The 71087-nt window shown below is 46.8% G+C and overlaps 1 protein-coding gene across 1 annotated transcript; it reads left to right on the top strand.

Annotated features, from left to right (window-relative positions):
- The first annotated feature begins 14871 nt into the window (after nucleotides 1-14871).
- Nucleotides 14872-58880, top strand: PLPP3 (phospholipid phosphatase 3). Its single transcript, XM_062623115.1, has 6 exons — nucleotides 14872-15540; nucleotides 39610-39767; nucleotides 44829-45112; nucleotides 45871-45928; nucleotides 53598-53774; nucleotides 58698-58880. Exons 1-6 carry the CDS (start codon nucleotides 15402-15404, stop codon nucleotides 58821-58823), a joined length of 942 nt encoding a protein of 313 aa, XP_062479099.1. The 5' UTR covers nucleotides 14872-15401; the 3' UTR covers nucleotides 58824-58880.
- Nucleotides 58881-71087: the final 12207 nt, after the last annotated feature.

Raw genomic sequence — 71087 nt, 5'->3', positions numbered from 1 at the left:
GTCTTGGTTCAGGCAGCATTTTATCAACCTTTTGGAATTCAGCAAAAATGAGGAAAAACTTCAGGATCCATCTCAGAGAAACTGGAGATAAACATCTGCTAGGCTGCCTTTTACATACTGTAGAGAGTTTGTGTGCTTTTTATAGCAGCTCTTGTCTTTGAATAGCACCTAATGCCAAGGGGATTTGAGCCATCACTTGGAATCCCTCGACATTATTGCAGAGCAGTTTCTTTAATAACAACACATTGTTCCCTGTGGTGTAATGCTGTTGTTATGTCAAATATTTTGTGAGAGGTCCTTAATCTCATCTTGTGATCATCCTCTTCTGCATTTTTAATTATCAATGCTTTCAATGAAGGAATGCTGAGGTATAGAAGAGTAGAGAGCATTCAACATCAAGAAGCCCTTTGCCTCGAGGGGTTTTTGAACAGGGTGGTTGTATTGATTTGTTAAACCACAGCCCGTGTTTTACCAGCAATGCATACATCAAGTGGCACTGTGCACAACAAACACACAGTTTCTAATAGGAAAAGAGACCCTGTTTGGTGTGGTGCTTCTGCCTGCTGGTTGATGCGAGAGCACAAAAAGAGTGAGTCTTTTTGTGTAAATGGGGAATGATGGAGTAGGTCGGTAAGGAAAAGATTTGGCTCATTGCAAATTCAAGAGGAGCTGGTTTTCTCCTGATTCACAGTGATTCATGAGCTGTCACACATCAGAGACGGATCCAGCCTGGCTCTGACAAAACGCATGACCCAAGTGGTCTTCTAAAACATTAGTGCCACCAGGCAGGGTGATGTAGAAAGGAGCAGCAGCTCCAGGAACGGATAGACAGTTGCACTGCTGTGTAGCAGCAGCAGTAAAGTGTTGTCTTGGGGAAAAAATCAAATTAACAAATAACTGAGGCTGTTGGCATGGGTTGGGTTGTTCGTGCTTGCTCTGGCATGGCCCCAGCCAGCACCCAGCAGAGAGAAAGCACCACTTAGGAGATTGCAGGCTGCTTTAGGACCATGTTCAAAGTGGGAGCTAAATCTCATAGGTCCAGCTAGAACAAGCTTCAGCTTTTCCATGCCCCAGGCTGGGTATTTCATCCATGCCCTACAGAGACTGCGTTTACATTCAGATATAACTGGTGAGGCTGGCTCTGTCCTTGCCCTGTTGTTTTCTGCCTAGCATGGCTGTGCAGACCCACTGCTCAAAGTGCAATAAACAGCAAGCTATGATGGTTCGTTCTAGCAGGTCTTGCTTCTATTTTATCATAAACCAACAGCTAATGACATTAAGACAAGCTTTACCCTGCCAGGTCTGAACAAAATGAAGTCCTGCTACCCTTATGTTAAACTTTGGCAGTTGCTGCAAGTGCAGTAGCTTCTGTTCCCGATGTGTTGAATAATATCGGGCAGCATTTTACCAGCTTCTAGCTGGGTAGAAGCTATGTTCTCCCTTAGATTGGGGACTACAAGAAAGACGAGGAAAGACTTTTTAGTAGGGCCTGTAGCAATAGGGCAAAGGGTAATGGTTTTAAACTAAAAGAGGGGAGATTCAGCCTAGGTAAAAGGGAAAAAAAATTATGATTAGGGTGGTGAAACACTGGCACCGGATGCCCAGAGGTGTAGTAGATGCCCCATGCCTCAAACATTCAAGGCAAGGTTGGACAAGGCTACGAGTAACCTGGTCTACTTGAAGGCTTCCCTACTTGTTGCAGGGGGTTGGACTAGACAGCCTTACAACCCAAGCTATTCTATGATAGCTATGCGTTTTGGACCCCATTTAACTTCTTTCTGTTCTGCAGAATAGCAGTGTTGAAATGGGGAAGGAAAAGGTACACATGGAACTATTTGTAATATGTTGAAGAAACCAGGTAGAGTGTAAATAGCATCTTTGATCAAACATTGAGCCGAGTACTCCTCAGGAAACCCAACACAAACACTTCTTCTCCGGTTGGAAGGATGCAGCAGCCCTTGCCTTGTGTCCTGCTGGCTGTTTGTCCATGCAGCACACTCTCCAGCTACTCTTTCTCGCCTCAGGCCAAAGCTAATTACAGTTATTTCACAGGCACCACCATCCAATGAGTTTTCTTAAATACACAACAGGGATGGGCCTCATCTGACTAAGAGCAGTTGAGTAGGTACGTTCTTCCCACATTAAAGCCAATTAGCTTTGGATGGGTATGAGTGAGAGCAAAATTTAGCCCAGTTTGCCTTCTCTCATGTTGGCTGAGATTGAGTCTCATGTCTTTCCTCGAGGCAGAGGCTCCGATATGTGTGAAGGCCAGGCTTACACGGAGCCATTAGAGCTTTGATCTCAAAATTACACCACTTGAAATTGCAGATGAAAAAAGGGAATTAATAAAACAGGCAAGCAAGCCTGCAAGTGAATCATTTTAGCTTCTCCAAAACAGGCTCAGTTCCAGGGCCTCTGGAATGGGAGCACAACTCCAACAGGAGCCATGCGTTCAAAGAATCATAGAATAGTTTGGGTTGAAGGAACCTTCAAAGCTCATCTAGTCCAACCCCCCTGCAATGGGTAGGGACATCTTCAACTAGATCAGAGTGCCCAGAACCATGTTCAGCCTGGCCTCGAATGTCTCCAGATATGGCGCATCCACCACCTCTTTGGGCAACCTGTGCCAATGTTTTACGACCCTCATTGTTATGAATGTTTTCCTCACATCCAGCTTGAATCTCCCCTCTTTTAATTTAAAACCATCACCCCTCCTCCTAGCACAACAGGCCCTGCTAAAAAGTCTCCTCTCGTTACCCCCAGGGGTACTGAGATGCAATGCTCCTGATGTCCTTCTTGCAGCAAGATAAAGAACATGCCACATCTGGGAGGGGAAATGCTAGTGAAGGTAGAGGAGAGCAGGATTAGGTGTGGATGGAGCGCAGCACAGCTCTTGGGCAGCAGCAGTGATGTGGAGCTGGAGCCAGGGCAGGAGGCATTGGAGAAGCAGGTCTGCACAGCCTCCACCTCTCGCCCTGAGCTGGATGCATGCTGTAGAGCTGCTCCAGCGTGGCGCGGTGCCCAGGCAAACTCAGCTCGCTTTGCTCCGTAACACCACTGTGCAGTTCCCAAACCAGACCTGACTTGCACCCTGCCAACTCCAAGCAGGAGCAGAGCAGCCCTAGCCTGGTGAATAGACGTGCCCTGAGGATACGTCTACATTGCAGTGCAGAGGTAAGACCTGGACTTGGTGAGACAGACCTGAGCTGGCTCTTGGGAGCCATGCGGCTGAGATGCACTGGGGCTCATGGGGTGTGTGTCCCTGAACTCCGGGAAGGGGGTTTGGAGGAGGAGGGAGGTTTCTCAGTGAGTCTTATAACACTTATGGGGACTGAGTGCTTCGTGGTGGGAGGACCTTATAGAATCAGAATTGTTTAGGTTGGAAAAGACCTTTATGGACATCAAGCTCAACCGCTGCACTGCCAAGTCCACCACTAAACCATGTCATGGACTAGCATGTTCTGTGCTCACCAATGGGATAGTCATGTTATAAAGATCATGCAGGAACATCCATCCCTGGCACTGTTCAAGGCCAGGATGGACAGAGCCTTGGGTGACATGGTCTGGTAGAAGGTGTCTCTGCCCATCACAGGGGGGTTGGAACTAAATGGTCTTATGGTCCTTTCCAAACCTAACTATTCCATGATTCTATGACCAACAGCACTGGGAAGTGGGCACAATGGTAGTGCTGGAGTTTGGGTAGAGTACACTGCCATCTTCCTTGGGCTGCAGGAATCTCAGGATTTGACTGAGGATTCTCAGTCCTATACCCTGGCATTGGGACAAGCATCAATCCTTCACTCAGTTTGTTCATCTCCTGGAGACCGCAACCACCTCTGCAGGGTGCAAGAGGAGACAAGGGGTGCAGCACTTGCTGAGTGCCCAGCTGTGGGGCAGGGGTGCATGGGCGTGTGTGAGGGGCCAATTCAAGCACCTGTGGCTGCAGGTTGTGCTGATGCTCTAAGTGCCATATGCATGAGGACATACACCAATAAGAGAATAAAAATAGTAGAAACAGGTAAAAATAGCTTCTGGTGAGAATAATACAAAGAAGGTTGAATGAAGCTGTAACACATATGAAATTTTAGCTTTACTTTTTCCTTATGCATTTCTAGTGTTCTGACTGCAAGTTGTATTTCTGAAGTGCCAGGCTATTTTCTGCCTGTTTTCCCTCTACCCCCTTCCCTGCACCTCATATTCTTATGTTTGAATCCATCATGTTGGCTCATGAAAATCTACCCAAACTTTGCCTCAAAAGCAGGAGGACAGCGCTGCATGGGATCTACGCTGCCCATGGAAGAAGTGGCTGTATCCATATGAGCCTTTCTGGTTCACTGTACAGCCAAATGAAGAGAAACAGGCCTTCCCACCCTATGGCAGCCCTCTCTTACAAATCTGATAGACTAGCACTTTGGGGAAACATTGGCTCCAGCAGATGTTATCCCCTAAAGGAGTCCCACCTCCTGAGTCTGTGCTGCAGTGTGGTTGCTTATCCCTGGAATTACACAATATTACAGAGACACACAAACAGGTAGAGAAAGAAATGGTCAGAATGAGCTTTATCAACCTAAATGACAGTTGATTCTCAGTGAGATCTTGGCCCACAGCAGACTTCATTTCCCAGGAGCTTAAAGCCAGAAGGGTGTCTGCAGCCTCTGGAAGAAGAGCAGAAATGATCTCCCTCCCAGCACCTGCGAGGCTCCTCTGCTCTCAGCACTGAGCACTAGATGGCATCCAAGGGGGGAATTTGGGCTCCTCAATGCAGCCCTGGGCTCTGAAATTGTAATTGTAGAATCATAGAATCATAGAATAGTTAGGGTTGGAAAGGACCTTAAGATCATCCAGTTCCAACCCCCCTGCCATGGGCAGGGACACCTCACACTAAAAGCAGGGACACCTCACACTAGCTGGATCAAAAAATGAGGATCCATCCTGATGGGGAACAAAAAGAAAAGGGCTGAGGAGGTGGACTTCTTCCAGCTCCTGCTGCCATCCTGTTGGAATACATCTCGCTCCGAGGTATCTTTCTGCTGGTGTGAGATGAGGAGGAGGAGTGTTCAGCATCTCTCCCTGTCCACTGTCTGCCATCCCGAGATGGAGCATTCAATTCCAGCTCCAGGCAGGATTAGACCCCCAGCTTGGCTATCAAAATACTTGCTCTTATCATCTCTTAAATAACCAGCACCCATGAACAAGCTGTGCTGGGCCCCACGGATCAGCCCTGGATCACCACCCAAGCTGAGGCTCCGAGACACTGATGTGTCTGGTGCAGACAAGCACGCGAAGGTGTGAGGAGCCAGACAAGATGCCAAAATGAGTAAGTGGCTGTGGGTGGCTGCCTGGGGGTACAGGAGCCATGGGAGGGACAGGACGCTCCCTCCCTGCCCTGTTGCATGCTGCAGGTGACCTTGAGTTTAACAACTTAATGAGTGCTGTGCAATTACCAGCATCATTTCCATGCGCCCTGTCCCTGTTTAGGAAGATGCAAAGTTATCAGTCCTTGCACATGCTGGAGGTGATTTTATGGCCATCTCTTCTGAGCCTTTTCACTCTCTCTGTAGATGAGCAAAGGGGTCTCAGGGACGCAGCATCCCATCTGGCACTGCATGGGATGCACGCAGAACCCCACTGCCCTGCCTGTACAGGCAGCGCCAGGCAGACCGCAGCAGCAGGAGCTGCCCTGACCTTATCAGAGAGCAAACATCTGCAGCACCCCGCCTCGCCTCCCCCACAGCTCCGTGAGGGAGAAAGGATGGGAGCAGGAACTTGATTTCCCCACTTGCTTAGTCACAGGCATTCACTCCTGGGTGTAAATTTGTCTTGAGATTCACGTGACAGGCGGGGAAGGAGCTGTTGGGGTTTCACTGTTGCTTCACTGTCTGGAGGTCGGGCACCAAAAGGGGCTGGGTGTCATCACCATTCATTTCAATCTAAAACATATTTATGCTCATGATTTATCCACGTGTGTTTTATTCCGGTGTGAATACAGCTCCAGGCAGGGATGCGGGAGGGTTTTATCAAGGTTCAGTTGGAATTTGGATTGGTTCTCTTCCCAGAAGTAGAGGTATCTACAAGAAAGAGCTTCCACCCAAGCCCTGGGTAGCCCAGAGTTACTACAGACTGCTGTTTGTATGCTTATTTCTTCTACCTGCAATTATGGGGAAATTGCCATCATGTAAGCAGTGGGCTGTATGAATAACTTGATTATTTGTTAGTATTAGACCTAGATGTGTGTTTTTCTTGCGATCATATCTACACAAGAAGGCACAGTAATAATAGCCTTTTGGACTGGCCACGTTTAATTTCTGTGGACTGTGAAACTTTTGAAGCAAGGTGCTGTTTATTGCTTTCTTTTCAATTCAGTTGCGTGAAGCAGTCGCAGCAGAGAGACCCCTGCAGTGTCCACGCTGAGTTCTTGTAAGGGTGGGTGATCATGTTGTGCTCACTGTCCTTGGCTGCCATCGTCAGCAAAAGGGTCTCTTGTTACAGCCAAGCTATTTTAGGAAGCAAGATTCCCTTTTTATGGAATTATATTTCACATGAGTTCAAGTAGTGTGCCCATTTGTGCTTTTCTTCTGGTTTAGTCTGTTCTACCTCTTGCCTTCAGGTGGGGAGGGTAATAGAGAAAGCAACAGCTTCTCAACTTGTAACAGCAAGGTGCTGTCTGAGTGTGGAAACCATGACAAGAATGGGTCAAGAAATAGGAAAAGATCACGTTTTGTCTTTGAGGACTGTTATCAGGAGCTTTTCATCAAAATCCAGTAGGAAAGACTAAAATCAGGGCTGGGTTCCTTAATGCACATTGTGCCATACTCTGTGAAGAAGATGAAAACAAAACCAAATTGAAACAGTGCTTTCTCAGACTTGTGTGATTTGGGCTTTTGGTGTTGGGTTTGTTACCCACTGTAAGGTGATTTTGGGGGGTATTTTGCTCTGCTTTCTGAGGAGCTGGTGGCAGGAGGCCTTGCTAAAAGCAAGAGGGCTGTAGATGTAGGTCTACGGCTGGAGAAAGGTGGGTAGCCGAGGACAGGTAAAATGAGAACTCAAAATGCATCTCTTTGGGGAGTCTTTTGGTTTTGAATCTCGGTATTTCAAAACAGTCTCAGGGTTTGGAAACAGAAGGATTTTGACATTTCGTGTTTGGTGTTGGCAGTGCTGGATAAAGGAGATAACGGGGCCCATGACTGAGCACACGAGTTATTTGTGATCTGTTGTGCAACAACTGCCAGTGAACCTGTGTCTTTGTGTGTTTAAAGTGTATTTCCTGACATTTACTGGCAATTTTAAAGGGATTTACTCTTTGCTATTTCCTAATCCTTGGTTCAGAGCAAATTTGCAGATTCTGAAGACCAGAAGAGGCCATTAACGCTGTAGTCTGAGTCTCTGTATAGCTCAAGCCACTTAACTTCATCCTGTCCTATACTGAGCCCAATACTTTGTGTTCAGCTACTGCATGTCTTCTATAAAGGCACAATATGAAGGTGGAAAGATCAACCACTCCTCCAATGGTCTGTTCCAAGATCTGATCCTTATCCCTATTTGAAATAAAATGGGTAATGTACTTCTCGTTTTCCTTTGTCTGCCTTTGGCTAGAAGTAGAATTTATGTCCAAACATTCATACAAAGGTAAATATTTCATTAGCTCTTTCAAAATAAAGCAAAAGATAAGCTATATGAGATATATATATATATCTTATATATATATATATATATATAAGCTATATGAGATATATATATATCTTATATATAATATAAGATATATTGCAGTATATCTGTGTGGCTTTACAGGGAAAATAGCAGCATTCTGGTAGTTTGATGCTGGGGTCTGCCAGGCAGCTTGTGTGCATTTATAAAGTCATTCGAGCCGTATTAAGGTCAATATCATAACGTGAACATCATTTGTTTTAGTGCCTTTCTTTATAGACGTTTCTTCAGCCTTTTGAAATCCAATGTCCCAAGCAAAATTAAACTGGCACAGAAAAGTGAAGCAGGAAGGGAGGGTTGTGCACTTAAGGGGGGGGGGGAAAGGCAGCTAACTGGAAATGTGTGTGACAAATGGGAGGAGGCCTGGCTTGACCCCTCCTGGCTATTAAAAGGCTATATTGCAAGATAATTTGGGAAAATATTGCAGCTAGAGAGAGGGTGTGAACCAAATGGTTCATACCGCGTCAGTAATTTGAGTGCTGTAGTTTTGTAATGTGCTGCTAACCCAAACTCTGTGGATCCTACCTCTCTTGAGTTCTTGGGCCTGGCTCTTATCACAGTATCAAACAGCCTATGTGAAAGTATTCAGAATACAAACGGGGGAGAAAATCCTTTTCAGAGCTATAAAACCATCTTCTGTTGTAAGGAGCTTGATCATTTTTGGCAAGACTTCCAAAGAAAACAGTGTTGAGATCCTCTCGATGAATAGGAACATTAATATATTAGGTATGTATTATGTAAATCCATACTTCAGTGGAGTGCTAGATAAGATAAATGGGAGCAAAGAGCAGGCTTTGAAGGCTGTTGTTGAGATTTTGTGTGTGTGCTGTGCCCATTGAAGGCTCAGAACTCACAGCCCATGGGGACGGTGAGGTCCTGCAGCCCTGGGTAGCTTAACCTCGCTCAGGCCACAGCACTGCAGCCTTAACCCTAAAGAACCTCTTTTCTCCCCTTTCCCTTGCAGTTTTTGTGCATATGGGAATGTCCCTCAGTGGCAAAACCAGGTTGTGTATCCCCTTTATGCTCCCCTGGATATTGCATGGCAAGGCAGGATCAAAGGATGTGTGGCTGGCGTTACAGCAAACCCAATTTGTGTGCTGAAGCAAATATTTGGGGAGGGTCCAGCTTGACTCTTGCAAACAGATTTAGATACTTCAGGATCGCTGACAATGAATTATCGAGATAGAGACTTGGGAGCAGATAAGCCCAGGGACTTGTGCATTGTATACAAATACACGGCCTGACCCTCACAACTCACGTGGGGTTGCAGCGAGAGGGATGTTGGAGCTCTTCTTCCCTGGTGCATCTCCATTTTCATGTCATACAGTTGAGCAATTAATAGAGGGGCCCCACACTTGGGGTCCTGCCTCACTTTTTACTTGCACTGCTTCATCTCTTGATGAGCCCCACTGTTGCTCCATCTGTATTTTGATTACAATGTCTTTGGAAAGCCTCTCCCTGCATCCCCGCTTATGTTCCCAGGTCCCTCAGTTACCAACCCATCAGAGCAGCATCTTGGCTCATGTTCAGGAGATGCAAGCCCATGCACGCTGCCTTCAAGGCTGCTCCTTGTCTTACCATCACCTTCCCTGCTGCCCCTTGGTGCTGGTGGCCAGCCACACACCTGCCCCATCAGCGCCTGTGTTCATCGTCAGGGCCTTGACACTTTGAAGGTGATGCCAAAAGCTATCGGGTGGCCCATAAAAAGTTTGGTTTAGACACAGAAAAATATTAATATTCTTTTTTTTTCTTTCACTTTTCATTTGGATGCTGAACATTTTCAACCAAGTTATTGAGACAGTTTGCGACCAGAAATCAATCCAGGCTGAGAAATGTAGGTCTACCCGTTTACATTATAAACCACAAATGTTTGTATCCTGCAACAAACATCTGGGAAGTGTCCAGACCAGACATTACAAATGTGTTAACTACCCTGAGTTAACCGGTAATCAACTGGGGGCTAAAAACTGGAGTGTGGACCTTTCCTCGGAGACTGCTGTTTATAACGGGGCTTTCATTTAGATCCTGACCTAGAAGCGTAATTAAACCATGGCACATTCTTGACTTTCAAACAAACTTCTGGGAGCTCGCCAGCACGGAGCACAGACCTAGGTTTTACCAGGTTTGAAAGGAGCAGCGATGTACCACCTCTTTCATTAACTGTTGTTGATGGTGAAAATGCCTGCCTGGTAGAAACTGGGAATTATACAGACAGCCCTTGAAGGTTCTGCTAATAAACACATGAAAGGATTTGAGGGAACTGTATGAAAATACTGCTCTATTGAAATCCTTTTAATGCCACCAGTCGGGGAAAAGGTGACTGGGATTTCTAATAATTAACACGCATCTTTTTTAATTAAGACCTTGCTATTTATTTCTGCAGTCCCAGTTTGCTCCGATTTCTCCATCAATCCTCGGCTGCATCACCAGGCAGTGGCAAACCGGAGCCAGGACCTGCTGGAGCTGCATTGATGGAGCTGAAGGGTTTGGTTTTTCCAAGCGAATGCTAAGGAAGGGCAGTAGATGGTGCTGTTATTCTCTTTTTTGAGGGCAGAGCCGGCAGGCTGAAGGCAAGAGGCACAAGGAGGACTATACACAAGGTGTTACCAGTGCCCAGTGCCCCTAAATCATAAATCAGGCTCCTTCGAACTGTGCGATTTGGCCTTCAAATTAAATGAAAAGGCCTCCTTTTCCTACAGCTTGTGGGGTTTGGTCTTTCAGCTGAGATTTGGAGGTCACATTTTCAAGCTTTTTGTTGTAATCATGTCATTTGACTCTTTCCCCCCCCTTCTTTGTAACAATGCAAAGTGGAATCCTCTAATCATGTCGGGAGCCAGCAAGATCTAGGGGAACTAAATTAAACTAAGGAGAAACACCAGGATTGTGAAACTTGGCAGTAGTGCAGATGTTGGTTTCAAAACAAACTGGACTTGAAGGTTGCTGGCAAATCAAATGCATCTGACCCAGTGTGATTTGTGATGCCAGGAATGGGTCCATGACCACAAAACATCCTAACTCATGGGTCACCAAGGCATGTGCTTGAGGGATGACCCTCCTGGCCTGCATCAATCTGGATACCCAATTTCCTGAACAGCAGCAAATGCTGTATCAGCATGACATTTTATCAGCTAATTTCTTCTAATGACCTGAAGATACATGAGGCTTGATTCTTCCCAGTGGCATTGAACAGGGCAGAACTGGGCCCCCTTTGGATTTCACTTTTATTTGCCTCTCTGCGATGATGGGTCTAAGTCCAACCTTAGCAAACAGTTCTTAATGGGGCAGCAGCAATTGCACAAGTTGGAAGACCCTGCACACAGGGTGTGATAGCAGGCAGGGGACATGGCAGCTCTCCTGCCCTTAACCTCCTGCTTTTGGGTGGGCTTGGCAATGCCCCCAGCTCCCTCCCCATGACTTGCAGCTCCTCTCGTGGTGTTTTCTCCATCAGCAGCAGCTGATGGTGCTAAAAATAGTCTTGAACAGGGTAGTGGTGGTTCAGCTTTGGACTTCCCAGAATTTCACTGGTATTCTGGCCTCATGACTCCAGTTTAGGCCACCTGATGCACAGCACGTAACTTTGCTCCAGTTTCTCCATTTGGTGGGGAGCAATCTCAGATAACACATGGATAACAATCAATGGACTGAACACAGCTCACTTTCTTATTTTAGGATTGCTATAGACACGGTCATTAACAGCTCTAAAAAATACAATAGGCCTGGTCCTTCCCTGCTGCCGGTCCCTTCTCCAGAGGAGCTACTGCCAAATCCTCCCTGTGATGGAAAAGCTAAGTGCGGCCCCATATATGTGTATGGGCAGTGGTGGCTTGGCACTGGCCTGTGCATCGAAATGGGCATCTAACCATGCATGCTTTAGACATCAAACTTCTACAGTGTCACTGGTGTTTGCAGCACATCAGGAAAAGCAGGATAGATTCTTCACTGTGAGGGTGGTAAGACACTGGCAGTGCTCAAGGCCAGGTTGGACAGGGCTTGGAGCAAGCTGCTCTAGTGGAAGGTGTCCCTGCCTGTGGCAGGGGGTTGGAACTGGATGAGCTTTAAGGTCCCTTCCAACCCAAACCATTTTATGATTCTCTACATTTGCAAGTAGAGCAGTCTGGAGCACCAGGGCTGCATCCTGCCTTAGGAGCATGAGGTCCATGCTGGCAAAGGGGAGTGCTGCTCCATTGCTGCCCCAGTGGTAATGCTGGGCTCATGAAGTGCATCATAGGGACTAATTAAAGCTGGGAGTGAGATGGGGTAAGTAGGATTGTAAGAGCAGGCTGCAGATCCACACCCCACTCCAACAAATAGTTATTTTACATTAAATAACATGTGAGATAAGTTACTTCTATGAGCCTCAGAGCAGAAATTGAAGCTACCTCCCATCCCTTCTCTCCAAACCAATCCTGTGTACCAGGTGGAAGCACATAGTCTCGATGGGCTATTTCCTCAAACCAGATATTACTGTCCTTGGACACACTCTTCTATGGACAATAAAAAAGAAAGTAAAAACAGGAACTTTTTTTACTGGTGGCTTGTTTATTGGTTTGGGGGCTTTTTTTGGCAGAAGCGATACCCTTTGGCCTGGATCATGATGACTGGTCATGTCGAATGAGGAAGAGCTCCTCTCAGTTTGAAGTTATTCCCATGTATGAACAGGTTTCCACATAGTGATGTCCTAAAGATGCATCCAGTTCCTGCCCCATTTCCAGCTCCAGAAGTATTCTTAAAGAGCTTATTTTCTTAAAATGACAAGATTGAATGAATAAAACACAGTTCCTGTTTTAATATTGTTGGGTTCAGCGATATCCCAGTTAATGTTTAAATGTGGGCAAGAACAAGTGTTCTTCCCATACAACGAGCTTCCCATATCAGTGCTGCATTCCTTGTTCACCAGAGGTCTGGTGCATCTGAGATGGTGAAAATATTGTGAGATCAGTATTCAGAAATGCAGAGCAAAATTCACTAGTAACATAGGCTTGGTTCAGTTCACTTACATAAAGAGAAACCTCAGTCCATAGCTGGAATTTGGAGTCTGACTGAAAGCTGAGCCCTAAAAGGATAGCTGTGGCATGGTGTATTCAATAATTACATTTATGAATCTACAATTAACTATTACCAATGAATCTCTTGCCTATTATTGACAAAGGCACAGAAGCTGCTTTTTTGGTGCTGCTGACTTACCCATTGTCAAGTGTGAACTGGGTAATTGTGGTGGCTGCTCCCTTAAGAAATCGTCCAAGACTCTGCCTTAGTTGTGTGCCCTGGCTTGCACCAATTAACAGTACAATCTTTTTGTTATGAAAATGCAAACATTAGTAGCCTGAGGGGGTCTTGTAAATGCAAATAGAGCTATATTTTCAATTTCCCTTTAAGTGCATGAAGGTTCTTATTTATTTGCCGTCGCAATGACAAGTCTTTTAGTTTTCATTTTATTTTCTCATGTTTAAACACAAAATTGACTCTAACCCAGGGACTTTCGGTGGGGATTGTTTTCAATCAGCAGATTTGGGGCTGAGGGGAGACTGGGGCCAACCGATGAAAGCCAGGGGCTCCTCTCGCAAGGGCTGGGCTCTGAAGGGTGCAGGGAAGGTGGATGCCAGGCCCCGCAGCAGAGCATGGAGCTGGGTACTGGGCAGCGTGCCTGCAGCTGGCCCAGGGCTGGCCCCTCGGCTGGGGGAGAATTCCCACGTGAAGATTCTTTCCGCTCGCTTCAGGCATCCGAGGAGCCTAAATGAGGCACCCGCACCTCTGCTGCAGTCAGGGGGAAGAGGGAGAGACCTTGACATGTGCTCTCCACAGGAAGCTTGGACCCCCTGGTGCATGACCATCACCACAGGGCACCGATCTGAGCCCAAACTGATGGCTTTGTGCTCAGTGCCATGGGGTGATATCAGCCAAAAGACAGCCATCTCCTCAAAATGAAGGTGGGAGATGACACCTGAGCGCATCACTAAGGTGTAATGACAGAACTGCAGGAAAGTCCAAGGTCTGTTTTCCCCTTACACCACACATACAAAAGTAAAATATGAAAACAGCCACTTTGCTTTCTTCCTCCCAGCCTGGCCCAAATATGCCCAGGTATGTGTCTAAACAGATTCCTGGGAAACCTGTCCTTGCTGAGGTGCAATCTCTAGTGCTTGGGTTATACCCCATGCAAAAAGCAGCAGGGAAGTGTGTCCTTGCTGGGGGGAGTCCTGCCTGCCCCCTGCTCTCCAGGCAGGGAAACACAAGGGATGTGGCAGGATATATGCTGTGGCACAGGATTTGGCCTAGTGGTGGTTTGCCAGCACACAGATGGAAGGCTGAGGTCAAATACAAGACCAAGAAAAAAAGGAAGAGAAGTGGTTAGATACTGTCCTGAGCAGTGTCCTTGGGTAGCACACACTCTTCCCACCAGGCTGAGCTGCTAGCATCACCATCCCACCAGCCAGACTTCCTGGGAAACCTATTGTTGGCTTCCTTGCTGACTTTTAATTAGACCAAAGGGGTGATTAACCAACTTACTAATCCCTCACCAAACTCCAGACACTCTCGTTATGTTCATTTGCTGAAGCTGGTATTGCTGGTGCGGGAGGGCAAAGCTGCTACAGCTTGGTGGGGGTACCACTAATGGCCAGACCCCATCCTTCACCACCGACCAGGCAGGGCAGGATGCTGCCCTACCAAAATCACCCCATTGGGGTCTTTGAGCACTGCAACGCCGGGAAAAGTCTCAGCGCTTGGCACAGAGCTGGAGGGCAAGGGGGAAAACCAGGAGAAAAACGTTTCACGTTATTTATTACTCCTTTTCTGCCCCTCACACCGTTACCAGCTTCCCGAGTCCTCCCTGCAGCCTTGGAACCGGCTGGTTGTTTTCCTCCTCCCCCCGTGCAATCCTCTCTTTGCCTTGTGAACGCTAGAGGCTCCCTCCTTCTGGTCTGCGAGGGGAAAAAAAAAAAAAAGAAAAAAACAAACCAAACTTTAGTTCCTGACTTTTTTTTTTTTTTTTTTTAACTTCCCTCAGGAAAAAAAATGTGGAGTTCATTATCTATGTAAAATGTCAGCTGCAGGAAAGGGGCTGTGCTTACTTGGATATACCATCCGAGGCGAAGTGACGGGTTCTTTTTTACCCCCTCCTCCCCTTCTTTCTCTTTTTTTTTTTCTCCCCTCCTAAGGGGTGGAAAGGACCTCGCGAAATAAAAGTGCAGAAACAAACCGGTGGCTCCCAGAGCGGCCGGGGCGGGCGCGGCGGGAGCCCCCAACGCAGCGCAGCGCTAAAAGCGCGGAGCAGCGCAGAACCCACCTGCCTTGGGAGTCAGCACCACTCGGCTCCTCGCTCCGCACCTTTTTCCCCTCCGCGTACTGAGCTCTTGATACACATATATTTCCTTTTTTTTTTTGTTTCATCCCGCCCCCCGGCTTTTCCTCCAGGACTTTTCCACCGCCTTGGGACACCCGCAAACTTCTCCCTCGCTCCCCCTTCCCTCCTTCGCTGGTGGTTTTGTGCTTGTTTTGGTTTTGTTTTGCTACTTCCAATTGATTTTTCTGAGGGAAGACCCGCCTGCTTTTCGCCTCCCGTGCCCCACCGGAGAGGCCGGGAGCGGCTCCGGCAGCACCTCCCCGGCGCACCGCGTGTGAGTCCGGCCCGGCCCGGCTCGGAGCGGCGCGGCCCGGCTTGGCTCGGCACGGCACGGCTCGGGCGTTCGCCCCCGATAATGCAGAGCTACAAGTACGATAAGGCGATCCCGCCGGAGAGCAAGAATGGGGGCAGCCCGGCGCTGAACAACAACCCGGCCAAGAGCAGCAGCAAGAAAGCCCTGCTCATCTGCCTCGACTTTCTCTGCCTCGTCATGGGTGAGCAGTCGCGGGGGCTCCGCGGGGCTCCGCGCCCCTCCGCTCCCCTCCATTATCCCCCCTACAGCCCTTCGGGTTCCCACTTTGGGGAGGTTTCGCGGCGGGAGGGCGGGCAGAGCTCGGCCGTGCCGCTTCCCAAACAAAAGCGGAGCGGGGCCGCCGGCCGAGCCGAGCCGAGACGGGGAGAGACGGGGCTGGGCCGGGGAGCGCTGGAGCCGGGCGGTGGGGACCGCGTCCTATGGGGGTCACAGCGGGGATGGCGGCGGGGGGGGGGGAGCAGGGCACCCCCAGCACCCTCAAGCCCCGATTTAATGATTATTATTGTTATATTTAGCGCTTCTCCCCCATGTCTTGACCCGGCGGGTGGCGGGGCTCAGCCCGGCCGCTGGCGGTGCGCAGGGGGCACTGTGGGCTCGGGGATGTCCCCCTGCTCCAGGTCCCCCGTGGAGCCCCCAAGCCGGGCCCGCACCCCCGGTGCAGGGCCAGCTCCAGGTGGAGGTAGTGCTCCATGGCAAAGCGCACAGCTTGGGTGTTTTCATTAAAAATGGGGGAGGAAAGGCGAAACTCTTGCTGCTTTAGTTACTTTGTATGGCTCGGCTGTCAGGTCTACCTCTCTCGCGTGCCTGGTCCCAGGTCTCGGGCATCCCTTAGTCCCTGGCAGAGGTCTGGGTTTGCTAGCCCGCTCGGCGTTTGGGAATGGTCTGACATGTAAGGAAACTGTCAACAGGCTGTCTCCAAAAGATTTTGCATGCCAAAACATCAACCGTTCCATTGTGGCTGCAATGCTGAATATTTAATTGACAGACACAGGCAGGGGAAATCAACTGGCTTCCAACAAAGAGATTAATAACACAGCAGCACGTGAGTTTAATACTCCAGACACCACAGTCTTTAAAACAATTGTTTCTGCTTAGAGCCCATTTTTTTCTAAAGGCTGTCAGTTTGATTTAATTTTTATGTCGTTTATTGATCATCTGGTGTATATTACTAGGCACTAATACATTAAGAAGGGAGGCATGGTTTTCTCTTTACATTCCCACAAGAAGAGAGGCCAGTGCAGAAAGCTTCATCTTGTATCTGGAAAAAATAAGAATACTTGATATCCCATATATGAAACTAATATAAGTAGAAACATAACTTGCTTGGGTTACCTCACTTATTTAAACAGAAGGTTGGATTCCTAGTAAAACAACTCTCAGGAGTTAGAACTTCTAAACTTGTATTTACACAAGTTTTCTTAACTTAAGGCGTTTCTGTCATGAGTAAGTGTTATTTGAATGGGTGAAGGGTTTTTCTTCCTCTTCTTTAGACTTAAGGGTCCTAAATGAAAAAGCAGTTAGTTGACATGTGGTATTCTACTTGTGATAGTTTGAGTAAACAGAACTTATCAAGCATCACTAGAAGGTATTGTTAGCTGGGAGTAAAGTGAGACAGCAAAAACTGTGAGTGTTGCTTTGTTCCACATTACTACAGGTGGAAATCAGAAAGTAAACACCAGAGTTGGTTTGCTTATAGGGTTTTGTTTTTGTTTCGGGGTTTGTTGGGTTTTTTTTTTTTAGTGTGAGGAGCATTTAAATGCAAGAGCAGGAATTCAACAGCTGAAGGAGAGTTTAGATCTGGCTGATCACTGGCAGGTGAAGAGTATGGGTGGGACGTGGTAAGGGAGGTGATTATATGATGGATAGCCCATGATGTGTGTTTGGGGATGGGCTTTTCAAATACACCCAGACCAGTAGTATCGGACCTGTCGGTAGATGACTGGGCATGAGTTGCTGTGAAAGCCAGCTGCCCCACTCACAGTAGGCTTGGTTTGCTCTTCTCCCTACCTTTTGCTAGGGGAGACTTAAGAGTTTATTGTTTCCAAGTACTTAATTCCCATTTTCTTCTTTTCTGACCTTGAAAAAAACCCTACTTTGTAAGCGGGGAGAAAAAAAGGTGCAAAAAAGTTGGATACATACAAGTTGGATACATACAAGTTATATGTTCAGTAAAAAAGCCCGGAGTCCTGTGTAAGATAATGAGGAGCAGAATGGGGTATGATGACTTGTGTTAAGGTGGAGTTGCTCAGTAGAGGTCTTCTGCTGGTGCATACAGGCACATGGCCAATGGCCTCCAGTGCAGTTAAACTGAGTTATGCCTCTTGAGCAGCTCCCCAGAGACATTCAGAATAACAGGGAAATAGAAGGCTTTTTCTCATTTGAGGAACATTTTAGGAAAGATTCAAACCAATCATTTGATTTGCAGAGGTGAGGCTGTGTTGGCTTCTCCTGCAGGTACTGCTGTTGATTCTGACCTGAATCAGTTTTCTATGGGGGAGGTGATGAAAACAATAAACTATGGGTAAAATATCGTTCAGGAATGACACACATCAGCTTTCTGCGAGGTGGTAGATGTGTACAAACCCTTCTTTGTTTACATTCAGATTTAAACAAATTATCCAGAAGACAATTACCATAAACATCTAAGGGAGTTAGAATAAGTAAAGCAGAGCTATCAAGAGCTTCCTTCAGCTTTAATTTGGTGTGAGTTGTCAGAAAGAGCCACTTTTGTCTTTCTTGATTAAGTACAGTGGTTATCTTGATAGTAAATGCATAAGGGGAAGATCTGTATCTTCCTTCGCAATCATGAGAAGCAAAGTTGTCAAGTCATTGGCAGAAGTACATTGCTGGTGGAGTAGGCTGATGGATTGAACAAGACCCCACATTTCTCCTGCATTTCAAACTTGGGCTGGGTTGGCAGCGAGCTGAGTATTTTCCAATAACCCACTCCCATAACGAGTGCACTTGGCACAGACAAATCTCTGGTTTCTTACATGAACAAGGGGTTTCATCACCAACACTGTGAACTTCCCAGCCATTTCATGTCAGTGCTTAACTCGGAAATAGAGGCAGAAAAGAACTGAGTGTGCATTTATTAAAGCAGGTCATCCGAGGGGGGAAAATAACTTTCTCCATCTGCTTCCTCCTCTCAGGAGGACTCTGTTTAGAGCATTAGAAGATGCTTCCTGAAATTGTTAGGGCTGCAGGCAAGCTTGGTGGTGTGGAAGAGTCCCTGCTGCCCTGTCCCTGTCTCTCTGGTCACTATGGCACATCTGAAAATGTGATTGAGGAGCTCAGCTGGAGGGCCTGAATTTGTCCCTGCTAAGCCAGTTGGCATCTTCATGTTGGAGAGACGGGGAGAACTGTCTGAGCATCAAAGTAAGAGGTTTGACAGGAGGACCTTGCTTTACTTTCATTTGATCATCTTCAGCCCAGCTGCAGCCCTATCCCTTTGCCAGGAGTTTCTTGCACTTTCTGCCCAGTGCATAGAGTTGTTACTGGGGGGGACTGGCTGGAGCAAGTCCTACAGTGAAGCTTTCCCTGGTGCTGTGGGATTCTGCTGTCCAGATGCAGCACTGCACGGAGCTGCTGCAGCCAGCCACCCCCTTTCTCCAGGAGATGTGGGCCAGTGAGGAGAAGCCTTCTGCCCTGACCCTTGACGTGGGATGTTTTGGAGCCTGGTCTTACAGATGTAGCATCCAGGGTTAAATTTTCTTCTCTTAGACCTGCTTTTTTTTTATCCCTTAGCAGGGAATCCCCATGTTCTGCAAACTGAGCAGCCACCTGTGCTCTGCTGACAAGCACCAAGTCGAGCGTTTAAACTTGAAAGAGGGGAAGACTGTGTCAGCAAGGCTGATAGGGCAGATGAGGGTCTTCGGTAGCTTGTATTTGTGCAGCTTGTGCAGGTAGAACAGCTACCAAAAAGCCCTGCTTGTGCTATAAAATAGAGGGATCTCATCTGGCATACCTGCTTCCTAGGCTCGTAGAAATGGGGTTTATGGGAGCATATGTTTCAGGCTGGTGAGATGTAAACTGCATATAATTTACTGCCTGTCTTATTTTCTCTCTCTAATTTAATTTTCTCTCTTCTGTCAATCCCGGTTAATGTGTACAGTGCAAGTTTTACTGCCTTTGGAAGGTTTTGAAGCAACAGATGGATAGGCCTCTTACAACCTTAGTGTCTCTTCAGCTCCCTCACAAATTTGGCATCTCCTCTTCTGTAGCAAGCTTGATGCTAAAATGAACTTTGAAAGTAAATATTTACACTAGCAGGACCTTGCCATGTTTGTGTAAGTGGGGATATAATCTTATAATTTGGGCTAACAGTTTAGATTACTCTTGACTTTCCTCTTCTGTGTAGAGAATTGTGTCATCGTTCGCCTTTCAGAAGCAAAAGGGGTTTGAGATCTGTTGGGACCCTGTCACTGCATCATGAAAATCGACACAAACAGGCCTGGGATTGTCCTTTAAGCGTAAGGAGTGGGAGGAATTAAAGATGAGGGGTGAGGTTAGAGTTATTTAGATGCTGTAACATTGACTTTGATGAGCTAAGCAATTTTGCTTTGGGTTGGGGTTGTGTTTTATTTTACTTTTCAGACTACCACGCCGTGCAGGGCTCACTTGTCATGTAAGTAACATCTTTCTATGTGCTCCTGAAGAAACTGCTGACCCAAGCATTTATTGTTTTCATCAAGAGACAACAAGGTCTGACTGTACTAAACCAGCCAGGCAATCCCAGCGCCTTGGTGTTGTCTTCTCCATGCCGTGTCTTCTCCGTGTTGGGAAGGACCGAGTCCATACCACACACAAGAAGCTGTGTGGGTGGAGAGTCGTCATCTTGTTTTGAGCATCCATCCCTAGATGGGGTTTGGTTGTTCATGTTTATGTATCACTTAATACCTGTAGGATCTCACAGAGGCAATGAGCTCCCTACGAGGCAGGAGGGACTGTCTTGGGGATGACGGGTGTGGAAGTGCTTTGGCAAAGGCAGGTTTGCAGAGGTGGCATCTTGGCATGGGTTGTGCGTTGTACCCCACTGTAACCCGGGAGTAAAGGAGGTTTTCTGAGCCTTGAAAAGCTTCTTATTAAAGCAACAGTCAGCATCTAAGCATGATACGAATCCTTAGTTTTACTCCTCCCTTGAAAGACCAAAGGAGCCAAAGATGGCTGGAAGGAGAGAGAGAAATATTTTGGGGGTGTTTACACTTTTTCTGTGTGTGTTTGCTTTCTGAAAACAGAAAAACCTATCAAGAGCAGGTTATTAATGACAATTATAGTTGAGGTGTTAATTGCAGAACAAGGAAATGCTGTACCCATGGCAGACAGAGTCCTTAGGGGTATAAATCTGCTGGCTTTCCCGAGTTGGTGGAATTTGGCCAGCCTGCAGATGTGTCTTCAGGAAAGCAGAATTAAGTGCAACTGCTTCATGGCCAGAAGTGCTTTGAATCCTGTGTACCTGCTGCTGAGACAGGCAAGAGATGAGAATCACAATTAGAGTAGATGACATTTTGCTTTTAATTGTCTGTTTGTAGTGAGCACAGAAAATGATATAAACATCGCTCCCAGATCAAACAGATTATTTTTATACCCTTTAAATCTCAATTTAATATGCATGCCTTTCTTAGGCTGCCTTGGTCTGACTTTGTTTGTCTAGATACAGGCTGACAGTATATCCTCCAGATGCCTGTGCCTCCATATACCGCCCAAGGATGGTTTGCATACCACAGCTGGGAAACCCAGCTTGCAAACCAGGGCTCTTCTTTAGTGCCTGTATCTAAGGTAGGAAGGGTGTCTGCATGCCTCTATCTCTGTCTGAAATGACTTTAAAAAGGGGATGGAGGGGAAGCCCCAGCTCTGCTCCATAGCTTGCTCTGGCGGTGCAGACTCCATCCTCTCTGTTTCATTCATACAATGCTCCCGCTTCATCCGTGGTAATCCAGAAGGGACCGTTGTGGTTGCCCGGTCTGCCTGTGCCTCGAACAAGGGCATGCCTGTTGAAAGCAGCGTGGGGAAAGGCAGCAGCCTCCAAACCCTCCTATCCCAGCATCCACGCAGCCGGCACTGAGAACGGCGGCTTCCTCTGGCCTTGTGGATCCCTGGGGAGCTGTTTCCCAGGGCTGGGGTAGGAAACAGGGAAAAACGCCCTCCTCAGATGCATCTTTCTCTCCTGGACAGCAGGATGCCAGCTGGGGTTGTAGTATGAGTGCTGTCATTTATTATTTCCTTCTTTCTTTCTGTTCTGTCTCAGGGCCCTGGCTTCTGCAGTTGTGTTGGGGTTGTTTTGACAGGTCAGGTTTTATATTTAAAAAGAGAAAAAAAAAAAGGCTTGGAAAATGAAAATCAAGTGACTAAAGCCTCAAAAAAAAAAATAGGGGTGAATTAAAGTAAACCAGCATTTATTCTGTAATTAGAAAGCCTGAAGTCAGTTTTATGAATGTACTTAATGGTTATTATATTTTTTCACTGATTGGTCTGGCAGAGCCATGAGACCTTTGGTGTAGCAGAGGATAAGTCATAGAATCATAGCACCAACAAGGTTGGAAAAGGCCTTTAAGCTCATCAAGTCAAACTGTTCCCCAGCACTGCCAAGGCCACCACTAACCCATGGCACTGAGGGCTTTGCCTACACGGTGTGTGAACACTTGCAGGGACGGTGACTCCAGCACTGCCCTGGGCACCCTGTTCCAATGCCTGAGCACCATTTGGGGAAGGAATCGTTCCTAACATCCAGTCTAAACCTTCACTGGTGCAGTTTGAAGCTGTTTCCTCTTGTCCTGTCTCTTGTTACTCAAGAAAAGAGGCCAGCCTCCTCCCAGCACCATCCTCCTGTCGGGTAGTTGTAGCATCGCTCTGTGCTTCCCCCCTTGCTAACACAGTGCTGCAGACTGCACTGCTGTGTACATGACTTCAGTTTGGCTTTGCAGATACCTCAGCTGGTTGGGGGAGAGGTCCCAATAGAAGTTGGGAAGAGGCTGCCTTGTCTGTCATATCTCCTCATGGATCAACATGGCCCATTTCTCTGAAGGACATTCGTATCGCTTTCAAAGCCACTCCATCTATGCCCATTTTGCTGTCTCCTGTGACATCTACTTTGGAGAAGCACTACCTGCTCCATAATTTTAGCAGATGGAAAGCTGTTAGGCATGGGTCGGGTATCTGTATACAGGGGGGTGTTGGAGCAGCTGTTGGGAAGTCATGCTTGAGAATCCCTTCTTGCCTTTTAGCTGCACGCCATGGCTTAGTTGTAACGGTGGGATCAAGATCCACAGAAGCTGCTCCTCAAGTTAGACCCGAGGAGGCAGAACATTACCAAAAAAGAGGAATTTGACTTGTTTTCATATGGCTTTTGATGAAACCATTGGAAAACTTCAGTCTATTACCAAGACAATGTATTTGAGTTTGAAAACTAGGTTTGTCCTGGTGGATTTCCAAGTGTCAGAAATTCCTGTCACCTCTGTCCTTTCAAGTTGGTCACATAAGTGGGCTTGTTTTTCACATGCATTGGATGTTTTGAAGACAGAGGGTTGAAAACCGACTCTGCACATCCAGTCAACGTTATAAGCAGAACATGTAATTTAACTCCAGAGTTTCTGATGCCCTGTGCTCTTTGTGCTGTGTGTTCTTGTTCCAGCATTGCTTGTAGCTTGCATCCATATATGAGCTTGTCTTATCTGAGCACATGGTGCTCTCAGTTAGGAGCTAAAGGGCTGGGTTGGGGCAGCTAGCCAAAGCCCAAATGAAGCTGCAGTTGGTCTGCAACGGTGGTGACACTGAATCAATGGAAAGTGTGCATAATCCTTTAGTACTTTCCCATAATTTGTCATCCCTTGCACAGGAAGTCATGAAAGCTGTGTTGACCATAGCAAAGAGAAGCTTGGGAGATGCCTCCAACCATTCTCATGAAACATACCAGTGGGCTTATTCTGTGGTGCCTGAAAGACACAGCAAATTGAGGTTGGAATGCCATTGCTGGGCTGACCCAGACCTTGCCCTGAACACCAAAGGTAGCTGTGATATGGAGGTGTCCTTCACAGCTTTGGGAGTTTGCAAGCAGCAGGCTGCTCCTCTTGGAGCCGCTTCACCCTTCCTGGTCGGAGGAGCCGGGAGCAGCGTGGTTCTTCCTCTTGTGGGTTTAAACAGGAAAAGTGAAAGCTGCTGGTCAGTGGTTTTGGGCAGCCATCCCTCTTGAAACAAATGATGCTCCCTCTGAGAGCTTGCTTCTCCCAGCAGTGCCAGGGTTGTAGCCCTCTGCCGCTGTGCGAAGGAGGCGAGAAGCTGCATGGCATCCTGCAATTAGCTTTCACTTGCTTTTACTGTAAATTAGTGAGAATGACAGTCCTTTTGGAAGCTTTTATAGCAGTTCCTCTGGGTCTGGTCAAGCATGTACTGAAGACAACCACTGCACGCAGGTATTGATTGCGTTGCTGCTAATTCAGCACGCGCTTATGCAAAGCTAAGGTGGCCAGCTGCTGAATTTGAAAGCCAGTGTGCCAAACGGGTGCTGGGTTTCCTGCCACCTTGGTGCTCAGCAAGTTATTTATGACCTGTGTTTTGGGGTGGTGTGATGGGCTTTTCTTTAAGCTTGGCTGCAAGGCTCAGGTTGAGGCTGCTGGAGTGAGCACCCCAAGCCATGGTTATCATTCCCACTAATGTTGACAGAAAGGTCTTTGGTCTTTGTAGCAGCCCAGTGGATGTGGCAACCAGTCCTGCACCTCAAGCATTTTGAGGGCTTCCAAGGCTTTTCTGCAAAGCCCACCAGTCTTTAAAGTGTTAGTTTCCCAAGGGAGAGTTGAAAAGAGTGTGGCAAGGTGCTGATAAGCAGGTCTGGTTATTGAACACTGGGTGCATTCATGTTCTGAGTGATGCTCGCAGAGTAATTTTGGAGGGATGGTAAGCTGATGGCAGGCAGCAAAACTCCTTTGAAGTTGATAGCTGTGAGTCAGTTTGGTGTTAGCAGGTTTCTGAAGCTGCTCTTTGATCACTGATCAGATGGCCCTTGCTTTTTGGGGAGCTGCTTCTTGCTTCTCCCTTCTCCTGGTTGCAGCCCAGCCGAAGCCCCAGCGTCCTGGGGCAGGATTTAAGCCCTGCTGCCCCTGGTCCTGCTCAGGCATGGCACAGGGGAGGTTTGTGCCTCTGGGAATTCCTAATTTAAGGAGGCTGCAGGGGCATCACCTCCATGTGTGGGCAGGGATACGGAGCCCGGTGAAGGTGAGGGCATGCTTTGAAGGTGGCATTTCCCGTACAGATGCACCCACATTTCCCAATGAGGCTTTCAGAGCTATTGAGGTACCTCTAATTCTGAGCAACTTCAGTGAAGCTGCAAACTTCAGTGCCTCTGCCAGGCCATCGCCAGCCTCCCAAGGTGTCCTTTGAAATCAGATCCTCGATGTGCAAATGTGGAGGAGAAGCCTGCGCCATCCAGGGCTTGGGCCAAACCATGTCCCTAGGACATGCGTGCGCCTGTCCTGGAGCTTCCCACCTTGATTCCTGTGAAAGCTTCCCCGGATGGCTCCATTCCCATGCTTCTGTGTTCTGCAGAAGAGGGAAACAACCTCAGCTCACCCATTGCAGCAGGAACTGGCTCATCAGTTCCCAGATTAAGAGCTGAAGTTTTTCTGGTTAAGGATATGTGGGGAAGGATGCATTAATCCAGCTGCCCATTGATAATACATCACACAAACGGCTAATTCTCAAAGCAAGGGGCTTTAACCTACTCATACTTGCCAAGTTAAGTAAAACCTCGCTTTGCTGCCTGACCACAAGAAGCTGTTTTCAGTACAGGCCTTGGGTTTTATGTCATGTTTTTTTTCACATTTATTTTTATCAGAGTTTGCAGCATCAGTGACGTAAATCATCACAGAATTCCATATTTTCCCCCATAATCTTGGCTCGATATATTCCAAGTCTAGCACTCCTCATTTCTTGACCATCCCCGCAGCTTTAGCATGCGGCTGTCATTCTGCTGCAGCTCCCACAGAGCGGCTGAAAACCAAGGTAACAGCAACATTTTGAGCGAAGGGGGTGAAATGTGGAATAGGTTCAGCGTATTTCTTTGTCATTGTTGGAGTCCTATTCAGCCTGGAACTGAATAGGAGGCTGATTAGCATGTGGAAGCATTTCTAAAGCATTGGGCTGTGAGGGTTGGGTGGTTTTTTGCTTTGTTGGGTTTTTTTTTTCTCCTTAAAGGAGAAGTTTTGTGGCATTTATTTTTCTGAATGAGCTGGTATGAACCTTTGTCAGATGCAAAACCCATGGAAAAGTCAAACAGGGTTTTAGAGAGAGCCCATTTTGATAAATCACCATGTGCATGGGTCCAAAGATTTCCAGTGCCTACAGCTCCAAGAGCTACTGCAGGGTATAGGGATGTAGTGTGTTTAAAACAGCCAGACAAGCGGGATAGTTTGGGATGCGTCTGGATTGTGGATGCTGCAACAGGGACTTTGCGTTTGCTCTTGCTGAAGTTGTCTGCAAGAGTGGGTATTGCTTTATGAACGCAGGATGGGGTCCACAGTCTGAAAATCCACCTGCTTAAGTGCTCAGAGTTTTGCTTTCACAGAGAAGGATGTAATGCTGAGGCTGACACTAACTGCAAGTGAAAAGCAACTTTTCCCCAGTGAAACTGCTTCGAGTCCTAGGCCTGAGGCTGGTTTTGGAGAAGAGGATTGATTTTCCCTTTGGTGTTTGGAGCAAGGGCTGATGTTCCCATTACAGTCCCTTGCTACAAGAGGTACTGTGTTTTACTCTAAGTGGTAACTATACTCCCTTGGTACTACTTGTGGGTCTCAGTTGGGGCTTTGCTAGACCAGAAGTCCTGCCATGGGAGTACCATATGTCCTGCCATTTGTGGGATTGCAGGATTTGGGGATGCTTGCAAACCCTAATGGAGATGGGAGCACCACATTGCATGCCAGAGGCTGTATGGATGTATGATGGGCTTGTGCCCCTGAGCTTGCAGACAGAGTGGGCAGTGCAGGGAAATGCATTTCATTTCTGGGTACAGTGAGTGATGGTGCTTGAGGCTGTATGGAAAGCTCATGGCAACAGTTGGTGGTGCATGTATGGACCAGACCCTCTGCCTGGGTTTCTCTGGTGACTTGTCCAGTTTCCTTCCAATGATTCCAGTTTAAGAGAGGAAAAGTAGTGCCCCTACAGCTCACTGCTGTGCCTTAATGTAGACTACTGAAGGCTGATTAAAGCTGTTGTTTAATTAAGGAGCACTTAGCTCCTCTGTTCCCAATTCACAATTAACGGATCATTTGAAGTAATTCTTCGATCCTTTTTCTTCCTCCCCTCTCTTCTTCAAGTGAAGAAAGTCCCTAGCACTGTGCGTGCCCCAGCACCGAGGTTTTGAGTGCTATTACAGGACCACAAACCTGCTGGCGAATCTGGCTGCTGCCAAAGGCATCTGAACATTAAAAAGCCCTGCAGAGGGGTGGAAGGGAGTTCAATCTCAGGATACGCTGATTTGGAAAGGGAATCCAAACAAAGAGGCTTTTCAGCAGAGGCTGAGGCTTGGCTTCTCTCAAGGGCAGTTTGGGCTTGGGGAAGCATCCGGGAGGCAGCAAGCGGAGCAGGAGTACATGAGCTGGATGCTGCGTGGTGTAAGGTTTCCCAGCACAGCGTGGTTTTGTGTTACAGGCTAGGGAACTGGCTGCAAAAGCTCCGCTCTTTTCTCTCTCTTACCCCTCTCCCCTCCTTTTATTCCTGTTGGAAACAAAGGGGAGGTTTAGGCTGTTTTGTTTTGGTTTTCTTTTAGTAAAAGTTCCCATCCCCTGCAGGTTTGGCCATGCTTCTTGCTGTTGGTCCTGGAGAGGGACCCGTCAGTGTCTCCAGTATGGAGAAACCCTTTGCTGGGTCCCACACTGGCCTCGCAGGGATGTTTTATTTGCTTTAGAAAGCACAGCCCTCTCACAGGCGGTACTATGGTAGGAGCCTGTGCTGCTGAGGTGACAAGCACCTCATAAAGAAGGGTCTGGTTTGGATAAGGAGATGTGAAACGAGATGGGTGGTGGGGGACCTTCTTCACAAAGAAGGGGTGCGTGTCCACCAGGCCCCTCGCAGCAGCTCTGTCCCCTGTGGTGGCACCTCCAAGAAATACCTGGAAGAGCCAAGCAGGGAGGAGGTGCTACCAACCATCCCAACCAACCAGTTGGGGTTTTTTATAGGCACCAGATGGTTTTAATAGAGGAAAGCTGAACTTCTTATGACCCTTCCCCACAGACGTTGTTTGTTGTTTTGTAATTGTGGCCAGGACAAAACTGTGTCCCAGAACCTGCACCGAGTCTGAGAGCTTGGTGCCTTCTTCTCCCACTCCACTGTGAGCTACCCCCATGCTGCCCCTACACTCCTCTGCCTGTCCTGCCTCCAAATTACCCAGGAGAAGGTGCTGGGCATGAAAGACTTGAGGTTTCCACTGATTCCTGGTTAAAGAGATTAGCAAGAGTACAAACTGGAAGAAACCGAGACATCTGACAGCAAAGCGCAAGGAAGCAATAAAATGTCAGGCGATGTTTTCCCTTCTAGTTGATTAAAAAATTCTCCTGATAAGCAAGCAAGCTTTCATGGCTGGACAAGCCCTGTATTGTGTCAAATGCAGTGATAGGTTTATTAGAAGGATAAAGTGGTGGGAGCACTGGGTTGTGCTTGCAGTCCTTCTGGCAGTGAGCTTCCCCCCCCCCCAGGGCTGAAGGCGTTTTGCAATGGTATGGGAGCAAAGAGCGATGGAGAAACTGCTTCTCCTATGGAGAACAGAAAATGTATTCAAATGGTGGGGGTATCTAGAGGGGGGAGAGTGGGAGACATGGGTGTCAGAAAAACTGGCATTGAAACTAGCTGTGTGGCAAAAGCAAAGGAGGAGCAAAAGCCATCAAATTACTGCTGATGGGGGTCTCTGGTTGTTATATGTATTTCTGTAGAGCATCCAAAGCCATGATTGGGTGCGTAGTTGTCTGGCTGGTAGTTTTGGGAGCAGTGTTACATCAAGGCTGATCATTACTGTAATTTTCCTCTTGCTGCCCCTGTTTACAGTCTTGTTTCTGCCCAGGATTATCAAGTAAATCTGAACTCATGTCCATCTCGTGTGGCATTTGTTTCATGGTGTGTCTGGGGACAGGAGGCCACCGAGATGCTGTGGGGAGAAGTTCAGTGTGTTCACCTTGGTTTTGGAAGGTAGAAAGTCAAGCAGAAGAAGGAAATGGGGACTAGGACTCCTGTTCTCCATGGGAAAACCAGCAGTGGTGGCAAACCAGTGTGCTTGGAGGTCTGCTCCAAGTCAGTGCCAAGATGCTCCACTGGGCCCATGGTTTCCCTGTAGCTTAAGAAATCTGTCTGAGGATCAAACAGAGGAGAAGAATGAAAAAGCAGGAAGACAAAAGGCTCACTTCCATGCCGTTGTGTTTAACTTCCCAAGGTTTTAATTGCCAAGGGCTGCATTGGGAGCCAGCTGGCTGCAAAGGGGTACAGGCTTCAAGTAAGAGAAGAAGAGGTGGGTTTATTTTTGTCTGAGGATCTAATAACTCCTGTAATCAGGAGATGTAGCTTTGTATACATTTTCTCTCCCAAAGGTGAATTATCCTTTTTGGGTACCTGCTTCCTCACCTTCTTCCGCTGCTGTTTAGCTCTTGCTGTTATTCTTTAACTACCTATAGGAGTAAGAGGGTGCAAGCAGCAGGAAAGCAAGTATGGAGTGCAAATTGTACTTTGGTTTTAAAGTTTTTCTCCTCGAAGCAGAAAAGTCTGCTTTATACAAAGGGAAAAAACAGCAGAACTTGCAAAGCCCTTGCTCCATGCACAAAGGGATGCGTGCCTCCTTGTAGATGCTGCTGCATAGTGACAGCAGGATCACTACCACTGGTGTGTGGCCTGGGAACAGGCTGGACAATCCCAATTCTGCTGCCAAAACCTTGCTTGTACAATGACTTGAAAAGAGGAATAAAAACCTCTCCAGCTTAAAAAATATATAATAATCAAGCATGGGATGCTTTGGCGCGCCGGTTGTATAAATCTTGACATTAGCTACCTGTGAATCATCCAGCAGCACGTTAATTGGTACCCCTCGGTAGATGAGGATTTGGCATCGAGTCTGCATGTAATTACAAGCCACACACAGAAGGACACAGGCAGCTAATGAACTCCTGCCAAACTCCAGCTCCGCTTCTGCAGCTTTTGAAGTGCGCTGGTCTTTCAGCGTTTTGTATAGTAAGCACTGAAAGGCATCAAATCACTCCTTTGACAGCGTTTAGAAAGGGTTGGTTTGTTGAATAACTGAGTCCCTCTCCAAACTCCCATCTGAGAACTAGAGCATCTATAGGCGCCTTTCTCAACAGGGCAGTAAATAGGCTGGAAATAGAGGACACCCCCCTACGAGCTGCTGAGCTCCTGCCTCGCTGACAGGAGCCAGCAGGCTCTGGTTGCCATGATGAGCTGCAAGAAAAGAAACTATTCCCATTTAAAAACCCCTTCAAAACAACCCCACTGATGGTATGGGCTTTTTCCCAAGCCTCAAAGTGTTTTAAGATGGAGGTTGTGCAAAGTGGGCTGCAATGCATCACATGGGTCTGTGGATGCATTGGTGTTAGGAGGGAAGTAGTAAAAGGGGTTTGGAGGTTTTCATGCTGTTGGATTTGGAAGGTTGTGGAGCTTTTCCACGGATGCTTTGTTGCTGGGCTGGGATTTGAGCCTGAGCTCTTCTCTTCCTCTTTTCATGTCTGAGGTGACAAAGGGAGTTGTTGTTGAGATTAAAAACAATTTCCATGAAAACCTGTGATTTTTAGGCAAACATACCAGGCGGGCTTCATGGCAGTACCATGGTGAAGAGGGATAATGCAGCTTGGCACAAAGCCCTTCCAAAAAAACATGGGGGAGGCTATGGGGACAGAAGAGCCTTTGTCAAAATTAACTGCAATAATGAAAAAGGGACTGCTATTCCCTTGGGATGCTTTAACCTTTTTTCTTCCATTTATTCACATGTTCCTTGACAGCAGGGCACAGCGTTGTTACAGGGGAGCTGGAAAGGGAAACCAGGAGTTCTCCTTTTTGGGGTTTAAAAAGCACAGGACATGTTGTGTCCCTTGAGCCAGTATGAATAGAGACCCGACCATTGCCTGTGCCATGTGGATGCAGCCTGGTTTATACTATGTCCTAAGGAAATGGGGCTATGGGATGTCATCTGGCTGCAAAACGCAGGTTTGGGCTGTGTGTGGGAAAGGGGCTGTGACAAGGTGGACATGCCCAATGTGGCTGGCCCTTGTGCCAGTAGTGGCCCCGTGCTTGCAGAAGAGGGTGGTGATGTTTTAGGTGATGCTATGACACTGCTGCATCAGCTGGACTTGCAGAATATGAAGTTTCTTAAAGGGGCTAAAAGCACCCTGGAGTCTGAAATGGTGTGCAGCATGGAACCATGCTGTCCTCAAAAACCACAGGTTCGGACTTAAACATAGGAAGCTTAGGTTGGATATAAGGGAGAAACTCTTTACTGTGAGAGTGATGGGACACTGGCACAGGTTGTCCAAAGAACTTGTGGCTGCCCCATCCATGGCAATGTTCAAGGCCAGGTTGGACAGGGCTTGGAGCAACCTGCTCTAATGGAAGGTGTCCCTGCCTGTGGGCAGGGGGTTTGGAACTGGGTGATCTTAAGGAGGGAGAAAAGAGATAATATTACATCTTTTTAACCCGTCAGTGAATAGGCAAAGCCTATTCCCTTAAGCTCTGCTTTAGGAAGTGCTGAGATCAAACTCCCATCGCTTGCAGGCCCTTTGGATCATTTCCACCTCTGCACACATTTTTTTTTTGCCTTTCAGCACTGTGTACGATGCATTATATCCTGGAAACTCTACCAAATCTCGACTACCGAGGGGGAAAAGTTTCATTTCCAGTTAATCAAGGGAGTTGTGTAATACCATTTTCTCCTGGGGAACTTCCAGAAAAAAGAAAGGAGAAGAGGGAGGGGGGAAGAAAAGGGGGGTATTATATAAAGCAAGTATATTAAGAGGATATAAATTATGAATTAAAAGTGATTAGTGAACTTTTAAGGAAGAGGTCAGAAGTGCCTTTTGGACTACAAACTTTTTAAGCTTCCAGTGCTTGTATTCGGTTACAGAGTTATAACCCAGCCGTATTTGTGCAGGTGGCTGCTGCTTCAAATCTGAAGAAGGATTTTGCATTTACAATAGGTACATTGACAGAACTGGGTCAGAAAGCTACTCACGGCAGCCTTTAGTGCTGCAGACGTGGGCTCTGCCGCCTCCTGCACAGGGGCAGTTGCACCCCAAAACGTGCTTAATTACAGCTGCAGTGCCTGGCTGGGATGCTCTGGGAAGGGGGAGAGGAAGCTTGGGAAGTTCAGCAGCTGTATGTTTCTGAAGAGGCCTGATGTTGGCCAGGTTAACTGGCTTTAGTTTTGCTCCAAAAGCTTTGCACCTTGATTGATTTAACAATAATCAAGGTAATTCTGTCGACCGTATCAGGTTGGCTGCAGGTCTTTGTATTTCCAGTCGTTCTTCTTAGGGTCTGGTGTGGCTGTGCAAAGAGAAGGAGCCAGGGCTTATACGTGGTGGTGTTCAGGGGCAGCAAGCCAAGATACGGAATCTCTTCCTGATATGTTATATATTAAAGCAATATCTATGGCCCATGGAACTTTCCTTTCGAATAGAAGTTGATGGAGTGGAGCAGAGTTGTTATAAGGGGGAAATATCAGGGTTCACACAACTAGTGTATGCCAGTGGGATGATGTGGATGAAGAGGAGCAACAACTCTGCTCACCCTTACATCAGTTTGGAAGGAAGCTCCTAGATTTCTCCCAAGGAGACAGGGTATCGTGCCCCTTTCCCACAGCATGAGTGTTCCTGGGGCTGGGCAGTGGTCTGAGCCCTTCCTCGAAGGCAGAGCTTGAGGAGTTGTGGTGAAGCAGGGCTGATTCCAAACCCTGCTGACCGGCAGTGTAATCCGTGTCCGCTCTATTTGTAATTGGAAACATAATAGTTGCCACAGTGTGTTTTTTCACACGATCTGTTTGCCTTCAGTATTGCAGAGTTCACAGGAACATTTTCAATCTTGTTTTCCCCCTCTTCCCTTTATTCAAGCTGGATCATTCTAGGTCAGACTTTTTGTATCTATGAGACCTTCCAAAGCACTTGGATGTATAGAGGTGTCTCAGAAGATGTGTAGAGGTGCCTTGTAAGATGCTGACACTTTGGGTTTTCACAGTGTGCTGCACTTTATTCCTTGCTGTAGACAGTGTGAAATGATGGCTGTGTTTCCATTGTGTTGGCTCTGGATTGCTGGTGATAATGTCTTTTATGTTCACCCTCTCCAAGTTCTGCTGGTCAGCCAGTCTGGCTTAAATCTGCCTTACCCCACAAAGGCAGAATTTCATGTGCATCTAGGTATTGTGGCTTGGATAAGACCTTTTGTTCTTATTAATGCATTTTTTAGGTATTAAAGGTATATGTGCACTTTAATATAAAGCTCTTTTAATACAACTACTCATGCCAAGCTCCCAGGAGGAACAACTTAACCAACTTCTCAGCATTCCCTTCTCCTCTTTCTTCCTTTTTAGGTGGTGTTTAGCTCTGCAAATAGGTAAGAGATACTCTCTAAAAGCAGTATTTTACCCATCAAAACCAATGGCAACGCTTCTGTTCATCTGGAGCTCTTGGAGCATGGAGCTGGCACATTGCGCTCCAGCACACGAGGAAGCATTTCTGCTGAGGTTTTGAATGCAGAGGAGTTTTCAGTATGTGAGAATAATTTGACATTTGGTTTCAAGTATCTGTGACCAAGAGCCTTTCTATAATGATATTCCCCCAGGATGGTTGGGTCAATAAGGAATGCTTTAGGTTGCACAGGGCTGTATTTACTGCAAAGGATGGGTATGCCACTGGATGATGGGTTTGGGCAGCAGATACCTGTCATTCCTGCCATCATTGTTGGTTCCTTTTAGAGGCACCTCTCAAATACCTCTTCAGCTTGGGGTCATCAGTGTTATAGTGTTGTGCATATAGAAAATGAATATTCTTGGCTTTCTTCTTGTTTGCTATTGTGCTAGCATTTTGCTCAGCGTTCCTGAATAACCAGTTCTTAGTAAAAAATAAACTCTCCAAAAGAAAATACCATCCAGGTCAAAATGAACCTGGAGTCCACTAGCAGCTGGTGGGCCTAAAAGTGGTGAGGTTTATGTTGATTTTGCTAAGATTAGGCTAAAATGAAACTCCTAATAAAGTGAACCGAAATACCACATTTGTGAGGGTAAGGAGACCAGACAGAATGAGATGCATAGGTTAGTGTGAGTTACATGGGAGAACCTACAGCAAGTAGAAAATGAGCTGTGTCTTAAGGTTTTTTTTGTGGAAATCAACCCATTGTGTTCTAGGGCTTTTCCAAACAGGTCAAAACAGAGAAATGCACTATATGCCGATCCTTGTTTGTGGGTTCTTCAGTAGTTTAAAGCAGGTACCTGTTCTGCAGTAAAGTCTGGGGTTTGTTTGTGTGTTGGGAGAATCTTCTATCCTCATGGGTCTTGTGTAGCTGAGACTAGTGGAACTGTAATAGAGTTGAATGGGAATCTGTTTTGCAAACAGAGATGTTGGATGTGTTTCCAAAATACAGGCAGATGCACAGAGCAGTCTTCTGGACTGCTGGAACCAAGGTGAAGAACAATTAAGATTATGAAGGTAATAAAATAAGAGCTGATGGTACTCTGTATTTCTGATGTTAGCCTAGCTGTCCCCTGTGAATGCATAGGCTTCAAGTATCCAGATTCAGTGAAAAACACTGGGAAGGAGGCACATAGCTGATGCTTTCAAGACCTTTAAGAATCCCAACAGAGTGGCCCAATCCAGGCTGCAGTGGGATCCTTCTTTTGGCTGCCACTGGGCTGTGGGTCAGGCCTGTTGAGATTATTTTTTGGTTGACCAAACTCCTTCAGCCACCGATTTTGTTGATGCTAGTGCAGGATCAGGCCTTGTGATTTGGCCTTGTATGATGGAAATGGGGATATACTTCTATTCTTTGTGCTGTTCAATTATATCTGTGTGTGTGTGTGTATATACATATATACATATGTGTGTAATGTCAACTGGCATTGAGAGCTGTTCACTTCCAGGGCTGATCTGCAGTGCTGTAATTCTTCTCTATAATATGGGGAAGCCAACTTCTAAAGCCCTAATAAAAGCCTCCCATAGGCTAATCTAGCTTTTATGCATTCTAAAATCTGTACAAATAGTGATTGGAGCTAGATGATCTTAAGGTGCTTTCCAACCCAAACTATTCTATGATTCTGTGACTGTAAATTGAGTTAGGTTTATATGTACCTAAGATCAGCCACTAAGGATTTCAAATAGAAAACCCATCTCTTGGAGGTACCCAAATATTTACAAAGCGTGTCTTGAATGAGAAATTAGATCCCCAGCTCAGCCCTGCCATATCATTTAATGATCTTTTTCGCTTATGAAGCTGGATATCTAATCTACTGAAACCTTAAAAACACACCTAAGGGCCTGGACACCAGCAGCCAAACACATTACAGAGTGCTTGTGAGAAATTACCATTGCTTGGTTGAGATAGCCAGCAACATCCTGCTGACCTGCAGGGCTGAAAGAAGAAAGATTTAGTGGGGAGGTAAAAAAACAGCCCCAACCTCCATCAAAACTAAACATAGAAAAAAGAGAAGGAAAAGCCCCTAATGGTGTTTAATTCAGTGCAAAGGTGAAGGTTGGGCTGGGAAGATGAGATGCATGGGTGGGTCACTACAGAAATGCCTCTTCCCCTCCTGCTCCCTCGGCTTTTCTGATGGGTGGCCAATGAAAGCTTATCCCGTCTTCGTTTTCCCTTTTTCCCCCCATTAAATCTGCACAAGCATTAACTTTTCAAAGAGTGAGATTCAAAGTGCTGTACCCAGCACAGGGCCCTTTTTTCTTCTGCCTTTGATTTTATGCACGTTTCAAGCTGGTCAGAGAGTACGCAGGGCTTTTGCAAGGCTTTTTGTTTAGGTTTGGTGGTGGGGTTTTGGCTTTCATGCTGCCAGCCTTCCCAGGATTATTGCCTATTAATTGCCTCTTAATAAAGGTGCTGACCAAAGAAAGGAATATTTTTAAACTGGTGCTAGATTTCCAAATTTGATTGGCTTTATTAAATGGAAAGGCAAATGAATTTAAACCCTGCACTGAAATAACTTAATGTAGGACACCAGCAGTTAAAGGTCACCAAGTCACTTGGACTTCCTCCCAACAAAAGCAACATCATTTTTCAATGTCCAGCCCCATGGCATCCTGTGGTGCTTCACACAATTCTTTAGTGTCCACACCTGCTCTGCGCTGCTCGGAGCAAGGCTGAGCCCATTTGGATGGGGCAGGATCAGTCCCCAAGAGATTTCTATTATGTTCATGGTTTGGAGCCCTGTTTGATCTCCTACAGCATAGTTAGATAAAAGCATGTGGTTGGGATTTCCTTGTTCTGCTGTTAAAGCAAAGAAGAACAGCCCTTTATATAAGGACAAAAACCTTTCCTTCATCTTGTGAAGGATGTTACGATTTGGAAGGTAATCTCAGCTCCTATTGCCTTTTTTGCATTGGAATGAGCAAATCCCTTTGTTGTTCCGTGCCTTTGTTTCCTCTGTCTGTGGGATGGGGGATAACTACTTCTCTGGTTGCACAGTCTTATATGGATGCGCTGGCATTGCCTCCATGCCTTAGGGTATGGTCCACAGGCTGCTGTGGAATTTCTCAGCATGGAGATAGCAGTATTAAGAAGGATGTGAGGCCCTTCTACAGTGTTACTAGAGATTTTTGCAATAGGTCTGTACACGTAGGTGAACCATAGCCATAGAGGGAACAGCCAGATAGGACCATTTTTGGGGAAGAGCAGCCATCCCCAAAACCATTGTAATTTTTTGTCTACTGTGCATGTTACTTCAATGCAAGTCAGCTTTTGTTACTGTTTACTGAAATGTACCTCTTGTATTCTTAGTAGTTTTCTACTGTGGGTAGGGATGGGAAATGGTAGAGGTTGAAAACTCAGCATCTTTTTGGGGTCCAGCTGTTGAATTTGTAGATACAAATCGCTGCAGAATAAATAATCTAAATTTCCTATTAAAACACCGAATCAGAGAGTTAGACCTGGGGCAGAAGAGGTGGTGAGGTTTAGTGTGTGGTGTTCCTGCCCATGGCAGGGGGGTTGGAACTGGATGATCTTAAGGTCCTTTCCAAGCCGAACCGTTCTGTGATTCTATGATCTTTGTGGTATGCTGCTTGTCTTCCATTTCCAAGGGTGTGTGGGCTGTAGCCCCACTTCTGGAGAGCTTCGCCTCTGGCACCTCTCCTAGTGTGAATAATGTCTCTGTGGTGTTTTGCTGAGGGATCCTAAAGGCATCTCTCTCCACATTTAATCTTCTGTCTTCTTCCAGACTTCCCTCTGTAGTGTTTTTCTGCAAAACTCATTCTCTGGCTGCCTTTTGGCACCACTACAGACTGGAACCCCCTTGCCAACAAAAATGTGGGTGGTGACCAAGAAAGAGACTTAGACAACCCATCCTCCAGGAAATATCCTTGTGGAAGAAGAGCCATCTTAAGCACAATTTACTGTGGGCTGGGGTCTTTTCTTCCTTGGGTAATTCTGGCTGAACTAGCAGCCTCTCACCCAGCCCTTGAAATCAAAGGTGTCTTATGTCTTCAGAGTAACATCCGTTCAGTTATGGAGAGTATGTTTGTGTTTCTCATGTTTTTTAAAGAAAAAGAGAAAAAGAGGGGGGGAAAGGGAATCTGAGGTTACTGTTTTACTGGAAAAACATCAAGACTTGATTGGCAATATCCCACTGAACCACAAGTTTGTAGGAGAGAAAACTAAACCCACTGGATTTCTCTAAACTATGCCTATGTGTGCTTTAAGAAATTGTGTACCATATAGGTCAGTTATGCTCTTATTATAGCTGTGGCAAGTGTACATATAATTGCAACGTGGAAGTACTACCCCATGCTGGTCAATGAATGAAGGGAAAACAAATCTTTATTATTCCTGGGTTCACATAATGTATAGGAACACTATTGTCTTTTTTTTTTTTCTTTCCTTTAAGCCAGTTTTAGCTTTCAGATGTATTTTATTGTCTGTGGGAACATGTGTTTTACAGACCTGTCATGTGAAAGCTATTAACAAGAGGAACTGGAGAAATAACAATAAGCCACGTAACCGTGGCATGTCTACTCCCCGAGTTCAACCGCTGCTTCAAGTGCATGTGAAATTGGATCACGTTGAGTGACTTTAGCTCTTCTCCTGCAATTTTTCATTGGGAAACCCAAGGATTTTTTAAGTGGCCTATTAATAATGGATTGCTGGCATCAGAGGCACTTTCTGGGGCCAAGCTGGCTGGGCATCAAAACGGTTAAATAGTGGAATGAAGATCAACTGGATTCACACAAGATGTCCAATCTTTATTTACCAAATCTGAGCTGGGCAGGCGGTTCTGAAACCTTTCCTTGCTGGTTCACACATGTGGTGGAAACCATCCCGCCTTGCCAAGCACCGCAGGGCCCAGCACTTGCAATGAACCCATTGCCAGGGGTTTTAGAGAGGATCTGAAAGGGATCCTGAGCAGTGGCCCTGGCTGCTTTTGCGTACCTGGGAGGCTTCGGGTCTGCGTGTGGTTGTTCCTGCTCACAGATGAGGTAGACTTTCCCTTTTAAGACCAAGAAAACCCCTGAATAATCCTGGATTAGGCAAACCTATTAACATATAGGAAAAGGAGCCAAAATGGATTGCACAAAGTGAAATACAGAAGGTGGTTCACCTGGAGATGGGGAACATTGTTTTGGTGACACTTTTTAACAACCTGGATGGTACCCTCGCTGATGACATCTAGCAGACCATGATCACTACAAACGTACTGGGGACAAGCTTAGGTTAAACCCAACAGCATTTCATTTTTAACTTACTTTTTATTAGTTTTAGAAGGGAAAATCCCTCTGATGTCCTAGACTTCTGGGCTGTGTAAACAAACCCACAGATACTTAAGCAAGTTAGTGGTCGACAAATATTCCCTACTGCTTTCTGTAGGATCTGGGCGTGAGACCTGTTGTCTTGGCCCAAGGAGGAGCTCGAACCACTATGCCTTTGTTTTCCCCTTACCTGGGTTTCGCTCTGCAAGTGGGAGGAGGGTTTCCTGTGCCTTGTGGTTTGTGATTTACTCTCAATGTGGGTTTCGAAGAATCTGGGGCTTGTTTTGGTGAGGATATGCTGCTCCCCTTAGTGATGGGCTTAATAGCACAGAGGGATGGGGAAACCAAGGCAAAGGAAAGGAGGGTGCCTGGCCCAAGGTATCATCATGGCACTAAAATACCCCAGGGCTCTCCTAAGTTTAAGGCAAAACTGTATTTCTCTAAGAAGCTCAGAAGAATACAGACATACAGCAGTTTTGCGGTGTCCCCTCCATACTGTGTGTCCTAACCTATCACACCATGTTTTGGGGCAGATCTGCTCCAGGCCTGGTGCGAAGGTCCAGTTGAGCTGGGCAGATGCAGGTCTCCTGCACAGAGGGTTCACAAACTGTTTAAGATCAGTTATGTGGTTTTAATATGATCGAAGGTGAACAGGCTTTGGTGGGAGTTCAGCATCTGTGCTGGATGGATTGATTGGGTGTGTGCTCAGCTTCTCCTTCCATAGATGGGTCAAGGGTGGGTGTCCCACAGGTGCTCAAAGCATGTAGTCTTGTGGCATTAGTAGGTACAAGCACACACATACCCTGTAAATACAGAGAGGAGGAAGCCAAGGAAGGCTTCAAAGGCATAAATGTAATGGGATGGAGTGTAGCTGGGCTGACCAGGTAGGGGAAGCTGTGCTGATACTTGATCTTCCAGGGTTTGTTTGCACAGCTCTGGGGCTGCCCTGGCATGGGGCGCTCAGCAGAGCATCAGGCCCTCCCCAGAGAAAAGTGCCAGATTCATTTTCATGGCTTTTTGCAGAGGGATTCCTTTAGGGGTCCATTCCTGTAAGTTAATATTTGCAATGCACAAGGCTTAACTGAAACCAGGCAGTGCAGACATCTGATAACCCTAACAGAGGAGATGCTTTTTCCCCGCAAGAGCAACTTGGAAAAACAAATCCCAATGCTATGCCCTTTGGAAAGATAACAATATGGAAGGAAAACCATCAGCAACAGTGCTGCGTGGCTTGCAAGGGGTTTTCTAGTTGGGTCCTTTTTTTGGCAAGCTGCTTGTGTTTGGCTCTATTGCTGATGAGTTTTGTTGTTGTCTCGCCTTCTTTCTAGCTGGGTTGCCCTTCCTCATCATTGAAACAAGCACAATCCAGCCCTACCAGCGGGGCTTCTACTGCGATGACGACAGCATCAGGTACCCGCTGAAGTCGATGGAGACTATCAACGATGCAGTGCTGTGTGCCGCGGGCATCCTCATCGCCATCCTCGCTGTAAGTACCACTTCTGAACCCTCCTCTCCTATCCCTTGAGCATCTCTGATGGCTTTTGTCACCTCTTTAGCCAATGGCACCATTGGCATGGGGTTTAACACGGTCTTGCTGGTGTGTCCACACTGTCTACCAAGGTACACATCTCTGCGATTGCTTGGCTTCTGTGTAAGAGCAGAGCAATAAACAGTTGCAAATGAGAGCTTGTAATAAGAGGAATGAGATTATTCTTGAAGCCTATAAACAGGCCCAAAGCTGTTTGGGCAAGTCTGTGAGCTTTTTCACCCTCCAGTAAGAGTTCAGAGTAGAAACAAAAAGACTCGAGTGTCAGTAAGGACTTGGCATGGTTTGTCCCTATTCAAATAACTCCTGGTATTTGCCTATTTTATAAGGTTAAAAAAAAAAAGGATACATCTTTTCAGCTAACTGGTGCCTGGAAAAGTTTCATAGCTTAGTATTAGATTTTTAAGAGGTTGTGTATTACAACCATTTTAAGAAGACAATTAAAACCTTCCAAGGGGAGCGTATTCCCACACTTCTCGCTATAAAAAGTAGTTAATGCACCACCTTCCTAATGCCTCCTCATTTCTCTTCTCTGCCAGCTTTCCTAGAGCTGTGCTAGGAAACAATTGCACGGTGAGAGCTTTATATGTCAGCCAAAAATTCAGCCCATGGAGCTGAGCCTCCCTGTGCCAACTTGTATCTGGTGCTGGGGCAGAAGGCAAGAGCTGTCTCTTGGTTGTTAGCTAAACGCTTGCAGCTGAAGATGAAATTCCCCTATGAAAAGTACCTACATTTTGCTTCTCACCTGGTGTCAGCACCGCTAAGGTGCTTTCCCAGGGATGTTGCCTTCCTCTTGGTTATTCCGATGGGAGGGGTGAAGATGGGAGAGCTCAGGAGTCCTTGTTCCTCTCCTAGCCATCATCCTTCCCTGCAGGAGCAATGTCACAGGCCAATAGGTGTTCTAGCATGGCATGGTGCCTGCTTTGGTAATACCTCATCCTCAGCCTTGCTGCCTCATGCTGTGAATATCTCCATCATTTCCTGATCTCTCCATCGTTTCCTGATCACATATACTCACTTAGCAAAGTAGGTCCTCAAACCTGCCTTGTTCCTATGCTTCCTCCTTCCTCAAAACAAGCCCAGAAGGTGGCAGACCCCCAATTCCATAAACACAGCAGAATTTTCCCCTGCAGGTGAATTACCCCCGAGTGTGGAAAAGCCATAAAAACAAAATGAAAAAGCCTCTCATTTTCACATTACTGCCTGAGCTATCTGCACGCCGGCTCCATGCCGAGTGTGCTTCTGATCAGTAATGAGGCAGTGGCAAATACAGGAGTTGGAACAGAAACTGGAAACATAATCAGCTGTCTATGTGATCCATCAACTTTCTACCATGAAATAGCAGGTCAATTAAAAGAGAAAGAAAATCCCCAAAGAATTAGATGTTTCTGCCCTGGTTTCACTGTGCCCACAACAAATGTAACTTAATAAGGTAAATTCAAGAGCTGGGCCATTTGCTGTTGAGTGATACAAATGGCTAACGAGGAATTGAAGCAACAGATTTCTTTGCTATGGCAGCATGCATGGAAAATTCAAGTCAGCCTGACCTCTTTTTGCAGATGTAACCCAGATACCAGCATTACTGTAGCATAATAGGAATTCCTTCCAAATCCACAAGGCACTGACTCCGCTCCTTTCGCTCACAACGTTTGCTTTCGGAAGGCAGGACTGTGGTTGTGAGGACTTCCAGGGAGCTGGCGTTTCGGATGGCGCAGCCAGTATTTCACGCCCTTGCTTTACGTGGCGTCATGGGTAGTCTAGCCCGGGGTAAAAGGTCTAGGTCATGTTTTAAATGGCTTGAGGACACCCAGAGTGCTCGTTAAGTAAGTGGCAGAGGCAAAGACCTTTGCTTCAATCAGGATGTGAGGGGGTATGCGTTTGGTTTTAATACCTGTATATTTACTGGCTTCAGGCAAGTTTCCACGCAGATGACCCTGGAGAGGCTCTTGCCCCTTGGCTGTGCACTCTTGCATCTCTCCTGACTGCTCTTCTTTGCTGGAAGATGGTTAATTTGATCAGCACAGGAGCATGTTGATGATCCCTGTGATGACTGGGGGAAGGTGATATTTTCCTCTTCCTGAACCTCGTATGGGTAGCACTGCTCTAGGCCCTGTGTCCCCACACCTGATAGACTTTGGAAGCCTATGGCAAACACCTAAGAAAACTCATTTCCTGCATAATCTGAGTTACAAAGGCAGATTATCTGGTTGTTTTACAGTTGAAGGTGGTACGCTTCAATGTGGTTAGACACAGAGAACGTGACACCAGAGACATAAGTGATGAGAAAAGCTCTAAAAGCAATTACAGGTTAATTGGATTGCTGGTGATACCTTATAATAATGATAAAATGGGCATGACAACCAAAAGTCTGCCAAAGGCCTTCACAGAGAGAAAAGGTTGATATTGGCTTCTTCTTAAGTGTGACAGTGCCCCAGGAGCTGTGCCCATCACGTAGGTATGGCATATATCCCATACGGATGGCTCAGCAGCAGTGCAAGGCAGAAGAAGAGCTTAATATCCGTAAGACCTGTTTTCTTTTTGGGATGTCTGTTCAGCTCATGCACATCTGTACTGCATTAGTTATTCACTGTCTTGCTTTATCTGGGACAGCCCTGCCAAAAACACAAGTTTACCCAATTTTTTAGCTTCTCATTAAGGTTGAGCCATGGCTTTAACTGAGCGGGGAGGGTTCATGGCTGCCCAGCAGCATGTTAGCAAGGGAATGAAGTCTCCAGTTTACAATCTGCTACATGTGTGCAATTACCCAGACCACCAACGGTGAGAGAAAAATATTAATCCCCAGACTTTTGTTGGTCCCTGTTTAAAATGGGCACATGCCTGGCCCAGGCCAAGAGCCTTGGGTTTTACGTGGACCTGTTTGTGAGTTTGGAGTAACAGCACATCTGCTGCTATCGGGTGTCATCCTTAATTCGTCTCGTCCTCCCTCTGCAAAAGCCATGAGTTTTGAGGCTCGTAGCTTCCCTTCTTGTGAATTTAGACTCTTGAGAGGCTGCAGGCAGTGGCTGTGTCCTTGTGCAGGAACCTCCATGTCCATCCAAGGATAATCTCCCTCTGCAGTTCTCATGACTGTAGATTTCTGGCTGCCAGCTTGTGCTGGAAAGTGGTCCAAGATGAAGGGAAACAATGGTCTTTGGAGTCTCTGAGGTTTGTTCAGCCCGGAGAAGGGAGCAGGGAGACCTTAGAGAGGCTTTCAGTACCTAAATTGGCCAACAAGCTGGAGAAGAAATTTTCACAAGGGCATGTAGTGACAGGACAAGGGGGAATGGCTTTAACCTGAATGAAGGTAGATTTAGATTAGATATAAGGAAGAAATTCTTTAGTGCGAGAGTAGTGAGACAATAGAATGGGTTGCCCAGAGAAACTGTGGATGTCCCTGGCAGTGTTCAAGGCCAGGCTAGACAGCGCTTGGAGCAACCTGCTCTAGTGGAGGGTGTCCCTGCCCATGGTAGGGGCTTGGAACAGGATGAGCTTTAAGGTCCCTTCTGCCCCAAACCATTCTATGATTAAAATGACACTGGAGCTGGTTCACTGCAGCTCCCCACACAGTTCTTGTTCACCGCTAGATTTCTAGGACTAAATGACGTAAAGAGCAGTGACATGTAAACACCAAATGATGGTGCAGCCACCCAAAATATGGTGGCAGAAAGCTGTAGCTTGGCCTTTATTTTCTTGTTATTATAGTTGTATCTCTCTTTGATAAAGCCTGCTTAGCTGTGATTTCAGCTGCCTTAAGTCAACCTTTGTTTTTTCAAGCCAGGGTACGAGTTAAGTTCAAACAATGATACAGCTTCATCTCCTCTTAGTCTAATTGCTATACATTTTCCAGTTTATTACTTTCCAAAGGCTGTGCCAAGCTTTTAAAATAGGTAGGCAGGGGAGCCTTGTCTCCTGCATGCCTCTGGCAGGCTGCCACGCCAGGAGGAATATTGCTGGCTGCTCCAGAAAGGGATTAACATGAAGGCATTTTTCCTGACAGTTAATTTTACATATCATAGCCCTCGTGACTAGAGAGGGGCGGGGGCAAGGGGTGGCTGAAAAATAAGAGGGGGGAAAAAAAACCTTCAATTTATTACTCGGGTATAAAAACATTTAAAGTAATGAATAAAATCCTAAAGCTGTAAATCTGGAGCTCAAAACTTAGGTGTGTAACGTGACGGAGAACAATTTAAGCCTTTGCCTCTTTGGGAGAGGTGAGACATTTGGACTTCATTTCACAGCCCGATTTTCATTAACCTGCCTTTTCAGAGTTGGAATTATGAGCAGCCAGGTCCTCTGCTCCCTGACAGTGATTTATGATGATATTGTCAAACCCCAGCACCCCTGACCCAAGAAAAATGTAATTTGCTGCCCTGCAATGGCAAGAATGCCTAGAAATAGCTGGCGTTTACAGAGGTTTGAGCAGCTTGAGTTAGGTCTGGTGATGGTAAATTTTGGGCCAGAATCTGCAAAGTTTGGGGCTTTCTGAGTCTTACCCTGTTCTGTTTGTGGTTTTCAGAGAGGAAGATAAGGAGATTGTTCGTTTGTTTTCCTCTACAATCAGTTTGATAAGAGGGTAGTGATCTGGCCTCTCCTTCCCTAACACACACTGATTCTTTATCTGGTTTACATTGAATTATTACTTTTTCCATTAGGCTGGTATAGATCTGGATACTGTTTCACTTCTGTAAAGATATGCCAACATGCTAAATGAAAATCTAGCTTTCTTTCTTTCTTTTTTTTATTGCATTTTTCAATATTTCAATGATTCAATAATTATAGTGTTCTAAGTGTTGTTTATTGAGCTTTTCAATAAACAACACTTAGAGCACTATAATGCTGGAAGTGGAACATAAGTAGGATGAAGAGACGCCGGTCTCTCTCTTTCCTCACTATAGAAGCAGATTCCTGGTTCAAGATGCTAGCCCTGCATTCACCACCTATCACTAGTTTTGCCCAGCGTTTTTCCTGCTCTCTAACCTCTCTGTTGCATTTCTCCCACAGATTATAACGGGGGAGCTCTACCGCATCCACTACCTGAAGGAGAAGTCAAGGTCCTTCATCCAGAACCCCTACGTGGCAGCACTCTACAAGCAGGTGGGATGCTTCGTTTTCGGCTGTGCCATCAGCCAGTCCTTCACAGACATTGCCAAAGTGTCCGTGGGGCGCTTGCGGCCGCATTTCCTGGAGGTTTGCGATTTGGATTTCTCCACCATCAACTGTGCTAAGGGAGTTTACATCCAGAACTACACCTGCAGGGGAAACGACAGCAAGGTCCAGGAAGCCAGGTGAGAGCCCACCGCATCAAAGAGATGGGTTGCTGCTACCAAAACGGTGTCTGATGTTTAGTATCTCAGGGGGGTTTCTCTGCCAGCACTAGATGATTCAAATGCTGCTTTCTGTGAAGGCTGTAACTTACCAGCGGCAGGCGCTTTCCCTTGGGAATTGTGGGACTCAGCCGAACAATATTTCTTTTCCTTTCTCTTTACTCCTACGCTATTGTTTCCCTGAGCAGTTGCTCAATGTGGGAATGCACCATCAGAGCTGAGCTCATGGTGAGCAGCTCGAGCTGTCCCATGCGGTAGAGCAGAGGGCTTCTCTTCCACTGAGGCTCCACAGAGGCAGGGCTGCCAGGACATCCCCTTTGAGCTCCCTATCAAATCCATGAGATGCTCGGTTTTGACATTTCCAGGCCCACACTTTGCAAGCTACAATTAAGCAACAGCAGAAGTTGCTCACTTCTTATTTCTTTACGGTTTCCTGGTTATTTGAGGCGAGACGATGAGTTAGCGGGTTATCCTGGAAATAACTACTGTCCCACGAGTAGACCAGGAAGGGACGAACAATGCGAGCATCCTGTCCATCCGTTCCCTTTCTGCCTCACGAGCGAGCAGGGCGGATAACGGAGGTTTTATAACCTGAAAGGTTGGGGGTAGTTCTGCTTTGGCACCCTCTTGGTAGCAGCAGATAAGTCACTATATTACTTATCAAATTCTCATAGTGAAGATTATAGTGGCTGGTTCTTAGCACCTGCTTTGTTTTGCAGGAAATCCTTCTTCTCCGGGCACGCGTCCTTCTCCCTCTACACCATGCTGTATTTGGTGGTAAGTAACCTCAGCCTTGCTTGAGGTTGAGATTTATCCCTGTCCCCCTTTCCCAAGGCACTCACCTGCATTTCGTAGCAATAACAGCACGATGAGCATCAGAGATAAAGGGTTGGTGGGAAAAAAAGAGCCTGAACAAGCCAGTAGTGGAAAGATCCGCTCTCAGCCCCTGTGGTGTGATTTGGGCTGAAGACTCCTGTGGTGTGTAGCTTTGGGATGTAGCCGAGGCTGCAATTAGATCCGAATCCTATTAAATCTGTGCACGACCTCTGCAATTTTGCTCACCCCATGTCGTGGTTTCCACTGGGGAAGGTGTTGGGTGAGCCAGCATGTTGCAATGACGGGGGGGAAAGATGTGCCACTGGGAAGCGAAGGCTGGTTCCCAAATGTGCCAGCGGAGCAGGTGGAGCAGCCTCTGCCTGCCTGGATCCGGACCCGAGGGCTGGGACTTGTTTTTCTTTGTCAGTGAGAAATGGCTCTACCCTTCCTGTGCCGGGGCTGGGGTGGCTGCCAAGGTGTTTCCTGCCGGGGCTGCAGGAGGCAAACTGCAAGGGGCTGGACCCACACACAGCGTTTGGGAGGGTCTGGAGAGTGATCTCTGCTTATATGTGTATGTATATGGTCATATATATGGGGTCATATATATGTGAATTATTTAGTGTTTTTTTTTTTTTAATGGGGAAAAAGGCTTGGATTCCATTCAAGATTTGTGCCCCTTCCCATCTCCTGTAAGCTCAGATCAGAAAGCAAAGAAACAGCATGGCACTGATAAAAACATTAAACATAAGCTTTTTATCTCTGAGCAGCGCTTCCGCCCCATCCCTTTACCCTCTGAAAAGATAAGTGACCACTACTCCCTCCTGCCTTTTCAGCCCTGGATCCCCCCTCGCTGTGGCAGTTTAATGACTAAGCTCTCCAGGCTGCTGGGGATGGTGTGTTCTTTCCTTGTTTTCCTTCTTATTTTATATAATTCTTGGAAAGCGTCTGGATTTTCCAGTAAACATTCTGGCTGTTTCCTCCCAGCCATTAGGATGCAGAGCCACCCTGGTGGCTCTTTGCAGGAGGCTCAGCCCTCTGCTGCTACCATTGCAAAACTTTCCAAGCTGAGTATGGAAAACCATCCCTCATGCTGGTATTTATTCATTTCTGAGGAGATCGGATTCAGATAAGTCAGCCCGGAGATGCTTTCAGTCTTGGCATCCGGAAACAGTGAGCACTGCCAGTCCGTAAGTCAGTGGTGGTTTCCCTCCATTCAGCAAGATTTAGGTTGTCCTTCCAGGGTTGTTTCTTTTAGTAGGCACTGCTCCCAGGCCTTTTAGGAAGCTAAGCTTGATGCTTTACCTTTTGCACATGGCATGATCTGCAGCATCCATCAGGTTAGAGGATAAACCCGGGGTGCTGTGCCCAGCTAGGCAAGCATTCACCCCCTCCCTGCATTTCCACCTTCATGGCTCATTTTCCAGCACTGCTTTGCACCATTGCCTACTGCCTGATTTTGTTCATAACTTTGCAGCTGAAGTGGCATTTAGGTCCTGCGTAACACTTTGGAGCAGAAAACTGCCCCGATCTCTCTTGGCTGCCCTTCCCTGTCCCCATATGGGAGCACTGTCAGTGCTCAGCAGCCTCTGCCCCTGTCCCTCTCGACCTGGTACAACAGGCCAATTCACTTATCCTTCACCATGGAGGGATTTTGACACCCAGTCCCTTAAGAATGGTTTGATTTCTTTCCTTGTCCCGAAACAGGGGTAAGTTTGGTAGCAGGCTCTGTCTGACCAGCTGTTCTGTTGCCTTGTGCCTTAAAAAATCAGGGGAAAAATTATACCAAATTATACCACAAACTGAAGGTGGAAAAAGGCAACTTGAGACAAAGCAGAATGATGTGGTGTGTATCAGGGCAAGGAAATAATGATCTTGACAGCTTTTTCCAACCTAACTGGTTGAGAACCTATGCTTCTCACTTGTCTAGCAGCACCCTGCTCTCCATCACTTCAGCTCCATGGCCACTGCCAGAGCCTGAGCAAAGTAATCTCATGGAAGAAGGGAGGCAGAAAATCTGTCATGTTGGACAGGACTATAATATCCAAAAATAATGTGAAAAATAGAGGTGGTTATGATAACCTGAAAGGATTTATGCAGAATAAACCCTGCTGTCTCGCTCAGCTCAAAGAACCAGCGGGCTTTGGAAAGCCTGATAAGAAGTGTGGCATCCACAATGCCAGCACCTGCAGGAGATGGATTTAGTCAGTCTTTGCAGAATTGGGAGTATCTGTGGGGCTGAGCATGTGCTGCAGAGACTGAGCTGATCAGCCATGTCCTGAGTGCATTCCCTATTGAACAATACTTCATATTTCAAGGATAAGTCACTTCCCGTCTTTCCTGGCGCTCCCTGGCTTCATTCTTGGAGCCCATTCTGAATTATAATGTTTTCAAGTTTGCCTCACCTGATGGAGGCGGGTGCCAGAAAGCTGAGGTTGATCTATTAAAAGATAGCTGATTCCCACACATCCCATGGGGCTTCACCTGCACCATGGGGCTGGATTTGCCTAGGGATTTAGTGGCCAGTGAATGGGTGACCATGACTTCCCCGTTCCCTGGCACAGCAGCAGTGCCTTGCAGTATCCATCAAGGAGAAAGCAGTTTGGCTTTTCCCAGTAGGAAAAGGTGGCTAAAGGCCAAGCCCCAGAGGGCTCTGGGGGAAAAGTCCTGGGGAAAAGCACTTGCAACACAGTAAAATCCCTTGGGATTTAGTTCTAAATGCTGAGATTTCATGGCTAAGTTTCTCGCAGCCTTCTTGTCACCAAGAATGCTCAGTTAACATCAGGCCTTTGTATAAAACATTTAAAAGGGGAAATTACAGTTGGGTAATCCTCTTTGTCTTAATTTTCCTTGCTTTGTTACTCCTTGGCTGAGCGAGCCCATAATACGTATTTATAGCAGGCTGAGGAAAGAGGTGGTATGTAGCAGCTTATTTCATGCAGCCCTCTGGACCTGACTTGCACCTCTCAGTCGAGTTTTAATGGATGTTGGGAGTCTTTGTAGAGAGCAATGGATGCTTTCTGCTCCCCTCGAGCATGTGAGACCATAATGCTGATTTTTCTTGCAGCATGAAATCCCAGCCAACCACAGAGAGGATGCAGGAAAGCTAAATTAATATCAGAAAAGCTAAATATTCCTCAGCAATGTTGGCCGATTCTGGACAAAATGAGAGTAAAACAGGGATGTTTGTGTATTTAATGTGTGTTGGTGGGTGAGACTGAAGACTTCAGAATAGGTTTAAGTGCGCTCTACTAATTTAGATGTAGAATTATCCTTCCATCTCTAATTTTACATACACAAACACGGTTTATATGTATTTATATCGGGGTGTGAGGCTTCTTGCTAAAGGGTGATGGTCCCAGCTCTCTGGTGCTGCTGAGCAATGACGTGGCCATGAGAAGGAAACTCCGTGGTGGTTGTGGACTTGGAGTCAAGTTTAGCGGTGACCTAAGTAAATGAATAAACTGGAATTGCATCAGAGGCCAGGGTCGAGGTGTGAACTGCGTTGCTGAGCTGATGGGGATGTTCCCAATGAGGTTAGAGGATCAGCAAGGGCGAGGAAGAGGCAACCAGCATGTGCCTTCAGTGCTGGGAGGTCTTTGCCCTTTCCCTGTCCTTGACTTCTAGCCAGCTTGGTGCTGAAAGCTGGATTCTTCTGTTCCCCTTCTTCCTCCAGCTGGCTCTGCCCAGCCAGGGCCCTGTGTTGCATCAGGGTGAGTTTGGATCTGGGAGGCTTTGGCTCCGTACCACTCTGGGTACCTCTTTGTTTGCAGATGGGGCTGGAGATGGAGGTAACACCAGGTCAGACAGTCAGAAACAAGATCAGCCCTTTCCCAGAAGGTGTGACTAAGGGACGTGGTTGGGGAGAGCGTGAAGAGGATGGGATTTCTGGGTGGCAGAAAGCCCCGGGAGGCTGGAGGTGATGCTTTTAGCCCATGTACCCTGCCAGCTCCTACTCAAAGGGTTTACTCAGGGGTTGCGTGCGGTCACGGGCTGTCCCCACCACCACTGTGGAAGTCCCCTGGCAGAAGAAGAGCAATGTGACGTCCCTCAAGCCATCTGCTCTGTGGTAACTCGCCCTCTGCCAGGAGACTGTGGATGGCAGCTCCATATAACTGCTGCTCTGTGTGATCCCATTTCGTTTCATCCACCCTTGCTCTTGTTGATGCTCCTCCTGAGTTTTGCTGCCCTGTGATGGTTTGTGGTGGAAAGAACCCTGGTTGTGGTCTTGCTTCCCCATCCCTTCCCAGGAAGGGCTCCATCCAGCTCCACATTCCCAACCAAATCTGGCAGTCCTTAGGAGGCAGCAATTCACATCTGCTCCCAGGTTTCAGAAAAACCAAAAGCAGGTTTTTTTTTTTTGGATAAATTACCAGGAACTTCCCATTTTTTCTTAAGAGCACTAATTCCTGTTTTAGGGAAATTCTAATCTTTTTAGCCCATGAGCTCCTCTTTTACTTTCTGATCTCTTATTAACTAGGTTTCTCTGCCCTCAGTATGAAAGAGGCAAAGTTCAGAGCACCCCAAGGCTTGCCTCTAAAGTACTTATGGCACAGCACCCTGGTGTTTAGAATATGAAAATTGCTGTTATCCTCTTTTCCCTATGAATGGGGAACTAAACAGCAATTTTCCCAAGACTTTGATTGGAGCAATGAAAGGAGCTCAGCCGAGATCCTTACGCTGACAGTGTGGTGTCTGAGGTGCATCTATTCTGGTTTGTTTTGCTCCTCCAGGATATACCAGTGTGGGTGTGAATTAGGTGCTGGGCACTTGGGTGTTCCCCAGCACAGCCCATATGGTGCCACGCTGCCTTTGCAGGCGTTTCCCAGGGCTAAAGCGTGTACATTAGGCACACTTTGGTGCTGTGCTTTGGAAGGAATGGGTCAGTATATACAAACAGGGCTGGTTTTCAATTGCTTCAGCTCCAGCAGTGTCTGCTTTACTGTGTGTTCAAAGTTGGTGTTTGCTTTTTATTGCTAGTTTTTAATTGGTACTATCACATCCCCACCTGCAGAGGAACTGTTTAGGCCAAGCTTGTGGGATGGAATGATTGGAGAGGATGTCAAGGCTATGCAAAAGGGATAAATGTCGCATTATCCAGCAACGAGTTCCTTTCTTAAGGAGGTTGATGTGACAGAGCCTCAAGACTTCCATTAGGAAAAAAGTCTTCACTGAAAGGGTGCTCAGGCATTGGAACAGGCTGCTCAGGGCAGTGGTGGAATCACCATCCCTGGAAGTGTTCACAAACAGTGTAGATGAGGCCCTTAGTGCCACGTGGTGGACTTTGCAGTGCTGGGGTAATGGCTGGACTCTGTTATCTTAAAGGTCTTTTCCAGCCAAGTTGATTCTGTGGTTCAGCTTGGTTGGAAAATGTCTAATCCTGATGTCTTTAGTCACAATATGACATTAGGATTTAAGTCTTTGTGGTAGAACTGAGCGTAATAGTCTATAAGCTCTAATACTTGGAGATAATTTTGCTCTGCAGCAACATACTGGAACCTGAGTTTTGCACTGTCATCTGGGCTGGGCCGAGACTCTTGACCAAGAAAATAGTCCTTAATCTAAGCCATGGCAATAGAAGCTCATATTTCTGTCTTTTGTGTGCTTGAAAAATGCTCTTCACAAATAGTTTTTTCAAGGTACATTGTCTCTAGACTGAGAAATTGTATTTAAAGACATGGGAGCTCCCAGCACCCTCTATCACCACCTTCCCTGAATACTTCCCACGAGTATCCTTCCCTGCACTTTATTCTCAGTGGCAGATCACTGGGTGCACAATGGCAGTGAAAATTCAGGCAGTATAAGCATTGCAAACTGAAAATACAGCTCCTTGCTAATGAACCACAGAGATATTTGCTTGCAGGGTGAAGTATCTGCTGTTAAATCACTGCGAGTGCCTATGCAGGATGCGGTTGTGCTATTTGACAGCTCTAGCTTTCCAGTTCAGTGATGGCAGCATTTTACCTGGAGGGAAAGCACCTCCTCATTGCTGGCGGGGTTTTATCACAAACTAGACAACCAGACCAGTGGTCCATTCCCTGGGCTGCATCAGCATGGGTTTGCTGTGGGACCTAGACAGCTGTAACTCATCCCATAGCATCGTGTACACAAGTTTGCATGGTGTGGGGTGTGCACCGTGGTGACGTGGCTCAGTTCCCAGACTCTGGCTGGTTTGCAGATATATTTTCCAGAATCATAATGTGCATTAGCCAGCACTGAGCTGTTTTGGTACTGTTCTCTTCCATGTTAATTGGCTAACAATTTGGATAATTTGGAGCATCTGCTCTATTGAAATGACATGATGTTCCATTTCCTCATGAGAGCCCAGCCTGCTTTCCAAAGAGGGGTAAATATGGTATTTATGCAACAGCCAAACATACTAAATTGGCCAAAATGATGCTTCCCCCTTATCAGTTTTCCAATTAATTCTGCTTTTATCGGTAAATGGAGTCGTTAAGTTATTTGTGGGAACCCAACAAGAGCTTCATTCCCTTTTATATCAACGCAGTGTAAACTGCTCTGGGTGTGTAAAAGGGATCGTAAATGGGTATTAAACCCCTTTCCAGCCCTCTGATGTTGCAGAGTCCCATAAAGCATACTGGGTCTGACTTCCAGTGCTTCATTTAGGATCAGGCAGAACATGCATGCTGCGGATGAGCCCACAGGCAGTAGGTCTGAGCTGCAGGAGCCTAGCAGTGTTTTCCAGGCACTTTTACACTCCTGGAGCCATTGAATGCCTCTCTGCTTTGTGAGCATGAAGGCTGATGCAGCGTCCCCTCCCTTCCCACAGCCTTCCTCCCTGCTCATCTGTGGGCAGTGGGTTGCCGTTTTCCTGTCCTCGCTTCCCGGTTCCCACAGGAACCGGCCGTGCCCACTGGTTGAAACGGAAACGGGCCTGAGACAGTCACGGCAAAGGGACAATGTCCAACTGAGGTCACGTCAGCTTCGTCTTTTTGGGTCGAGCCAGGAACTCGCTTTTCCCTCTCTGGATAGGAATGACTTCCCATGCCATGCGATGCAGCGGCTGCCTCCTACATCCACGCAAACCCCAGGGCTCAGGCTGGGATACATGACAGCAATGTTAGAGGATTGTATTTTGCATGTTGACACAGGTTGTGGCTGCATCTGAGGATCCTTGGGGCTAGCTCTGGAGGTGTGGCTTGCTGCACTGATTCCTGGTTTTCACCTGAGAGATGCTGTGGGTTCTGCTTGTCTCAGATTTGGGACCTTGCTTCTGTTACACACTAAATAGTCATAGGGAGGAATTCCCTTATTTGGCCCGATGGGATGCCTTGTGGAGGCTGAAGCGGGGCTGTGGTGTGAGCTGGAATGCAGGGGATCCCTTAACCTGGGTTCGCCAAAGATGGGGTGTACCCATCCGCCTCTGCCTGCATCCCCTCCATGGGTTACAACCCCTCCAGCTCCACTTCTCTCTGCATGTTGGGGGCCACACATTTGCGAAGAGCATCCTCCTTCTTTGGTAACTCCTTCCTCCTTTGAGCCACAGGGGTGCAGGTGCCCCATGACCAGCCCCACAGAGTGCTTGCTGCCATGTGTGCACATTTAGGGCAAGACTTCTCCTTTGCTGCCCTCAAATTAACCCAACCTTTCTGTTTCCCTCTCTTCTCCACAGTTTTATCTGCAGGCCAGATTCACGTGGAAGGGAGCCCGCCTGCTCCGTCCCCTCCTCCAGTTCACCCTCATCATGATGGCGTTTTACACCGGCCTGTCCCGTGTGTCAGACCACAAGCATCACCCCACTGACGTGCTGGCAGGCTTTGCACAGGGAGCCCTGGTGGCTTACTGCGTGGTGAGTATGGCCAACCCTGCAAGGAACAGCAGTGGGGATGCTGGTGGGGGTCCCAGGGGAATAGCAGGCATCTCCCCTACCCAACAGCTCTTGGAAACCCCTGTTACAGCCAGGATGTGGCAGGAGGCAGTGTACTCCAGGAGCTTGATCTGGTGTTATCCTCATGTGGCAGTGTGTGTAAGCCTCATCTGCAGATGGAACATGGCTCAAGAGCAGAGCATCCTACCAGCACGATGGCGGGTGTTCCAATGGGGACCTAGCAGAGGAGGGTGCACCCACCAGCGCTTCCCATCTGCATGAGCAAACACCACTGTTGTACTGGAAGGGCGAAGCAGCTTCTCTTCCCCTCCCCAAACAAACTGCATAGTTAGCAAAAAATACCACATTTAGGGTTTTTCCCCATCAGCCTTGAGCTCCTGAGCAAAAGCCCCTTGACCCAGACAGCTCAGGGTGATAAAAAGACATTCAGACAAGGCAGGGTATTTCCCTTTCATCCAGCAGCATTCTCTCCTCCAGCTGCTCTTGGTAATGAGCACTGGCTCATTTGCAAGGCTTTCCACCAGGACCCAAGCGGGAAGTCTGGGGTAGTTGGGATTATGGCTCTTCCCTGCACCATTTGGCCAAAAGCCATCCCCTGGGGGTGGGAGCTGGTGTCTGCCCAGCGAGGGGAGGCAGGCTGCCTCTTTTGGTGGTGGGTTTTTAACATGGCAAAAGGACTCGTGAGAACACGGTGAACAAAAGCCATGCCCGCGTGTCTTCAGCTGCCAGGCTTGTTCTCATGCAATTTGCTTTCCAAAGTGTGGCCTGATTGCGCGGCCCTATAACTCGAAGTGACACATATAGATGCTTAAAGTTGGCAGGGCAGGAGGGCACCGGGTCGGGTGGCTGCCTCGCATAGAAACAAAGGAGCTGGGGGTTATGGTTGTTCCTTTGTCTGTCCAGATTCCTGAAAGCAAGATTTGAGCAGCACACCACTTGCTTGATTTGTTTGGGTTTGGGTGGGTTTTTTTTCCCCTCTTTTTTTATTAGCTGATGTAAAAATAAAGCAGTCTTGCAAGGTTTTAAGCAAGGCATTAAGTTTCCTAATGTTATAGTATGCAAGGAGAAAAATAGGTTATTTATGTACTTCCTACTCATTGATAATATTCCAAAGCTGAAACAAAAATGTCATTGTTGGGAAGCTCTCATGAAGTATTATTAACTCGCTGTTGGGTTTAGCCTGATGCCGATATCCCATGTGGGGCTGGCAAATTCACAGGGAGGAACTAGCAAAGTATCTGTGCACAGATGCATGCTGCTGCTGCTCTAATACATACTATAGGTCGTGTCCTTCATTCCAGTATTGTCAGGGTGTTTCTCCAAGCCCTGGTAGTATTTTCCTATCCCAGGAGTCAGCTGGCAGTCCTGGGAGAAAAGACCCTGGGCCACACTGGGAACAGTGAAGGAGCTTGTCTCAGTCCAAATGCTGCCGTTTGCATGATGTGGCTTGTCGAGACCAAATGCACATCACCAGGCAGTTTTACAAGGGGGTATTTGCCTCTCTGCTTGCCTTTCTGCTTGAGAGGTGGGATAACGGCTATATATAAGAGGAATAGGGATCAGGCAATCCATCCCTGGATCCCAGCAGCGGTTTCAGAAAGACAATAGCTCTCCGGATGCTCCGGATGGGTGTCCGGATGCTTCCTGGCCAGGACAAGCAGCAGGTCGGGCTGTCCTCTCCCGGCCCTCCAGCAGCTGGGAGCTGTGGTGGGAAGGGGAGGCTGTGGCAGCATTAGGCTGTTTTCCTGTGTCAAGGTAAAGTGACATAGGAAGCAGCTGCCTGAGTTTCACAGGCAGGCTCAGGTTTGCCTGCAAGCCTGGGGCAACCCGTACTTCTTTTCCCAGATGGCTGTTGTATCCAAACCCTTTGCAGGCATGGCTTGGTGGCTGGGGACTTCTCAGGCAGCAGCTCAGGACTCAGAGCAGGGTTTAAACCCAACCCTTGTCTTATTTCATCAGCTTGCAAAGAGCCATCAGTAAGTTCTTTGCTGGTATGAGGTACCAGCAGACTTTCTTCCCTTTTGGGAGGTTGCAACAAGGGACAAGAGGAAGAGTCATCCCCAAGACTCCCTGGAGTTTGCATTGAATGCATAGTTTAGCAGCTTTATGCTGCGATGTCCTGGGGGTTGTTGCTCAGCTCTGGGATCCAGGTCTTGTGTATGGGATGCTCCGAAGCAGAGGGAGGTACCTGGAAACTCATCACCTCCAACTCACCATGTGTGCTCCGAGACACGTTTTCCCCCAGCTAAGTCTTCAAGTGTCCACTCTGATAGTCAAGGGCTGTTAAAGCACCATAGTTTTCAAGGTGCAATTTCCAGTAGGAACCAACTGGAAGTTTCATCTCCAAGGGCTGACAGAGCTTAAATCCAGGTTGTGCTGCCGCAGACACATTTGTCCTTCAGTGCCTGAAATAACAAGCAGAAGACATTAGTGTCAAGTGCTTCCAGCTGATGAGACATTTGGACCCTGATCCAGGGTGAAATACGATGAGGATTTATTAAATGGAAATAGTCTTTATGCGTGTTGTAGGCAGCCTGTTATGTGTTGTGTAGTTTGTCTTGTCTGGTGAGAGAGAAGAGGGGAGATGTTGGAAGGACTTGCTCCTGGTGTTGCTCTGGTTAGCTTAAAAGAGTTGTTTTAACCTCTTTGTATCTGATTAAGTATTTCTTCAATATAATGAAAAGGAATAGGAATTAAGTGGCAATACAAGATATTGGCTTACTTTGTACAATACACACTCGGTGTTCTGCTGTCAAGTTTTCTTTATGGGTGGAGAGCACCTTCTACAGGAAATGGAGCTAATCCAAGTGAAAAACTGCACGTTTATTAGTCCTTTTTTGCGTTAAACAGTTCAAGCATTAGGAGGATTTAACACACTGTTTAACCCCCAAAGATCACGTTTCATGATTCCTTTAAGTGTTTGTATAACCTCCAGCCATGTTAAAGTGAAATACAGTTTAAAGAGAAATGAAAACTCTTACCCAACCCCTGCATTAAACCCTGAAAAGCAGTGAGCAGCACAGTAAAAGCTGAACTATGCAGGATGACACTCCACCATAACTCATTCCTGTCCAAAATAGGGACCAGATTCGGTGTAATCCCCATATGCTTCTTGCGCTCTGCAGTCTTCTCCCATAAATTGATTTGTCATGGCTATCTCGGGGCAGAAATTGGACATCTTTTTGATTGAATCCAGCTCCCTGAGGTGGACAAGCGAGTGGGATGGCACCAGAAACACGCCAAGTGAGCCGAGCAGGGGTTTTACAGTTATTAACAACCAAAAGAAAATCATTGCCAGAGCAAAACAAGATGCTTTTACACTGCAGCGCTGCAGCAAAGGGCTAGACTCCAGCTTGTGATCTTCGGTGGGATTGGCTGAATCCTGTTACTTAACCAAAGGTACCAATGCTGCCACTTGGTTGCTCTGTAAACAGCTTCAGTGGCTCTGTTATACAACTAGACACCGGCATATACATGGAAAAAAAGAGAGGGTTTATATGTCAGCTCCTTCCCTGCTTTTCCATGAAGCAATAAAAGCCAAGCAACAACAGCTCAGTTTCCTGCATCCCTGGTTATAATTGTAGGAGTAAATTGCCACTTACAACAGGTTCGCTATGTTCAGCTCAGCTCCTTATCTGCCTGTGCTGATAGGGACTTGCAAAAGTTGTTTCCAAGGACGACTTGACCTGCTGGGCTGGGCTGCGGGCATTTAGAATATGTGGAGATGCAGATGGGGAAAACCTTTGCTCCTCCTTTGCTGCATTATCCAGCCTGGATGCACTCAGCTGATACTATTCCTTTTGAGCACCATGGACTTGGTTTGTTGGTTTTTTAACCTGATTTATCTTGTATCCAAGTATTGTGGGAGAAAACTCAAATGTACTGCTAATTCCTACAACCACATGCTGCTCCTCCTGGGGCTTCGGCTCAGCCAGCCCACAGCTTGGTCCAGACTATTGGCGCTTGAGGATGTCTGAGATGCGCTGGGAAATTAGGGCTGGCAGTCAGCAGCAGGACCAAAGTTCGGGGCTTTAGTGCCAGCTAATGAAGTGATGACTCCTCACCACTTCTTGCTCCATGCAGAGGATCTGTGATGTCTGACTCTTTTCCCTTCTGGTGTGGGGCTGAAGTTTGGCAAGGGAGAAAGTGTCCCAGTCCTAGAGGACTGATAAGCTTTGTGCAGCGGCTGCCAAGGAGGATGTGGAAGTTTCCTCCCAGCAGTTTGTTTCTTATTGTGTTGCTACCTCCCGAATTGCCAAGTACTGACTTTTTCACATCCGGGTGAGGGGTTACATCATAGGATATTTAGGAAGAACTAATCAGGAATAGTTCCTCTTTTCCTTAGGTTTTAGTCTCAGGATCAGACCCTGGCTCTATACCAGTACCTTGGTGGGGCATGAGGAGAGCATCACTCACCATTGACTCACTGCTGATAACTTTTCGGACAGCTTTGATTTGAAAGCTCTTAATTGCCTACCTGATTTCTGGCTGAATGAGTTGTTTCATGACAACTCCATCCCTACAGCCACTCACCAATGAGTCAGGCCAGCCCTTTGGAGACCTTTGTTATTTTATTGGAGCGTGGGGCCATGTATCTGTTTCCTGGCTTTTCAACCCATTCAGCCAGAGGTTTGGGCATTTCACTTGGTGATTACACAATGAGAAATGAAATTGTGCTGTAATGGGTTTAGGCTGTTTGTAAGGTCTGAGTCTTCTTCCTGATTATGGTGGTAGCAGGCGCTGGGATTTCACTGCTATCAGTGTTACGGACAGACCTTCAATAGCACAAGTAGTGCTGGTTTTGCAGCTTAAAGATGTGAATATCTTCTGTAATTAAGTATCCCCCAATGTGACTAAATTTGCTTTTTCCTTTTATCCCTATAGGTCTTTTACGTCTCAGATCTCTTCAAGCCCAAGACAAAGACTTGCCTGCCTCCACCACCCATCCGGAAGGAGATCCTTTCACCTGTGGACATCATTGAACGGAATAACCATCACAACATGGTGTAGACCTTTGAGAAATTGGATGGGTGTTGTATTTTATTTTATTTTTTTCTTTTTTTTTTGTTTTTTTTTTGCAAAAAAAAAAATGACTGCTGACAGCAACTACCTGCTGCTCTCAAATCTCATCAGACAGTAGAATGTAGGGAGAGACTTTCTTGCCCAACCAGTAAAGTCTTACTCTGTGGTCTTCACAAACTTGCGACATTTGGATTGAAAGGGGTTGGTGGTCAACTAAGTCAAAGCGACAATGGGAAAGGAATAAAAACACACAAACCACAAAAGCTGAACAAAGAGAGGTGCCGGAGTTCTGGATGTGCAATTGGTTTGAGTGTTCATGTTGTAGTGAACGCCAAATTGTTCATAGCCTAATGAACGCCAAGGGATTTTTGGAAAGCTGGCCATCTTAGGGGTATTTTTTATACTATGAAGATTTCCAATGCCTGCGAGGAAAAAAACAACTCACAAGTAAATTGTGTAGCACTACATGCGAGAAACAGCACTGAGTAAAGATCTGGGATTGGTTTGTAAGAGTTGCTTTTTTTTTCTCTTCTTTTGATACTAGTATATTTTTGCCTCCTCTATTCCATACTGTGACTTGGTTTAGAAGAAGCTTGCCCAGTCCAAGGGTCTCTGTTCACACTACGTTTAACGAGCAGTCCTGAGACATGCAGTGAGACTGAATAACTCTGTGTAGAGAAGCCACATTTCTTCCTCTTATTCACTCATGAGGGTTCATCCTGCCTGAGCCCCCGGGCCTGTGCAGCACCCACAAACGGCCCTTCATGAAAAGAGCATCCCCAGTCATCCCTCCCTCAAATCCCAGCAGATTTTGTGTGCCCACACAAGCTGGCAAGTGGGTAGCAGCGGCTCTGCTGAAGACGCATTCGCACTACACCCTCGGGGCTGAGTCCTGGGGTAACTTTGATTCTGCAGTTTCGGGACGGGCTGCTGGGCGGCACGTCCCAGCCTGGGTGTCAGTTGGTTTGTGCATCCCTCCTTCCTCATCCTCCTCCTCCTTCCTTGGGCACCCCGGCATGCGCCAAGCAGGTACCAGATCCTGTGCTGCGCTCGGTGACCCCGGTGGTGAATCAGTCGTGCCTGTATGGAACGCGATTCCTTTCTCTTTTCCCCAATTTTGAAGTTTATTTTTCTTGCCCAGAAGCCACGGGCTCTCGGTTTGCAGCCCTTTCACAAAGCGTGTTTGCAAAGGGATCCCGCAAAGCATGCAGAACGGCCATTTGCACATCCTTCTCACAGAATCCGTCCTATCATTTCAACTATAGCAAGCTATGATTTTTTTTTATATATAAATATTATATAAATAATGTATAAAACCTTAAAAATTAACTATGTAAAATATTATTTCTGAAACAATTTTAGATATATCCACTATGACTATAAACTGTGTCCTGACCTGTGTTATTTACATTTTGCTGCTTAAAAAAGCATTTGAATTAATTTTTTTATAGTCGACTAAAATATTGTAGTTCTGTGGTAGTAATATTTTAATGAAAATAACTACAATTAGAGACATTTGTATAAAAAAATTCATATTAAATTGTCTGTATTTTTGTAATGTTCCATTTTGTAAAGAGAAGAATATTCAAAGACTTTTGTAGAATACAAAATTGAAGTTTGTATCTGCGAAATTATTGCTGTATAAATGTGCTTTTTAAATAAAAGCTCATAACACAACTAAACATCCCAGTGGGAGTTGTGCTCTGCCTTTGGGTTGACCTTCCCCAGCTAAAGGAATTAGGGCCATTCCCCTGCGGGATGATTGGGGGTGACCCTTTGGGATTTGATGATGCATGACAGGCAGAGAGCTGGGCTTGTTCAGCCTGGAGAAGAGAAGGCTCCTGAAGGGGAGACCTTAGAGCAGCTCCAGTGCCTAAAGGGGCTGCAGGAAACCTGGAGAGGGGCTTTGGACAAGGGCCTGTAGGGGCAGGGCAAGGGGAATGGCTTTAACCTGACAGAGGGGAGACTGAGATGAGCTCTTAGGCACAAGTTCTTCCTGTGAGGGTGCTGAGGCACTGGCACAGGGTGCTCAGAGAAGCTGTGGCTGCCCCATCCCTGGCAGTGTTCAAGGCCAGGTTGGACACAGGGGCTTGGAGCAACCTGCTCTAGTGGAAGGTGTCCCTGCCCGTGGCAGGGGTTGGGAGTGGATGAGCTTTAAGGTCCCTTCCAACACAAACCAGTCTGGGATTATATGAGGACATCTGGGTAAAATACCCAATGCCACTTTTGATGGAGTTCTCTCCGAATCACCCTACTGGAGAGGATGGGATGGGAAAGCTTGTGGCTTCGCGTTGGACTGCTCTTGGCTATGCTGTCTTTGAGCAAATCCCTTTTTATTGAGGGCATCCCTTTTTCATTAGCAATATTATAAGCTTTCAAGAAATATTACTGAAATAAAACAGAATCTGAAGAGCCACAGCCCAGCTGCCGGGTGTCCTGGCCAGCCCCTGCCTAACTGAGCTCACAGCTATGCTCTGCACAAACACTTCTTCCATGAAAAACAGGCACTTTGCAGCTGAACAGCAAACTTGCAGCTCGCTGGTTTGCAAAGATGTGGGTGGAAGGGGGAAAAGAGGGGAAATAAAAGAAGCCCACAACAACATGTGCTGAGATCCACACGTGTGCACCGCACACAGTTAGGAGGCAGCCTTGATTTTTTAAGTCCTTTCTTTCTTCCTCCTGCAGACAAAAAGCAGCTTCTCGGTGGTGACGCATGGTCAGAGCTGCATTTCGGCCACTCCTTGGATGCACCACATCAGCGAGATAAGGTGGCACAGAAGTCATTTGCAAGAATGCGTGACAGGAAGCAAATACCACATCAAACTGCAAATAAATAGCAGGTGGAAATGAAGGAAGCAGAACTCAGCTCGCACTCGCTATTATTATCCTAATTACTAGCAATGTTTTGTTACACATGGAAGAACTTTGTAGACCTGCACCTGTCCTAAATGCAAAGGGATTTTTCATGGTGCTGCATGTGATTTGGAAGCGTTTAGGGGTTGCATGTGTTATAGAGGTGAGGCTTTAGCTTCAGGGCAATGGCTGTGGGGACAGACTCTTAATCCCCTGTTTAATCTGGAGAAGAGAAGGCTCAGGAGGGACCTTATCGCTCTCTACAGCTACCTGAAAGGGGATGGAGCCAGGAGGTGGCTGGTCTCTGCTGCCAAGGAACAAGTAATGGGACAAGAGGAAACAACCTGAGGTTGCACCAGGGGAAGTTTAGATTGGATAGTAGAAACAATTCCTTCCCCAAAGGGTGCCCAGGCATTGGAACAGGGTGCCCAGGGCAGGGCTGAAGTCACCAGTGTGACCAGTGTTCACAAGCGTAGACGAGGCCATCAGTGCCATGGGTTAGTGGTGGCCTTGGCAGTGCTGGGGTAATGGTTGAACTGGATGAGCTTAAAGTTGTTTTCCAACCAAGTTGATTCTATAACCCTGTTCTATGATTCCATGATTATCTTCAAAATCTGCTGTCCAGGTGCATGGCGGGAGGAGGAAACACTCATGAAGGGAGGAGCCTCATGGACCCCTTCACGTGCGAGGCTGGCTAGGATGCAACAAGTGCTGGGTTGAGAAAAATGTTTGCTTGCACCTTAACCCCCAGCTACTTGGAAGAAAACAGGAATACAGATGTCTGGGTGAAAGAGGAGGGCTTGGAGAAGTGTCAGAGGGCAAATGGTACCGGAGGCGATAAGAGCCAGGGCACAGCCAGTGGCTGTGCGGATGGCAAATCATGGGACCTCACTCAGGATGTGTGGGTCAGGTTGGGGAGAGGGAGAAAAGGCTGTGGATAAATCTGTAGAAGATAAATCTAAAGAAACAGTACAGTGTGGGGCTGTGTATCACCAGTGCCAAGTCCTATTTCTGGCTGAGCAATGGTGTTTCCTCCTCTGCTTCCTGTCTGACGTCCCGGTGCTGTCCAGTCTCATCTGCACGCTCATGCTGGGAGGGTAAGGATAGCTTTGCACTGCAGCCTGTGCCCAGGGGGGTGCAGCTTTGCCAGGGCTCACCCCTGGTGACTGCTTGGGAAATAAAAGGGAATGATTATTTCTCGAGGCATGGATGGAAGAAGGCAATACACGGTGACATGGTCCACAGAAGTCTTTCTGTGTTAGCCCGGCACGGGGTACATGTTTTGGTGCTACAGGAAGAGTGAGCACTGATATTAAATGATCATTTTAATATAGCTTCATAGAGAAGTGAAAGCCAAAGGAGCAGAGGTCCACAAGCCGTGAGGATGGTGACAGAGTGTATCTATTGCCATCACTTCCTGCGAGGCAGGAAGGAAGTGAAAGAGAAACAGGTGAAATGGAAAAGAAACCAAACCCAAACCCATATGAGCACTAGGATACCAAGCAACCACTTCTGTAGGTGGTGCCTGAGCGTTGTTTGTGTATGCAGCTGAAGCTTGCACCTTGCACGGCTGTGACGTTTGGTTCTTCACACAAACATGCATCAGCAGGGATGCTGAAGGGCTGGGAGACTTTGGGGATGGAGGTTTACATGCTGCTCTGCACGCTGCAGCTCTCTGCAGCTACCCCAGTGAAGGAGATGGATGAGCAAACTCATATGCAAACAAAGTGTCTTGCTGGATGCTGGTTGTGGCCTTTAGTGCTGCAAACTCTGGGCTCTGCTCATGCGATGCTAATCGGAGGCTGTGGAGCACTCGTCTTCCTTTGATGCTCGGGCCTGCCTGGCAGATCCTTTCTGTACAAGGGGATGTTCTGGTCAAACCTGTCTTTTTTTTGCACAGAGACCGGTTCAGCGTGTTTTCACAGGCAGGGATTCGTGTGTGCACCTGACTGCCATGGGAGCAGGTCTTTTGTTCCAGGGTAAGAAAGGTTTACGCAAGCCCCAGGTTCGGCAGTGTTTCAGTGTACCTAAACAGCTTCACTCAGCAAGAATGCTTGGCAGCCTTCAGAGACTGGAGCTGTTGTACTTCTGCTCAATGGTTTTTGGATATGAAGGTCTCAGTCAAGGGAGGGGGAGGGAGGAGGTTCGTCCCACAAGCAGAGACCTGTTTTTCTTCTGCTCCAAGCCTGCCTTGTTTTTGGTGTCCAAAGTTTTCATCCAGCTGGCTGTAACGATAACTAGCATTCAGTCCTGGAGCCAGAGGATATCTTGGGTTGAGGTCCTGCAGCACCAGAGGGCTGATGTCAAGGCCACATCCATGGTTGGGGTGCAGCACAGACATCCTTGGAGCCATCACCCCATGTCAGCTGCATTCCTCTCCTTTCTCTTGACACACCCTCTGCCTTCATCCACCATTCTCCTTCCAAAAGGCAAGTGATTCCTACCTTGTGTTTACTTCTAGAGACCAGATCAGAGGTTCAGGTTTTATGAATGAAGTGAATCACTTGCCTCCCGGCTTCTCTAAACATGGTCCATCTACCTGCCCACAGACACGAGCTGCTGCCCGTCTCCTCCAGACTTTCCCACCCTTGTTCCCTCGGTGCCAAGTGATGGTCACAAGTTGGCACAACTCCAGTGGCCAGCTGCTTGTCTTACCAACCTCCATCGAGGTCAAACAGAAGCTGCCACCTTCACAGAGGGAAGCAGGAGGTAGAAAACAACCTCCTGTTGAGTCAGCGGAGGGGAGGGGGGGGTGAAAGAACACACAAACAAACCCCAAACCCCAACAACTTTCAATTATCACCTTTGCACGCCACCCCCACTGGCACCAGCCGGCGCAGGAGTGCCTGCGTTAGCTTGTCTTGAGTTATAATTTCCTCGGGGCACAGACTACACCTATGTATGTGTTTGGGTAGTAGTGATCAGACTGGTTGTGATGAGTCCCCGCCCCATCCTATCTGTAGCTAGAAGGGAGCGAAGTCACCGGGAAGCTCTCCTTAGCTTTCCTTAGAAAGTCTCGTTCTGCCAGTTCCTGTCTTGCTCTAGAGCCGCCGACTGCTACCGCAGCTGTAGCTCGCAGGCAACGCTGCTTTTAATACATAGTGGCACAGCCTTGTGTAGCATTTACTTTTTGTCTTTAATCCAGAAAACAACCGTCTCGGGTCTTTGTTTTTTGCTGGTTTATCTCTCATCAGGTGACTCTCCCGTGTTTTGGGACACGTGAAGTGTGAGGCTGCCAGCTCATTCACTGCTGGTGGCAAAGGCAGCAGCACCTGCAGTGATTGAAGGCATGAACTCTCCAGGGTTTGATCTCCGTTCACGCTCAGGGTTCATAACCAGCGGGAACAATGGGCTATTCTTTAAGGAAAACACCTTTTAGTGTTTCCACGTGTCAGCAGAAAGGTGAGGAAAAGAACCACCAAAACACCAAAATATGTGTGTACACACACATCTACAGATGGGAGAAACGGGAGTTGAGGGGAATTCAGCCTGCTCCAGAAGTCTTTGAAGTGATTCAAACTATAGCAAAGCTTGAAATAATGGGACTTCTTTTTCCCATCCCAAAAATGGCCAAAATGAAACAAAGCCATCACTTAGCTTGTACAGAAACTGGTGTGAAAACTTGGCTTTCCAGCCGTGCTTTGACATCTCCATTTCCAGGTGTGTGGTGTGAGTGCATGCTAGCTAAGGTCAGCCTGAGATATAAATTAACTAAAGGAGCGTTTAATTCATGCTAGGCTGATTTTTCCCCTGGAGAAACATGAAGAATGGAACGGGAAGAACTGTGCTGGTTTAATAAGGAACTATAGAAAATGTAATAAAATCTAAAATAAAAGAAACCCTTTTTTTATCCAAAGGAGGAAGGGAGCCAGATCTCCCATGAGCACCATCGTTTCAAAAGGACCTGTCTGCTGCACAAGTGCATAATTTGCTTATTCTCAAAGAAATTTTAGTGCTGTCAAAGGCAGATTAGTACCATTGCTCCAGCCTCACGGAGCTTGTCTGAACAAGAAAAGTTAATGTTTAATATGAAGTAAAATTTTAATCCATTCCATTACACTGTGTAGTGTAACACACTTAGTTCGGTTTTAAGCAGGATTAGTCCTGTTCGCCTCAAGCCAAGTAAGCACAAGTATAACTCCAACTGATATAAGCCTTGCTCAAATTAAAGGAAAAATAGCTACCAAGGCTTAGATGAGGGGAAAAGACCACTGAAGCTTTTTGTTCTTTCCATGGGAAAACAATAAAAACTATAAGAAGTCTATGAAACTTCTGCTTGTAAATAATGAGATGATTGCAGCTGAAAATGTACTACTTAATTCAGGAGAGGTAGTTCTTTTTGGCAGAGCCAGCTCAAGCATCCCCTTGAATGGATGTGGTGTGGGAAGGGGCTGGTTAGACATGGCACATCCAACACTGTCCATAAACAAATGAATCAATGCCAAGTCCAGCAGGGTGTAGGATGCTTCATCCCTCACTCAGAAACAAGCCAGCAGCTTTTACATGTAGCCTTATAGCCTATGGCTAAGATATTACAAGTCCTTTAGAAAGACATCCAGACTTGATTTAAAGGTGCCAAATTATATTGGACTTACCACATCCCTTGGCCAGCTATCCCATTGGCTCATTGGTCTCACTGTTAAAAATATCTTGTTAATGCTTCCCTTGTTTTTCATTACTAACTGCTTCTGTGTTCCCATGCCCCATATCCCTTTACTTTTATTTATCAAAAAAAAGCTTTTTCTTATTAAATGGATGCCATTTTCCCATAGCTGTATCCCCTGGTTAACTTTCCATGGGGTTTCCTCATAAATAATGCTTCTAAGTTTAAAGCTTGCTCAGTTTTTGTTCAGGCTTTTGCTTCCCTTACAAGAACATAAGAAAAGCTGCAAGTTAAATCAGCGGGAAAGGGACTAGCTGGGGACCAATTTTGCTTTGTACAAGCAATTAGATAGGAGCACCTTCTGCTTGTAGGTCAGATTTAATCTGATGTTCTCCAAGAGGAGAGATTCCTTATCAGGCCTTAACCCCTCCACCTTCCAGGCCCCAGGAGAAGAGCAGCTTGATAGCATTCGCCCTCTGTCGTGCCTTCTTCAGTCAGGCACCTTATCTGCTAGACCTCAGGGTACTTCTGAAAAACAGATAATCCTCTCTCAAGGGGTTGTCTGTAGCTGCAGAAGAGGCCTCTTTTCAAAATGAACGTTCATGACTTCCGTAACAACATGTAAGATGCATTTCTTCAAGCCAAGTTGATGGGTAGGCAGGATTTCCGAGCTTGGGAGTGAGGGGTAAGTCACTTGATGCTTGGTATAAATGAGGTATGATGCTGTTGGGCCTCTGAACTGGGCCAACATGGCAGAACATATGGCAGAACATATGGCAGAAGTCTTAGAGGTTTGGAGATGACTTCTTGGGGTGAAGTGAAGCTGGAGGGCTAAGAAGTCTTGGAAAGATTTCATCATGGATTGACACGTACCTTAAAATTCACACAGCACGACATTTATAACCCTTCCAGCTTTCCAAGGGAGTTGCAAAGGAGCTAGAAGTTACCTCTATGCTAAATTCTTGCACTGCTGCTGACATACCAGTAGAGCCAGAGCAAAGCCAAATGCAGATTTGACCTTGCTGAAGGCAGACAGCAGTTGATAACAAATAACTGCACAGACACTCGCGAACGTGAGCTGAACAAAAGGCTGCAGAAGACTTTCCACCCACCGCATGCTAATAGGTAAGAGAAGGGATGCTCTGCAGAGGATTACATCTTCACTCCTATTCATTAAGGACAGAATATTCAGATAACTGTGTGCCTGCTCCTTGTCTGAACTGGCACTGAAAACAGGAAGGCAGCTGCCTTTCTAAGCTCCTGCAGGAAGATTTGAATAAAGAAGGCAAGCTTAATGGAGGCATTAAGCCATGCATGTCTTATCTTGCAATGAAGGGAGCTGTTCCTCACGGAAGTGGGCCAAGCTGGGCACTGAGCAGGTGGATTAACCGTTCAGAGGAAAGAGCATGGAAAGTAGCTTTCTTGCAGAGCAGGTCCCCATACAAATTAAGTATAAGGCAGCATGGATTAGTGCTTAAGCTAATGAACCACCAGTCAGACCTCTCTGGGAGAAGATATTAGCACATAGCGGTACAGCCTTCGACAGGCTGGCACCTCTGCAAGGAGCCAGAGGGGTGGGGAGAGAACAGGCTGCCTGTAGCCAACCTCCCAAAATGCACATTGTGCTTTAATGGGAACCTAACAAAAACATTTCCAGCACCGGACCTGTAATGAGCTTTCAGTTTGCCCCAGGATGTTTTCTCCCAATTTGGTTATATTTATGAGCAGCTAGTTTTGCTTAAGTACAGAAGGGGGGAAAAATTGCTTGGATTGAGCTCCACTTGACCCTGTGCTCACTGCTGCAACGGGAAAGGGGAGACCTTTTGGTGTGGTTCACGACCATACATCAGCTGCTGTGCTTTACGTTTAATTATGAAGGAAAATACATACATTTTTGCAGATAAAAGCCAGGCAATCAAGGGGTTTATGAAAGAGAAGGTAGCTTAAGAACATAGAGAGACAAACTCATTGTACGTTACCAACACGTACAGGATTGGGGTGAGGCTGGGGCATGGAGATGGGTTTGGTTCTGAAGCAGTCACTCTGCCTATGGAAAAACCTTTCGTGGCTGGGTTTAGGTACTCCAGGAATTTGGGGCGGCTGTCAGGAGTGTATCCTCAAGGATACAGAGAAGGGAAGTGTATCCTCAAGGGACATTAGTATGGTATTTCCCCTTATCTACACTATCAGCCAAGGTAGGTAACCTTATGCAAAGGAAGCCAATTTGCTGGTATTTCTAGTTATCAAAAGTGTTTGGGGTTTCTCCTAGCCATTCCTCTCTTTCTTAAGGCAGCTTTGAGTTTGGGATTTCCCTTGAGAAATTTCAATATTTTACTGTGTATTTTCCTTCTGAATTGAGACAGAAAATCAAAATATTCATTTTGATTTTTCTTATTTTATTTCCCCCCCCTCTGGAATGGGAAATTCCAAACAAGCCCCATAAGGAAATGTTAAACATTTTTGTGCAAATCTATTTGCCCATCGAGATTGCAGCCCTACATAGTTGTAGGCACTAAGCACAGAAGAAGTGTCCTTGACTCTATCACTTATAATGTCAGAGCATTCAAGGAGCATATTTTTATTTTCTTTAGTACTTCAAGACATAGTACAAACAGCAAAAGGAGATTTATTCTTCTTAAGCAAGCATACTAAGCATAGGCTTGTTCTTGGCCAGCCCACCAGCTTGGGTAGAAGTACGGTGAGCTAAGCTTGTGTTCACTAAGACAGCATCTGTGTGAGTGCATTTGCTTCCCAACCTGTGAGATGTTGCCTGGAGCCTTGCTCCTGAGCTCAGAAAAACTGGTCCTCTTGGCATAGCTGCCAGGTTTCTTACCAGAGCTTACCTGTCTCCTTCCTTGCCCCAAGCTGTGCAGACACCCGGAGCTAATCTCTCCTAAGGGCTTAGAGGATGCCAGAAGTAATGCAGCCATCCCTGTGCTAAAACCTCAGAGGAAGGTGATATTTGTTGTAACAACCCATATCCTGTCTCTAAAGCAATGCAGAGAGGTGAAGTGGGAGTTAATATGCCAACAATAATGAAGTATGGGGATTAAAATGACTCCAGTGGTGCAAGTCACCCAGCTCTGGTTTCCAATGCAGTTTGCTCTGTGGCACCTGCCAAGTACCTGAAGGTCTGGGAATCTCAGTGTTGCTCTGTGAGGTTATGTAGATGCTCTGATCCTGCAGATTTTAATAGGAGCTGGTGCTAAAACTGGGAGCACAGGGTCTAAATAACCTTTTATGCAAGGGCCCCATGTCCTGAGCATGAGCCCTGCATGCTCCCATGCTCTGCTACCGAGACACTATGCTTGCCATAAATAGCATAAGTCATATAATGCTTAATCTGCATAAGTCCATCATAATTAGATAAAAGTCAAGTGAAACATGCTTTGCCTTCTGTAAATAACTAAGGCCAGAGTCAAAATAAGTGCCAGCAGACAGAACATGCTCTTACAGCAACGGGATTTCCAGGAATGCTGCTTTCCTTACCAAAAAACCTCTGTTGTCCAAATGCGCTCAGCATTTGAGCAAACAGGGGCTAAGTTAAAGTGAGAACTAACTGCCGGGGCTCAGCAGCACATGTTTCACATTAAGGAGCCGTTTGAGGGGCCTATGTGGCTTAGTGGATAAATCATCAGGTTTGTCCCCTTGCAGCTCACAAGTCCAGAATAGCCTGTGGTCCTAAAGGAGAGAAAACTCAGCCTAAGCTCAATAGTTTCCACCACAGAGGTTGTGGTCTGGTGTGAAATGTAAACCCCAGCCCCACTTTACGTGGGACCTTGGGAGCAGTCACAGGATGCAACAGTCCCAGTCCTACCATGCACATGGGTCCCCTTCTTTAGTCCCAGCCTTGGGAGCAAGTACTGTCTATTGCTGAAAGATGGGAAAAGCAACAAAAACAGTGATGAAACACAAGCTGAGGATCTAGCACACAAATAGCAAAGGAAGGAGAGATAAATACTACGATAGTCTTGAAATATCCATGGAGGAAACCAGCCAGGAGCCAGTTTGGCTACAGGGGGATGGGCTGGAAGCTAATGGTAGATGATCCTGATATTATCAAGTGGCTAAGTGGATTTCTGACCACTGTTTTCATGAAAAGAAGCTGAATGTCACACCCTAGAGATCAGGTTCATTTTCTTGGGGGGAAAAGAACAGCTAAAAGCCTTTGAGGTCCTATTCAAGCAATCATGATTGTAAGGAGCTGGGAGGAAGCTGGGCCTGATGTACAAGATGCCAAAGACTTGAACATGGTAAACAGGGATAGGGGAATATTTGTTTTGACAGCACACCCTGTACACAGGAAACACCAAGCAATAAGAGGGACAACTCTGCACAGGAGTTCCCAGTCCTATATTTAAGAGCAAATCAAACTAAGGGAGGACCCTGCAAATTACAGACATCTGCAAATAACCCCAGACCTTTTGTCTCAGCTGTGGGAAGATCCCGAGGACACTGATAACAGAGCCTGCGTTGCACAACGCTGGGAAACAGGGGACCTGGTGCTGTGTCCACTCTGCACAGGATCTTGGCTCTAACTCTGGCTACAGGCTGCAGGGGAAGGTGGAGAAAGCCCAGGAGAGGATAATTATGGAATAACCTGTTGATGGAGGAAGTGGCTTCCCAACCTCTCTTTACTTAGGGCTTGAGCTCTACCCAAAAGCACGAAGATTTATAGCCCTCCCTATGGTTGTGTTGTTTTGTCCTTCTGGCCAGATTAGGTTAATAAATGAGAGGTAGGAAAAAACTGCTGAAAAGCAAAGCCCCTAAAGCAATGCTGCATCACATCATTAAAT

Source organism: Pezoporus occidentalis, unplaced genomic scaffold, assembly GCF_034315485.1.
Source record: "Pezoporus occidentalis ecotype Australia unplaced genomic scaffold, CSIRO_AGI_Poc_V1 ctg25, whole genome shotgun sequence".
Classification (NCBI taxonomy): domain Eukaryota; kingdom Metazoa; phylum Chordata; class Aves; order Psittaciformes; family Psittacidae; genus Pezoporus; species Pezoporus occidentalis.
This window is presented reverse-complemented; position numbering and strand designations above follow the sequence as displayed.

Coding starts and splice junctions, on each gene's coding strand:
- PLPP3 (XM_062623115.1), top strand. CDS start 15,402: ATGCAGAGCTACAAGTACGATAAGGCGATCCCGCCGGAGAGCAAGAAT. Junction 39,768..44,828: donor TCCTCATCGCCATCCTCGCT/GTAAGTACCACT, acceptor TTTCTCCCACAG/ATTATAACGGGGGAGCTCTA. Junction 53,775..58,697: donor CCCTGGTGGCTTACTGCGTG/GTGAGTATGGCC, acceptor TTATCCCTATAG/GTCTTTTACGTCTCAGATCT.